At 41.7% G+C, this 58,445-nt stretch overlaps 6 protein-coding genes across 12 annotated transcripts; 2 read left to right on the forward strand and 4 right to left on the reverse strand.

The window, feature by feature from the left end:
• Window positions 1,961–4,304, reverse strand: LOC8084296. Its single transcript, XM_002461334.2, has 2 exons — window positions 3,156–4,304; window positions 1,961–2,393 (listed from the first exon to the last, which is right to left on the reverse strand). The coding sequence occupies exons 1-2, from the start codon at window positions 4,237–4,239 to the stop codon at window positions 2,350–2,352; spliced, it is 1,128 nt and encodes a 375-aa protein (XP_002461379.2). The 5' UTR covers window positions 4,240–4,304; the 3' UTR covers window positions 1,961–2,349.
• Window positions 6,104–12,170, reverse strand: LOC110433062. 7 transcript variants are annotated; one of them, XR_002450451.1, is made up of 4 exons: window positions 11,065–12,170; window positions 10,009–10,151; window positions 7,985–8,101; window positions 6,104–6,452 (listed from the first exon to the last, which is right to left on the reverse strand). XR_002450451.1 is itself a non-coding variant. In XM_021454670.1 (2 exons), the coding sequence occupies exons 1-2, from the start codon at window positions 12,143–12,145 to the stop codon at window positions 10,093–10,095; spliced, it is 1,140 nt and encodes a 379-aa protein (XP_021310345.1). In that variant the 5' UTR covers window positions 12,146–12,170; the 3' UTR covers window positions 9,875–10,092. The 7 variants fall into 7 exon arrangements, 2 of the variants coding, with proteins under 2 accessions (XP_021310345.1, XP_021310346.1); XR_002450452.1 differs by lacking the exon at window positions 7,985–8,101 and having other exon boundaries at window positions 10,043–10,151; XR_002450450.1 differs by having other exon boundaries at window positions 6,104–8,101; window positions 10,043–10,151.
• LOC8059886 lies at window positions 13,833–15,869 on the reverse strand. Its single transcript, XM_002461336.2, has 2 exons — window positions 14,698–15,869; window positions 13,833–14,130 (listed from the first exon to the last, which is right to left on the reverse strand). The coding sequence occupies exons 1-2, from the start codon at window positions 15,828–15,830 to the stop codon at window positions 14,121–14,123; spliced, it is 1,143 nt and encodes a 380-aa protein (XP_002461381.2). The 5' UTR covers window positions 15,831–15,869; the 3' UTR covers window positions 13,833–14,120.
• LOC8059887 (2-hydroxyisoflavanone dehydratase) lies at window positions 20,098–21,937 on the reverse strand. Its single transcript, XM_002461337.2, has one exon. It carries the CDS (start codon window positions 21,674–21,676, stop codon window positions 20,315–20,317), a length of 1,362 nt encoding a protein of 453 aa, XP_002461382.1. The 5' UTR covers window positions 21,677–21,937; the 3' UTR covers window positions 20,098–20,314.
• On the forward strand, window positions 30,571–34,483 carry LOC8059888 (O-acyltransferase WSD1). The gene is made up of 6 exons (XM_002459249.2): window positions 30,571–31,446; window positions 32,959–33,025; window positions 33,122–33,195; window positions 33,363–33,578; window positions 33,750–33,887; window positions 34,134–34,483. Exons 1-6 carry the CDS (start codon window positions 30,634–30,636, stop codon window positions 34,308–34,310), a joined length of 1,485 nt encoding a protein of 494 aa, XP_002459294.2. The 5' UTR covers window positions 30,571–30,633; the 3' UTR covers window positions 34,311–34,483.
• On the forward strand, window positions 38,022–42,453 carry LOC8084297 (bisdemethoxycurcumin synthase). Its single transcript, XM_002459250.2, has 2 exons — window positions 38,022–38,313; window positions 41,261–42,453. Exons 1-2 carry the CDS (start codon window positions 38,118–38,120, stop codon window positions 42,355–42,357), a joined length of 1,293 nt encoding a protein of 430 aa, XP_002459295.1. The 5' UTR covers window positions 38,022–38,117; the 3' UTR covers window positions 42,358–42,453.

A 58,445-nucleotide genomic window follows, 5' to 3' on the forward strand; every position in this document is an offset into this window, starting at 1 on the left:
ATGACGGTCCGTTCCTAGCTAGTGGTATTTGCAGGGTCAGACGATATATATATGGCAACAATGCTATTGAGACATGCATGCATATGGGTGGCCATCTACTCTTCAGAGACCAGTCTTAATTTGGAGCACCTTGATCTCCATTCATGACCACAATTGTGCCCTTAATAAGCAAAAACCTCCTCTTCTAATCCGAGACACACTCTAGCTACTTCAGCGCCTAGCTTGTACAACATTATTCTCAAGTGTGACTTCGGTACATGCATGCACATGAGCTTTCAGTGATTAGATCACCGGTACGTAGGGTTCTTGCAGGAGAACATTCTCATGGAGGAGGTAGATGATGGTGCAGGACTAGGATTAATTTGTTTCCATGGAGGGTAATTGCCTCCACATGCATGTTGTCATGGCAAGGTACGGTGATGCTAATTAATAATATTGGCACTGGCGGGTGGGCACAACAACACCTGGTTATTGAACTCAAGACACTTCTCCCCACAGGTGATCCATTCTGCCCACACGATGTGGTTGGCTTGCTGGAAGGAACAAATACTGTTTTCATCAGTGTATCAGATGTGGGACTCTTTACACTCGATCTAGGGTAGGCGAAAGAGGGCCCTACTATGTCGTCTTACCTTACACAAGCTTCTATACTCCAGGTACTAGTCTTTGTGCCTTTGTTTAACATGAGCACACTTTACATGCTTATTTTTCTCATCATGTTATTTCTAATAAGTTTATCCAAGGATTTCAGGCATAGTCTTGTGGTCTGGTTTTTGCCAGATTTACTTTTGTGTGTTGGTTGAAAAACACAAGCTCACTTATCATCTTTTGGAACATTTAATCTTTCATTCGGTTCCAATTTTTATTTCTAAGGTTTGTCCAAGTTTTACTCGTCAATGTCTTTCGTGGCAAAGAGTTTAAAGGTAAATTTAATCGTACCGTGAGTAAATGTTATTTGTGAAATTGATAAAATTATCAATGGATGGTTTAAACCTTTTTTTTGACAAAACTGGAGGGGCCAAGGCCCCTATAGGGATTTTATTGAAAAAGGAAACAAAATGTTGATACAAACAGGGAAATTAGGAGACAAAAAAAAGAAACAAAGAAGATGAGAAAAAGAATTGAGATTACAACAGGTTTTGGATCCATAAATCTATAGATATGAGATTTTGTGCCATTCAAAGGTCGTGTAATTTATGCCTACAATTTTCTCAGAGCCAACATGTGATTTGTTTAGCAAATAGATGCATGTAATTTTCTTAGAGCCATGGCCACCTTCTTTAACTTTGAAGCAGCCATGGCTTTTTTTGAAATAATATTATTTAAAAGAAAAATTGCTAAACTAGCTGTCGATTTCAAAAAATCGCAGGCCTTGGTGCCTATCGGCAAGCCGACATGACTCCAGTCGGTCGTCCAATGTCCGACAAGCCTAACTGCTGCGAAGACCTAGTCAGCTTCTCCACATTTTGCTACTAGGTAGGGTTTGCTTCCATACAATTTAGCTATATATCTACAGAGCCGAGCCACATACAGAAACTGTATCCTAAAAAGTTACAATCAACCAAAGCAGTTTGAATCTACCTGGTGTAGAAACTGAAGAAGGGAAAACCATCATAGTCATAGTAGTGCCTTGGATCTACCTTCCCTACCAGCCGTGACCTGAGGTCAACTGATAAGGTGCCAACATCATTGCTGATACTTATGAAGTTATTTATATTAACTGTGGCTGTGCCAAGGACCCAAGGTATACAAGCTACATACATGGTACCTTATTTATGTGAACTTTCAGGACCTAATGCTGGAGGAACATGCTGAAATACTCAGCCAGGCCATTTTCAACTTTCAGAACAAAGCAGGGCTACAATCTGAACCCAAGTGTTCTAAAAAAAAGGCAACAAAGCTGTGACAATGCAAAAGAAAAATGAAGCTTAAATCCATATGCAATTCAACTGACCCTTGCTTAGAGATAGTGTACCAATTGTATTCCAGATAAAAGTTGAAACAACTATCCTCATTCAGGAAGTGAAAAACTAAACTCAGGAAACCAAATTCAATTTAGTCTAGTACTCTAGTGAGCCAAATATGCATGTTCTAACTCCTGTCAACCATCAATATAGCCATAATCAAGGAAGATGAACTCCAAACCACAAACATAGTCATCACAATCACAATCACGATCATAACAGATACAGAAGAACATCAGGTCGACAACTGGTCATAGTGGCTTACTGGGCTTACATCACAAGATATTAATTCAAGTACTCAACAAAGTACTGATAACCATTTCAGAGCATCAGCCCCACAACATGCTCCAACAAGGCAACAATCGAAGATTTAGCTTGACAATGATTAATTTGTCTCTGCTGGTAATGGCAATTTCCCACAAGCACAATCTGAAAAGTGAAAAGTACCAAGCGTACAAGTTATATTATTTTCATAGTTTTATATATGTATCTTTGTAAGATCAAACAGTAGCGATGTGCGATGCCTAAAGTTCAATCTTTATAAGAGATGTTATTGGAAGAACATACAAACAAAAAAAATCGTTCAGCAGCTTGTGCTTGATTAAAAGTCAACTACTTCCTAAGCACACCTTTGCCAATATCAAGGAGTGTTCATAACAGGTTGAACAGGCCAAGAAATTAGATTAGATGATATTGCAATGTCACATTCTCATTTTTTTAAAACAAAAGTATCATTTACTTCCAGAACCTATATGTGTACATATCAAAACAACTAAATTTTTACAAGGAAATAATGTCCTCTGCTGGCAATTGCAATTTGCTGCTAGTACAATCTGAAGATTCTGCCTAAAAGTTAAATTTGTTCCTAGGACCATTGATCAATATATAATACATATTTTTAAGATTAACCAGTAGGACTTGTTCATTACTAAAAAAAACAGATAGGAAAGTAATGTGCAAGCTAAAAAGGTTGGGTTTTCTGGCATGAACAAATCCTGCCAATACCAAGAATGGACGCTACCAACAGGTTGAACCTGATAAAAAATTAGTGACATAGAACTGTCACATCTTCACTTGTCTCAAGCATATGTATCATTTGTTTCCTTTCAACTAAATTTACAAATCAGTATCAGGACAGTGTATATAGGCTAGTTGTACCATGCATGCAGGATCAAAGGGCTAGAACCATACCTGGTGTGTAGAAACTCATGAAGGGTACAGCAGCATAGTGCATCTCAGGCTCGCTTAACGTCCTCGCGTCCTCTGAGTTGAGGTCAATAATGGAGATACCACAAGATGTGTCCATGAAGATGAAACGGACACCCTCAGCAAAAGCAATCACAATAGCTTCATCTAAAAGCTTGTCATCCGGGAACAGAGTCTGTAGCTCAATCGTCCTGTATTGCATCCATCCTTCAACTCCCTCTGCATTCACCTTCCTCGACCATAGGTAAAGGCTGGAGCCCTTGATGCCAGCGACCCCAAGCAAGCCGTCCTCAGTTGGCACGACAAAAATGTCATTCTCGCACGGTTCCGGAGGATCAATGACACACAAGCAATGCTTGTCCAAGTTGTACTTAAGGATCCTAGAACCCATCCCACTCCCAAGCATGAAGTAGACACAATCTCTAGCAAGTGCACCATGACTCCTCATGTTCACGAAGTCATAAACATCAATAGGAACAGAGACTGACATGCCCCAGGAACCCACTTGAGATGAATACACGCACGCATGTGCTGACCCTTCCAGACTGTCAATGTGGACGACATCATTGCACGCCCAGACGACGAGGAATGGTCCGGCGTGGCAGTCGCCGTGGTCACACCCGGGCACGGCGCAGAGCACGGCAACAGAGAAGGACTCGTACGGGATGCGGGGCAGGTCCAGCTCCTTCCGGTGACCAGTGATTGGGTTCCAGACAATGAATTTGCGGCTCTCCATGTTTTGAAAGAGAACACGCCCATGGCGACAGTCGCGGGAGACCCAGGAGCGACAGTTCAGCATCGGGTTGGGGAAGGGGGATGGTAATGTGGTGGGAATGAAGCGAGGGAGGGGATCCTCGCCACGGCGGTAAACGATGAAGAAGAGCCCAAGCAGCGGAGGGGTTCGGTGGAAGCGGCGGTACCGGCGGAGGAAGGCGGCGTCGGTGAGCAGGCGGCGCCAGGGCTTGCAGACGAGGGAGGCGCGGAAGAGGTACTGGGGCTCCTCCGGTGGGAGGCGGAGGATGATCTCTGCGATGGCGTCGTCGATCAACTCCGGCGGCGGCGGCGCCATGGAGATTGGCCGATTGGGGAATGAAGCGATGCCGAGAGAGCCGAGTTTCTGAGTGGGACGAGTGAAGCATAGCAGGCCTGGGCCCGGTTACTGCTACTAGGTAGCATTTGCTCATACAATTTAGGCCCTGTTTACTTTCCCATGAAATACAAAATGTCAACTACTTTAGGGTGTTTAGTTTCTTTTTTATCCTAAAAAATTCTAGGTTTTTATCTATCATTTTGCATAATGTACTAAACACCATGCAAATTTTTTGGCAAAAAGGTGGCTATTCTCCATTTTGCATTTTGGCCTCAAGAAGCCAAAAAAAAAAGGCCAAAAAAGCCTGAAGAAGCCATAATGAGAGCAATAAATTCTGTATTTTGGATGGACTAAACATAACCCTAAAAATTTTTGGCATTTTACATTTCATCTTGACATTTTTCATTCCATGGAGAACTGAACAGGCCCTTAGAATGATAAAATGTAAAATGCCAAAATTTTTAAGTTTATGTGTAGTTTCATCTAAAATGCCAAAATTTTCAGGGTTAGTTCAGGGTAGTTCCATCTAAATTTTGCCAAAATATTCATATAATATACCTATTTGTAGTCATAATTGGTGATATTATTCTCTATAAATTTACTAAAGTATAAAATAGTTTGACTCGGACCAAACCTAGAATTACACCCTTTCTGAAAATGGAGGGAGTACTTTGTATATTTGACAAGATTTTTAGTCTGAAACTTCATCTGAACATAAACCATGCACTTAGTTATTGCATGGCTCATTATAGATAGTATTTTTGACAGACAAAAACTATGAATGGATCTTGTAGGAACAAAAGATTCAATTGAATGATCAACAGGATTCACTCAGTCCTTTGGCGACGACATTTCAATCCAATGCAAGCTATGTTGTCTGCTCTGTCCACAGGATTGAGAGGTTGAAGATGGCAAAGCAGCTAACCTTGTAAAAGTTTTTTTTTAAAAAAAAAAGTCTAAAAGTTACAAGGTGTTTGGTTAGAGGAATTAGTTAGTCAATTGTCTACTCAATCGTTACCTTTTTGTTTGGTTTGTAGAATAGAATGTATTATCATTTAATTTCTCACAAGCTAAGGGGGTGTTTGGTTCGCCTAGCAGCTCCTAAAATTAGTTATATTTAATCACTTTTTACTCAAGCACTATGACTAAATGGGACTAAATGGCCTTTAGTCATCTCTAGTCACTTTAGAGTGACTGAAAGGGACTAAACCATTTAGGAGAGACTAAAGTTTAGGAGGCTAAATCAAATAAAACCTATATATATATGCACAACATGGCTCCTAATTTTTGTGTCGTTTCAATAAGACAGGCCCAACCATGCCAAACAAGGCCCGGAGAGAAAATCGCCAAGCCAAGTTTATCAGGACTAAGGATAAAAATGGTCGCAGCACTCGAATACGGAATTACAATACTGAAAACGAAAATGGTCGGAATGACCGGCGAATTGGTCATCCCTTTGGGGATGCCCTGACTCAAAATGAGGATGTCAAAATATCATGCATGTAGCGCAGTTTCAGCCAGACAATGTTGCAACTCTACCTACAGTACACCTCTTTCCTAAGGAATATAAGAGGGGTTGATTATTTGTCGACTGTTAATTTTCCATGTTTCAAGACTGCCTTCAGAATGAAGCAAGCTACAATAATTCTTTTGCATCTGCGCATATATATGCATCGTAGTGTTTTACAGGCATAATAGCTCCAGCAGTTCAAGAAAATAAAGTTTAACTGTAACCGGTGTGATACTGATAGATGACCAACTTTTTACTGAAAATCTTAATTGATTATTTGTGTTTTTCTAATTCCAGATGTATTCTTGAGAATCCTCGTTCCAAAATGAAAAATTAACTGAAGCACAGTAAGTTCTCACTGATAACAACCACAATTTATCTTCAGTCCAAAGTGGAACTATCAACCACCAATGAAAGGCAAACAGTGTCCTAACTAAAACTAATTAGACATGGTACATAGTCTTCAGGTCATTATAGGCATCCAGAACATATGAATCCAAAACTGGTCATGCTGGCTTACACTACCGAAAGTTAAAACTACCCAGCACTATATTGAACATTTCAAAGCATAAGCCCAACAAAATGCCGACACCACCAGATAGATGCCATTCTTCGTGTCACTGGGGCAATCTGCCATGATCATCATCGTTTCAGTGAGCCATTTTTATCCAAAGCCGCAAACCTGCAATGCAAGTGTGACCAAACAGAATTTAGGTAAGAGCAACAGTATTTAGTTGTGCATACCAATCTCAAATAGGTTACAACATGAGGCAGGTCTACTTATCATCGTCACTCTTAAGCTTCTGAATCTCCACTACAAACTACATTATTGTCATTTCTTACATGCAGATCAACCTAATCAGCACGGTCAATTGTATCCCTGCTAACTGTTGTAACTCAGCAAGTGCTCCAAAACCACAACTAGCATGCAGGATAGACATTCGAACAGCATAAACAATAACTTTTCAAGAATAACATGCATTCAAACAGCAGAAACAATAACTTTTCAAGATAACATGCAGATACATATGATTCGTGATTTGTTTTCCTTTTTTTTTAAAAAAAAGAGATGTTTCATCAGTAACTCTCATGATATAACTTAAGGAAAAAGGCTTCACATGAGTGTGGTCACCAGCCTTGATGCAATTCATAGTTTTCGCTATCCCTGACGTCGCTAACTGAAAATATCTACCCTTCTGTGCTAAACAACTGATCGATTTTCATTTCACATTTCTGGTTAGCTAGTAAGCTGGTGTATCAGCGAAATTCACAATCAGGTCGTCATCTAAAGTTTTGCAGGTTCCATGTTGTGCGACTGTATGCAACCTACATACATAGCACCTCTTTTCTATAATTCTATGAACTTTGAGGAGCTAATTCTCTGGACCATGCTGTGTAGCCAAATGTTCTAGAAAAAATAAAATTAAGCAACAAAGCTCTCAGTCTAAAAAAAGAAGCTTAAATCAGTATGCCATCCACCGACACTTGCTTACAAAAAGTGTACCAAGTATGTTCGGTTCAAAGTGACTTTCGCCAACCATCAATACAATAATAATCAAAGACGAACCCCGAATCTCAAACATAGTCATCGTCATTCATAAACAACCACAAAAAAAATATCTCTGCCAGTGATTTGCCCCTGCTGGTAATGACAATTTCCCATAAGCACAATCTGGAAAGTACCAAGCATGCAAGTTAAATTAGTTCCATAGCTTACTATAGGCATCTTTGTAATATGAAATAGTAGCAATGCCTAAAGTTTAATATGAAATAGTAGCTATGGAACTAATTTAATATGAAATAGTAGCAATGCCTAAATTAGTTCCATAGCTTACTATTTTTGGTATCAAACCATAGAACTTGTTCACACCAAATATATAATAGGACAGTAAAATAATGTGCAGGCTAAAAAGGCTGTTAAATTGGCTGAGCTAATGGTTGTTGGTTTAATTCAAAAGGTTGTGTTTTATAATGTGAGAAAATCTTGCGAATATCAAGATTGTTCCCCATAAATAGGTTCAACCTGATAAAAGTTCGTGTGATGTGGCATTGTCACATCTTCACTTATCTCAAGCATATTGTATCACTTATTTCCATTTCAACTAAAGTAAGAGCAATATGACACATGAGATGCTACCATGATGACATTACAATTGTACAATGTTTTAGCTGTGACAACATGAAACAGATTCAAGAAAAATGTAGAAGATCAACTTATCATCGTATGAACTGTAGCCGGTGAATGCCAACACTCCAAGCCATTATCATTTTTATTTAAAGATCAATCTACTCAGCAAGCTTGATTGTAAGTTTGTAACTCTGCTGTAATACCTGTTCCAAAACAACAACTGGCATTCAGGATGGATATTTGAAGGTCAGAATAAAATATAATGTTTCCAGATGCACTAAACATGCAATGGTTCTAAATATGTTTTAAAAAATAAAAGATAATTCAGTGGTAACTCTCATGATAATAAAACTAAGGAACAAGGGTTTCACATGAATGTGGACATCAACGTTGCTGCATGTCACAGTATTCAATACCCTTCTTGCCCCTAACTGAATATATTACTGATTCCTGATTGTGTTAAACAACAGCTTCTTTGCAATTTGCATTGCTGGTAAGTTAATTAGCAGGTATGACAAAGAAACTCACAATCAGGTCACAGATTCCATGCTGTGGCTGTGCCAAGGACCCAAGTGAAGGTATACAAGGACATACATGGTACCTTATTTTTTATGAACTTTCAGGACCTAATTCTAGAACATGCTGAAATACTCAGCCAAGGCCATTTTCATCTTTCAAAACAAGCGTGGCTACAAGCTACAGCCAAATGTTCTTAAAAAAAGGCAACAAATCAGTGCAATAGAAAAATGAAGCTTAAATCCATATGCAATCGACAAAACTCTTGCTTAGAGAAAGTGTACCAATTGTATTATTGTAGATAAAAGCTGAAACAACTATCCTCGTTTAGGACATGAAAACAAATGGCAATGTGACATAAAGCCGGAAAAATTGCCATTTCTGACTGTTTTCAGTGCATGGCATCATATCCCACTTTTGGGCAATTCCTCAAACTCTAGATCCAGGTTCGCCCTTTGGGTATTGAGGGTTATTCCAAGAAAGCAAGAAAATAATCAAATCAAACCAGACCTCCCCCCTATCCCCTCAAGGGGGCTACCTAGAAGTTGTTTTACACCAATGGCCTTCCCTCCCTGAGAGGAAATTTTATCTGTTTCTCCCATACTCCGCCAATAAAATCCCCAAAACACATACCGCAATCCTAGTATGGGCTAGGATTGCTTCCGGTTTCAAGCAAGCTTGACCCGAGAAGTGCCCTTAAAGCAAGGCAACCATATGCATATACCTATACGCAAGCCGGAGAGGATTGAGAAAAACTGATTGCGTTTAAACCCTCCTTTGGGAATCGATAAAAGTGATCAGTTAACTCAACCTTCTAACGAAAACTCTTTTGTCGACTACCCTTCCCCAAGAAGGAAATTCTATTCAAGGATTTTCATTTTGTTTCTCAAACAACACATGAGAGCTTCGTGTCATTTCATTAGAAGGAAAAAGAAAAAAAATGCAAAACAGGATGGCTAGAAAAAAACTTCGCAGCACATGCCACTCACACTACATACTGCAAAAAGTTAATAGATAATAAAACCCTGACCATAAACAACTTGCCATACTAGGCCACTAAGGGCTTGATCCAAGCGATCTCAGGAGAAGCTCCTGAAGAACAGAAGCATCCACCAAACACCACATAACGATTATTTGACGGAAGGGAATGGCGCCCCGAGCTAGCTCCCTTCCTTAGCGGCTGTCTGAGCAAAGCGAGGGATAGGCGCTCTTCCCCTTAGAAGAGGTTGTCTATAACGAGCAAAGCTAGTTAGTAAAGATGAGTGGAGCGAGCTATAATTGACCATAGGGAGATTATAGCGAGCGGAGTCTTCGAGCGCGTGCATGCGCATAATAAATACATGCACGTGTAGATAGATCGCACATGCATTTCTTCGAAGGAGAATCAAGTCCATAAACTCCTACTAAAAGTTCGCTATATCGAATGTTTTAACAAACCCTAATTGTAAAAAACAAACTCAAGAAATCAAACTCAGTTTAGTCTAAACCAAATATATATGTTCTAACTCCTGTCAACCATCAAGTAAGATGAACTCTAAACATCAGACATAGTAATCATGATCATGAAACTGGCCATAGTGGCTTACTGGCTTACATTACAAGATTATACTCAACAGAGTACTAATAACCTTCAAAGCATCAGCCCACAACATGGTCCAACAAGGCAACAACAGAGGATTTAGCTTGCCAACGATTCATTTGTCTTTGCTGGTAATGGCAATTTCCCGCAGGCACAATCTGAAAAGTACCAAGTGTAGAAGTTATACTATTTTCATAGCTTAATATATGCATGTTGAAAGATGAAATAGACAGGGGCAGATCTAGCACCATGGAGCCCCTCCCCCCCCCCCCCCCCAACCTCCCTCTCAAATTAGTACCCACAGAACCTCTCGGAAGGAGGGGCAAGAGATGGAAGACAATGAAAGATGCACCTCCTAACTTATTTTCCTACATCCGCCACTAGAAATACTGAAATAGTAGCATGAATAAAGTTTAATATTTATAAGAGACCTTATACAAACAAAAATATTGGTCAGCAGCTTGCGCTTGATTAAAAAAGTAAACTAATTCCTATTCACATCTTTGCCAATATCAAGGAGTGTTCATAACAGGTTGAACATGATTAGATGATACTGCACTGTCACATACATAGTTTTGAAAAGCGAAAGTATCATTTACTTCCGGAACGTATACATGTACATATCAGAACAACTGAATTTTTACAAGGAAATAATGTCCTCTGTGGCAATTGCAATTTGCTGCTATTACAATCTGAAGATTCTCATGCCTAAAAGTTTAAATCGTTGCTAGGACCATTGATAATATAGATTTTTTTAATCAAACAGTAGTACTTGATCCGCAAAAAAAATTAGTACTTATTCACACTAAGTGTCTAAAAGAATTGTAATGTAATGCGCAAGGTAAAAAGGTTGGGTTTTCTGCGTGAGAAAATCCTGCTAATATGAAGAATGGGTCCCTATCAACAGGTTGAACCTGATAAAAAAATTAGTGACATAGCATTGTCACATCTTCAGTTATCTCAAGCATATGCATATGTATCATTTATTTCCATTCAACTAAAATTACAAATCAGTATCAGGACAGTATATAGACTAGCTTTACCATGTAGGAGCAAAGGCTAGAATCATACCCAGTGTGTAGAAGCTCGTGAAGGGTACAACCACATAGTGGGTCCCAGGTTCGCTTACCGTCCTCGCCTGCTCTGAGTTGAGGTCAATAATGCAGATACCACTAGATGTGTCCAGGAAGATGGCACGGACACCCTCAGCAAAAGCAATCACAATAGCCTCATGTAAAAGCTTGACATCTGGTAACAGAGGCTGTAGCTCGATCACCCTGTATTGCGTCCATCCTTCAACCCCCTCTGCATTCACCTTCCTCGACCACAGGTAAAGGCTGGTACCCTTGATGGCGGCAACCCCAAGCAAACCATCCTCAGTTGGCACAATTAAAAAGCCCTTCTCGTTCGCTTCCGGGGTATCAATGACAGACAAGCCATGCTTGACCAAGTTATACTCAAGGATCCTATCACCCGTCCCAAGCATGAAGTAGACACCGTCTCCAGCAAGTGCAGCACGACTCTGGTTCATGAAATCAAAAAGACCTATGGGAACAGAAACCGACGTGCCCCAGGAACCCACTTGCGATGAGTACACGCACGCCCGCGCCAGGTGCCCCTCCGTGCCCTCAACATCATCAGTGCACACCCAGACGACGAGGAATGGGCCGCCGTGGCAGTCGAGGTGGTCGCACCCGGGCACGGCGCAGAGCAACGAAAGAGAGAAGGACTCGAACGGGATGCAGGGGTGGTCCAGCTCCCTCCGGACACCGGTGATTGGGTCCCAGACAATGAATCTGCCCCCCTTCATCTTTTGAAGGAGAACACGCCCATGGCGACAGTCGATGGCGACCCAGGGGCGGCAGCTCATCATAGGCTGGGGGAACGGGGAGGCTGATGTGGTGGGAACGAAGCGAGGGAGGGTTTCAGTTTGGACACGGTCGTTACCGATGAAGAAGAGCCCGAGCAGCGGAGGTGTTTTGTGGAAGCGGCGGTACCGGCGGAGGAAGGCGGCGTCGGTGAGGATGCGGCGCCAGGGCCTGCAGACGAGGGAGGCGCGGAACAGGCACTCGGGCTCGTCCGGTGGGAGGCGGAGGAGGATCTCTCCGATGGCGTCGTTGATCAACTCCGGCGGCGGGCGCCGCGGCGCCATGGAGCTGGTTGGCGGAGGCCTAGGGTTTGGGATGGGATTGGGAAGGAGGAGAGTCTCTGAGTGGCCTAGTGAAGCAGAGCAGCCCAGCCCAGCCCAGCCCACGGTGCTTGGTTCGATTGGGCCGTGCTGGGCCACCTTGTTCTGGTGCAGCCAGGTCACTTGTACGAGGAAGGGACATGGCTGCAGCAGATCCACCAAGTTACTGTTTTCTTCTAAAAAAACAAAGTTACTGTTTCTCAAAAAAAAAAGTTACTACACAGATGCAGTGAAATACATTTCGTCAAATTCATTGGTGCTAGCAAAGCTAATTCTTGGACAAGTGTTGAAAAAAAAAATCTTGGACAAGCCCTTTAAGATTATGATAGCGAGCAACGTACAGATGCAAATGCATTCTAGAATTCTACAAACAGAAAATTGAGCAGCATCGTCACTCCCACAGTATGCGACCAAAATGATGATCAACCTTGCATATAGTATCTATCTATACCTATATCACATATAAAACACAATCTCACTATAATATTTCTCTACAATTTCGTGAAGCCACGTTATCTCATGGTGCCATCAAAGTCACTAAGCTTAGTTATAAACTGCACTTCCACCAAATACCATCAAAATAATTGCTGCAAAACCATGGAGGAACCAAAGGGTCATGCAACATTTATATATCCATGGGCAACCTACGACTCAATAAATCAACATTTAACCACACTATTTCCACTCCACAATGCCATATATATTTTGCCTTGGCCATAAAGCCACCGTAGCTCCGCGCATATATACACTCAACTGCAGTATATATATATATATATATATATATATATATATATAACATAATTTAACCTCCTCGCCTCTAGCTCATGTGCCTGTTTGTCTACCATTGTGTAGAAGCAGAATTTAAGCTAACTGGGACCATGCAGCAGATGCCATCAATCCACATATATGAATTAGTATGCCTACTATTTCAAAAGTAGCGCCGCTGCACATGCATGCTTCCTCTTCCGCGTTGCTAGAGAATCATTTCCCTCCTCTAGAAAATATATTCTCAACAAAATCAAGGTCACAAAATTCTCATATTCTTCTATAGGACACTGCTAACCCTCTGTTTCGGTCTCACATAATCATTCGATTTCTTCAATTTGATTCTACATTTAGTTTCTCTCCCTACTGCTGCTTTAACATGATTACTCATTATTACTTCATTCCAATTATATTGAGCCTTTTCTGTTTGTAAAAAAATGATGGTTCATGTCCTATTGATAGTACTGGCACAATCATGAGTTTAGAGTATTAGAGGTTAAATCACTTCTGTTTGAACTTTGAATTTTGGTCATGTACTTACGTTTTCAGATAGAAAAATGCCATGTACTCATAGATTGTCTGAAATACACTAATCCTATATATATGATAAATGCCATTCAGATATATTCAAGGCACACACAGTTATATGTTGACCGACTTTTAAGGTTGATATATGGGGATTATGCTGATGCACTTCTGTGCCCATTTTCCTTTTGTACGTCATATGATGTGTCCACTATTGGTACTAAGTTCCTAAGCAACGGGTTATTCTTCTAGTTCCTCAAAATCCTATGCTATCCTTGATCCAGAATTGAAACTATTTTAAACAAAATCACTCAGGTTCATATTTCAGTCAAAAGAACTAAAATATACCATCCGCGTCAAGTTATTGCCAATCATCAATATATATAACACTAACAAAACTGAAATTTGACAATAAACCTGAAACGTGTCAAGATCACAACCAGAGAGGAAGAACATATGGTCTATAACTGGCCATGGTGGCTTACACTTCCATAATAAACTGCCGAACAGAGTACTAGACATGTAGAAGCAATTCAGCCCTGCTAGCTGCCAACCGAAGCCCACATAGATTGATGTTCAGTTCAGGTGCTACTTTGCCTCGCGTAACAATGATCATTAGTGCACCCCCGTTGGCTATGGCAATATGCTGCTAGGACAATCTGAAAATGTCATGCATACCGATTAAAAATGTTTCAGAGCTGAGATGTTTGAGATGAAATAGTGGAATACCAGTAGCATTTAAAAATAGAATAATGTACAAGCTAAAAGGCCATTAGTCTTATGAATCCTCAGTTCAATTCCAAAGGTTGGGTATAGGGGGTGTTAGCTTAAGAATAAGCATGTAAGATATCAAAATAATTGATCAACAATATCAGGTTTGTCAACATAAAAAGAGCTCCACTACTTCCTAGCATATCTTGCTGATTTCAAAGACTGTTTAACAATTCAAACCAAACAAAAAACAGATGCAAACTTCAGACAATGATATATTCTAGCATCGATCAAGTTTGCAGGATATTTACAATATGTGAATAATATTGCTTAGATTCCACTATATATATATATATATATATATATATATATATATATATATATATATATATATATATATATATATATATATATATATATATATATATATATATATATACAAATCAGAACTAAGAAAAATTACAAAATCCACACGATGCAGAGGATTACATATAAGGAAAGTGCTAGCAGAATACCTCGAGTCTGGAGTGTAGAAGGTCATGAACGGGAAGATCTTGAAGCATGCCATAGTCTCGCCAACCTTCTTCGCGCGGCTTGACTTGAGATCTATCGTGAAGACACCATCAACTGTGGCCACAAATATGATACCGAAGTCGTCTGCAGAACCAACCACTTGTACATCATACATCACACTGATGGGGATCGATTTGCAAAGCTCAATGTCAATGGTCCTGCGGTGTACCCATCCTGCTTCTGCAACTACATCTGGATCGACATTCCTCGACCACAGGCAAAGCCGCCTTGTGGCGCCTATGGTACCAAACCCCAACGAGCCATCCTCCATTGGCACGAGGAAAAAGTGCCCCAGGAATTTGTCTGCTGCTGGAGCTTGGAGGAAGCATATGCGATTATTGCCCAAGCTGTACCTCAGGATTTGGTCCCATGAACCAAAGGTTGAAACGAAGTAGATATCATTGCCGATGATCGTGCTCCAATTAGAGTCAACAACGAAACCAGAAAGAAGATCAGGTGATGTACTCCATGAACCAGCCTCCGATGAGTACAAGTGTACCCGCACGGATCTCCCAATAACGCCAGACTGCACCAAGACCGCGAAGAATGCGCCACCGCAGCACTCCAGGTGGTCGCAGCCATGCCCGTGCAATGCACAGAGCACCGCCACTGTGTATCTCGAACAGCGAGTAGGGAGCTTCGGCAGCCACTTCCGTTTGCCGGTAGCGGGTTCCCAGACAACAAGGACAAGGCACACGTCGTCTCTGGAGGCTTCAAAGAGAACGCGACCATGGCGGCAGTCAACGACGGACCAGCTGGCGGCGCAGCCATCGAACGCCTGCTTGGGGAACGGGGAGGGTGTGGTAGTGGCGACGAAGCCAGGTACAACGACGCCGTCGGCGCCTTCACCACGGGCGACGCGCCAGCGGTAGTGGAGGAAGCCGAGCAGCGGCGGAGTTCGTCGGTGGAAGGCGAGGTAGCGGCGGCGGAAGGCGGGGTCGCAGAGGAGGCGGCGCCACGGTTTGCAGGCGAGGGAGGCGCGCACGAGGATTGCGGGATCTTCCGGCGAGACGCGTAAGAGGATCTCCTCAACAAGCTCGGGCGTCAGATAGGGCGGCAGACGCGGCCCCGCCATGGCGCCCGGATTTGCGTGGGGAGCGCGGCCGAGTGGAGGGCTGGGGAGGGCGGCGCTCGGACGCGTGCGGCCGGGAGGACGACGACAGGTGTAGCGCTGCTGGGTTGGGCTCGGCCCACGAGTGGTGGGCGACGATTATTGGGGTCGGACTCGGCCCGATGGCGGTTTGGTTAGATGGGCCGTACGGGCCACAAACTAAAACAAGCAAGTGCTGGATTGATTGAGAGCGACACACAAGAAACGCGTATTTGGTTGCACGGCAAGGATGCTTAGGTCTGATATTTTGTATAATAAAGTTTGTAAAATGAATGAATTAGGTGGTTTATAAACACATGCAATTGATCTATCTATGATAATAAGAGGCATTTAATCTATATCTATAATAATAACAAAAAAAACAGTTGTTCATCCATAATTTGGAATGGTGCATTATAAAGCCAGTCTCAATGGAGGTTTCATTAGAGTTTCATGCACATTAAATATACTGATGTGGCGCTATATTAATGAAGAGAGAGATGATAAGAGTTTCATGAGAGTAGAGAGAGTTTCATCCCATGAAACTCCTATGCATTGTTTCCAAAATATGGATGTTTTGGAAACTATGTCATGAAACTTCCATTGAGGATGGCCTAATAGAGATATGCAATTGATCTATGATAGTAAGGCCAGTCTCAATGCATGTTTTATGAGAGTGTCATGCACATTAAATAGGGTGCCACATAAGCAAAAATTGCCGACTTGACAGGGTCATTAAATGAAGGAGTTTCATCATATGAGAGAGAAGTTTTGAAACTCCTGTGGCTCGGTTACCTAGTTTATAGCCTTGGTAATTGTGTCATGAAACTATGCATTGAGACTGGCCTAAGAGGCATTTAATCTATAAAAATAACAAAAAAAACAGTTGTTCATCCGTATGTATACCATGTGCTCTAGCTCGTAAAACAAATTGTAGAGCTAGTCATCACCCGCTCTAAAAATTCTAGAACTGGCTTCTCCCAAACAGGTGATTGTATTAATAGAACGCGGCGTGACGATTGAGGAGAGGAACAAGGGCAAGTCATTGCGTTTGAGCTGCTCCCATGTCAGAAGGGTTTGAGTGGCTTGCAGATTGCGCCTGCAAGTTTGTAGGAGACGACGGGGAGATGAACCATGCATGCATACCTGACGGGATGGAGGATCCAAGCCTCGCATACCTTCCTTGCTTGACATCGATAACGAAGGTGCCAGCATTGGTGCCCACCAAGACGGCACTGCATGGCACCCTCTGCAAAAACCAACAACATTTGCTTCCTTGATGCTACTATTGCCATGCATATTGTTGTCAGCAGGTGATATCATCTTCCGTGGATCCATGCATGACCCTGTACTTCTCCCACATCCTGCAACCCCCTCAGCCTCGTCCTCGACCAAAGGTAAAGTCTGGAACGCCTGGCGCTGGCGAGCCCAAGCATAGCAACCCCTCCTCAGTTTTCATGAGCTCAACACGTCATACGTTATCCATCCCAGCCAAGTCCGGCGAGTCAATCAGAGACAAACATTGCTTGAGCAGGTCTCATATTTGAGGATCTGGTCACCGGCCCAGACCCAGTAAGAACCGGAACAAGTAGACTTGGTCTCCGATAACGACGGTACGGCTCTGCTCGAAGCTAAGCTAGTGTCGATAGTCATGGAGGTTGTCCAAGTAAACGGGCGCGCCCCATGCATGCTCGGAGCTGCGAGATGCGACGAGTAGGCGTACGCGTACGCGTGCCACACTGTACTATGGATGCCCGGTCACACCCGCGCAGAGCACGAGGAAGGGGCCGGAGTGGTCGTCGCAGCCGGCGGCGGTGGCGGCGGCGCAGAGCACTGCGGCGGACCTCTTGGTGGGGACGTTGTTGGGCCAACGCAGCTCGTGCCGGTGATGGCGTCCCAGACGAGGCAGCCGAGGGCGCCGGCCGCGTCGTCGTCCGCCGGTGGCTGTACATGTCGGCGTTGGAGGAGGACGCGGCCATGGCGGCAGTCGCCAAGGGCAGTGGTCGAGTGGGACAGAGCAGAAGAGGGAGGCCGCTCCCGTGGTTGGGACGAACGAAGCAAGGGGTGCGCCCGGCGGTGTTCAAGTACTGGGATTCAGTTTGTACAAGGCATCACTGCTGTCTCAGTTCTTGATTGCTAATTTGGTTTCTGTCATCATGATCATCATTCGAGAACTGTCTCTCATGTTTTCTACAGTATATTTCAGCAAAGTTGAGTTGTACTAGTTGACAGAGCTACTTTGGACCTATAACAATCTTTTATCTTTTGGTTCTTAAAAATTGAATAGTCTAATGTGCTTCGGCAGATGAGTTTTTACAGACCCTTGGAACCGAAGAACACGGGATCTTTTTAAAAAAAAACAACAAGAATATTTCTATGAAGAACAGATAACCAGAATTTGGGAACGATAGCAAAGCATGGGCCATGCACACACAGATAACCATATCGGAGGTTGGATTTTGGAGAAGTCGGTATCTCCTCCAACTCAACTCATTCTGGAATGTCTAAGTCGCAATGGGCCATGCACACACTGAACTGCTGAACTCACTGTCGGCCTGCACATTCAACTTCTTGAGCCATTCCACACCTCGAGGCCCAATCTGAGAAATGAATACACCTAGGAGGTGGAGGCGTTGATAAGTTTTTTTTTTTACAAAGTTCACTTTTTCTTCACCTCCCCCCCCCCCCAAATTTTACGAAAGTCTACCTTTTCTCATTGAACTCCAAAATTAGGCAAATCACCCCCCTCAAATTTTTAAACCATGCCCTAGAGTCGTTTTATCTTTTTATTTTTTATTTATTTCGATTAAATCATAGTAAATCACAGGAAAATCATAAAATAGAGTATGAATTCATGACTAAGTTATACATAATTCAATGTGTATAAAATTTCTACTACACTTCAAGCATACAATAATTAGGTCATCATAAAATTTCATCAAAATTGGACCATAAAAACTGCAGTTATGAATTATTTCAATTAGTTACAGAAAAGCATATATCTAAATATACAACAAAAGATTTATACTAAACTATACTATATTATATATTCACTATGTAGATCTACTTATATGGAGTCCAACATCCAATTTATAATTTTTCTTTAATTTACTATGATTTTTCAAAGATTCAACCAAAATAAATGAAAAATAAAAAGACAAAACTGCCTTCAAAGCTGTTCTAGGAGGTAAACGCACAGTTTGAAAAAGTTAAGTGAGATGATTTATCCGATTTTAAAGTTCAGAGAAAAAAATAGACTTTTGTAAAAGTTGGTAGAGGAAAACTGGACTTTTTCCTCTCTCTATTTTCCTGCCTTGTGGGCTGTCTCCAATCTGAAGATCACAGCCCAACCACAATGCTTGTGGGCTAGCGTCTGATCGTTTACCCGTTGGGGCTGAATGACCTTTTATTTTGTATTGGGCCAACTTGATGACAATATGACATGGCACATGGTATGGTCGCATGGTTAAAGATGGCAATGGGGTCTAGATACCCGATTCCTCGTGGGGAATTCCTCTATTAGAGGACGGGGATAAGATCAATTTACTCCCCACGAGGATGTATTTGGTAGAAAATTAATCCCCGTCGGGTCTGGCGGGGACGGGGATGGGATTCGTCCCCCGTACCCGATCCCCGCAAACCCAACACGCTTAGAGTATGCAGTGTTTTTGCCACAACAATTTGGCCCACCAAGGCCCATCAGTGGCTTGAGTATATATAGAAACTTGTAACCCTAATCGCAGTTCTTGAATCCCCATCCCCACTGCCCCAGCCGCTCCCGCAGGCCGTAGCGGCTAAGCGCAGACGCCGCCCACGGCTTCTAGGCGCGACTCTTGCCGTCATCGGCGTCATGTGCGCGTCCTCACCTGTCAACGCTGCAAGCTCCTACGCCCTCCCTCGGCATGCAGCATCTTGAAGCCCCTAGGTCAGACCATCGCTAGTCGCACAGCTCGGGTTCGGAGATGGGGAGAACATGTCCCCCGTGACCTTTCATGGGGACGGAGATGGGGAAAATATTCCCCCGTAGGGACGGGGATGGGAAGACAATACTGGAGAATTTCCCGTTGCCATCTTGACGCATGGTCGACAACATCAACCACAGTTTATAGTTCTCGAGAGATTCTTATTATTTTGTGCTTTTAGACGGGTTCTTATTTTCTTCTGTGATGCGGATTTAAAATGATTTACTTATGGAGATTCTAACATGACCTATATATATATATATATACACACACACACACACACTAATACGTAGCATCACCTTTGTAGTCTTGTTTATTGAAATAATATACAATGACACAATTACATTATCCTGACGACACAATTATTCTTAACAACGACAAATTAACACACACAATGAGACCCACATTTGTGGAAGATACATCACATCCCTTAGTTACCACATGTTTATTTTTTAAACTTTATTAGTTACCACATGTTTGGGAGCACATATGCATGCTTCGTCTCTACTAAAAGAAGTTCTTGATGATAACACGAGTGCCGGGAAGCATTGTTGTTGTTGCTGCTGCTACTGCCTTATTAGGCCTCACTGAGCCTGTAACAAATAGCCCACATTTCTTTACCTTATTGGATGCTGCTAGGTTGCCACGTCCAATTCTCGATGCGCCTTCATATGCCCTACAGGCTGTACCAGTGACACGCTTCATGTCCATCCCGTAGTCAAATATGTCCCTGAACGGCCTGCTAGGCACGCCTAGCACGACGCGCCGGTGAGTACCTACGTGAAGGCCCTCCCATCCCCATGCATCTGCTGCATGCAGCTCCACCTCGAGCTCCGGCGGCGGCGGCTGCGGCGGCTGGTTTATGAAGTGCACGATGCTCTCCATGAGCTTCCTGCTCGTGGCGCGCAGCGGGCTGTAGAGGTGGAAGCCATGGTCCTCGCCCTCCGACTCCACCAGCGTCGCCGTCGCCGCTCTGCTGCCGGCGCGCGCGTAGTAGTCGCGGATGCGCGCGAACAGCTGGACACCGCGGTCCCGCAGCGTGTCCTTCCCGGCGACGGCCACCAGGACGCGGCGGCACGTCAGCGACGCGATCTCCTCGTCGGGAGGGTTCAGCCGCGGGTCCTCGTTGCCTGCCTGCCCCGCCGTCACGAACGGCCAGAGCCTGTCCACCCTGTACACCGGCAGCACGGCGGCGCCGTCGTCGGGGCCCGACTCGGAGGGCAGCCGCTCGGCGCCCCAGAAGTAGGGCTGGACGATGATCACCCCCTCGACGTCGACGCCGCCGCCGCCGTCGTCCCGGCGGCGGCTGGCGCGAACCGCCGTGTGGTACGCGATGTTCCCGCCGGCGCTGTCGCCGGCCAGGAACGTGCGGTGAGGGTCCGCGTGCTCCGCTAGCCACGGGTCGGCGAGGGACGCCGCCCACCGGAGCGCCGCAAACGCGTCGTCGTAGGCCGTGGGGATGGGGTGCTCCGGCGCCAGGCGGTAGTCCACCGACACCACGACCGCCCCGGAGCTCGCCGCCAGGGAGGTCGCGTAGCGGTGGTACGTCCGGCAGAAGGCGCTCTCCGTGCAGAAAGACCCGCCGTGGATGTACACGACGAGGGGAAGCTTCGTCGTCGTCCTCCTACTCCGGCCGCCGGACGTGGCTCGGCAGGGGAGGAACAGGCGTGCCGACACGCCGGTGCCGGCGTCGATGACCACGTCCCTGGTTGCCACCCCGCGGTTGGATGTCGGGTTCTCGGACGCTGCCACGAAAGGGCTGCACAGCAACCGCTCGACATGGCCGTCCTTGTATCGGAGTAGGAATGGGTACAGGTCAACGTCCACGTCGCCGACGACAACATTCACACACTTCTCGTTTGCATGCATGGCGACTTTGCAGGCTTTTTATTTGCTTTGTGTCTCTGGCCAGCTACTGGTTGGGTTTTTATAGGCTGGAGCCCTATTTCATTTCAGTCCGTCAGTTAACAACATATCACAAGTTGGTTCGTTTTTGAAATGGTCTTACACTTTTAGTTTTAGGGAAGAAATTTTTGGCCATTTATGTCTCTAAGCACCTTGGAGTGGCTTGTTAATTATCATGTAACATAACATATACTCCTATATATTCTAATGGTCACACATTAATGTATTAACAATAACAATATAGCTTGACGAATTCGACACTAACATATGCTCTTATTTCAATTTCTCGAGCTCATACACCTGTCAATATTACAATGGATACATTGTGCACCAGATTTTGTGTTTCTACTACATATGTGTCAAGTTCAAAAAAAAAGTTCAAATTATAAAATTATATTTTTTCTAAACTACTTTACATATATTTCCACCAAATAAGTGGTTTAGAGTACAAATAAAATATCACAAACTCAGTTGGTTAGTTCTCTCTCTCTCTCTCTCTCCAACCTATATCTATGTTCATAGAGGACGATGAATGCTTCCATGTATGTAAGGGTGTTTCAAAAAATAAAGTGTGCATGCCATGACTCGGTTGCCTGATGATACTTCCTCCATTCCAAATTATAAGGTATCATAAGAATTTTAGAGAGTCAAAGTATTTTAAATTTGACTAAATTTATATGATAAGATAATAATATTTATGATATTAACTAATTAAGTATCATTAGATTCTTTATTATTTATATTTTCATAGTATATTTATTTAATGTCACAGATCTTTATAAATTTTTCTATAATTTTTTGTCAAACTTAAGATGCTTTGACTCTCCAAATTTTTTAAAATGTCTTATAATTTAGGATGGAGGGGTAGCTTTTTTATCTCTTGAATTTCTCTTTTGTTACTCCATGTCTTCTTTGTGATTAATACATGATCCTAGCTAGTTGGGGTCCTGCTCTCCAGTTTTCTTTTAAAGTACCTTGTAAGGGGACACCTGAACCAACTTCTTGCCGAGCCATAATTGATATGTAGGTAGTTAGCCCGGCAGGTGCCGACATCCGAATATAACATAGGCTAGCTAACAAGCTAGCAATTCACGTCAGAATTTGTTTGCTAGCTCGATCACGTACGTCACGATCTGAGAATATTAGGAGCGGTAGCCGGTGGAATGCCGAACCCCTACATATACGTGTTGATTAATTAGCGAGAAGAGCTGTGGTCGTGGCTTTTACCGAGACGTCGATCGCTAACAACTTAGTATAATTTAGTTGCTAAATTAATAAATCTAGCAAATTAGAAATAGCAACTTTAAATTTTATTCTTCTCCAACAATAACATATAATAACTTTTTAAATTTTGAAATTTATAGTAGGGTCTACATTTATTTCTTGTTTTTTTTTGTTTACTAGAGCCGATCATATCTTTTATTGGAGGGATAGGGAGTTTTCTCTACTTTGCAAACTTATGAGTTGAGGAGGATATTTGATAAATTTTTATTTTTAAGTACCTCTTTTTTACGAAACTGTTGGAGGAGAATTTTTTTCTCTTTTTTGCTAAATAATCGAGATAGAAAGTTGTTTTACTAAGCTCGTGGAGATGCTCAGAGAGGGAGATAAAGCCAAGATTTGTTATATATTAACAGTATCTACTAGCATAGTAGCATTATCTAGAAACAAGATAGATCTCTAGGCCCTTACCCATCTGTAGTTGCTACTCAACCTGACAAGAGTTTACGTACACACATCTATACCTATACCTTATATTAAAGAGTCAAATTTCATAAATACTCCCTCCGTCCACAAATACTGCTATTTCTAGCAGATTTCAGACAGTTAGTATGACAAACAAAAGACCATTCTACCCTTAATTAATTTAGGTTCCACCATTTAATCATGCACGTTAAGCCATGATTCTCTGGTTCCAACGAGCTGCATTTAATGTCAACTGAATAGACTCAACTAATTACCATGCGCCAAAGTACTACTCCCTAGAAGAAATTAAATGAGTTGGTGAACCACGCAAGTTCCGAGGATAATTAAATGGGCTGGTGGACTGAGTATGCTAGTAGAAATAGCAGTATTTGTGGACAAAATTTTCTCCTAGAAATAGCAGTATTTAGGGACGGAGGGAGTATCCACCTATGCCTAACTACACTAGGTAGTAAAGACTTCCTTTTGTTTCATTTACATGCTTCATGTCTCATATATGATTCAGACTCATATATATAACATGTGATCAACGGGTACAGGTTCAAATAACTCGTGTCTAGTAATGATTGATACAAGATCCATTTTCAATCCCCACATGGCCACGTCCTCTACATCTCGTATGTGACTTGAACTCATAAGTCGTGCTAATACAAGTTAGAATAACTTGCACCTAGCTAGCAGTTTATGTAGTCTATTTATGTATTGAGTTCAGTTAGGACACGAGGGGGAGGTCCTGCTTGAATGGGGTAACAAAGACCACAATATTAATATTGGCGTAAAGACAACTTACTGTACCTTTTTTTATGCCATCCCATTCTTGGCAATATATAGAGCTTTGTGTCATTGTGTGTTCATTGTCGGTTTGGATCAATGGTACCTAGAATTAGCTATACCTTGATCAAGATAGGATTTTACTTTGTCGGGTTTGTTGTGCACAGCTCTCACCTTTTTTTTTAGAACGAAGGAGCTCTCACCATTAATGCATAGTAGTGACATAAAAGAGAACCAAAGGGTTAGCAGCCCAGCAATACTGTTGCCTCTCGTGGAAGCATGCATGCCCTGCGCCCTGGGATATTGTGGAAGCATGCATGCCCTGGTATTTAGAAAACGTTCATTTGTCCTTTGGTTCAACCACATGGGTGTATGTCATGCCTAGAGGCGAAATCATGATTCAGATATCGACAAAAAATATATGGCGATCTTAAGGCTGTCTTAAAAAATTATTGATTTTAGTATTGGTTAAAAAAACTTCAATAAATCATCTTTAATCTCTTCATCTTAAGAAAAAAGTTAAATGTCTAAAATGAAGATAAAAATAGACTGATCAACGGTTCACATCATATTTATTTTATTTGGACACTTAGCATTACACAATTAAGAGATGTATTATTTGAGGAAGTCAATCTAGAATTAGTTGAGAAGGCTTGTTTACTTATAACCTCTATCGGGATAAACTCAAGGGAAGACGTATGACTTGATCGGAGTCTGCGAACACAAGGTTGTATTGCCTTTCTCGGTCCTTCAAAATCGAATATCGAACCCTGGTTGCGATCGCTATTACACAACACTTATATGAAACAGAGCCTCCATAAACCCCTCTCATTAGCCAATGCGAATGGAGAGTTTAGCCATGCCAAAACTCTAAGATCCGATCTGGTCAAGCGTTGGAGTAAAGGGATGGATTCCACCCCACGCCTCCTTCTCTGACCTCATCGACAAGGGCATCACCACCACCAGTAGGTTGACCATTGGAGAGAAGGAGACGCTACCGCCAGGAGGATCACAACGGCGACAACCATGAGACTAGATATACACCTCCAATGACTCTCTACATTAGGGCCTGCTCCAAGTAGGAACGGGTCCTCAACCTAAAGCCTAATGGCTTCCTCCTCTGCTAATGAAAGGTAATAAGCGAGAGATCTTATTTAAGTCTAAGATTAGATATCCTAATTTGAAGTAGTGATCCGATATTAAGTCCTCACCCTAAGTAAATACTAATAATCAGAGTAATAACTAATAAGAAGTACTTATGAAGACTATGCGAAGTTAAGGGGTCAGGCCCTTACCCACCCCCCTTGTCTCTGCCCATAGTGGTGGAGGTAGGAAGTTGGTTTTTTAAATGTTAGAATAGACAACAATGTTATTTTTTCAAATTTTATTTGAATTTCAAAAAAATCAATGGAAAATTCAAGTTTATAGGGGGCCTGGGCCCCCCTGCCCGCCCCCTGTCTCCACCCCTTTCTACCCCATGCCGTGCCTGTGAACTATTGTTCCCTTCACTGAATGGTATAACCCGAGACCTTATTCAGAAGCGGCTCTATTTGACGATAACGAAAAAAAGTCCAATCTTTTGCACTCTTTTTAAAGATGAACCAAAAGAAGATAACTAGATAAAAAAACAACAACAAAACTGGACCAAACACGGAAAAGCATACTATGTCTATCAATTGGTCGCTGACTGCGTGACTTGATCCCAAATGCATGTACATTGGAGAAGATTGTCATTCACAGCTTTTATTTATTATGAGATTATTTACTTTATTTTCTTTGGTATTTTTGAAACTTTATAATGTTGTGAACATCGATAGATGTAGAGGCTGTTGGAAAGTGAAAACGATGGATGGGAAATGATGGATGCATTATTCTGGTGAACAATAAACTGGGACTCTATCCGTAACTTAATAACCCCTCCGGGCTATAAAGTTGCGGTAGATATATAGTTTCTGATGGGGAATCATGAAAAGATCCTAGACCCATACAGACACAGTTATGATCTCCCTACTACTTGCAACCGCACCCACGTCACTGCATGGCTCACAAGCAGTTAAAACGCCCATGATACACTAGATATAGGGCACTCCATGCCTACGTCATTATAAATCTGTGTCTCGTATGTTACCCCTCTAATTAATCTACTGTGTGTGATACACGTAATATTACTAGTCAAAGGTAAAAACGACTAAACTAGTTGTTAGTTCTTTGTTTTCTAATTACCATTTAGTAACTAAAATTTATTTTATCTCTTTTCTTTTGTTTACATCTAGTTTAGATTTTTCTAGTTTCTTTATGTTCTTGTTCTAGTATTACAAAGACCTATCCAGATCAAGTGGTTGATCTAAGAAATATGGCACTAATCTTTCCATGAGCCTCCAGCTGGTCAGAATCAGTGGGATGTAAATGTGGAAGCCTCTCACCCTCTGACTTCTCTAATATCACTTTGCTACACTACCGGAGAGCCAGTGTTTGCCGATAGAAGTTTGCCGACGGCCGAGGAATCAACCATCGGCAAAGAACCCTCTTTGCCGATGGCAAAGTCAAGCCAACGGCAAAAACTTTATTGCCGATGGCTGGGCCATCGGCGAACTACAGCCAACGGCAAAACACTTCTTTGCCGATGGCCGGGCCATCGGCGAAAATAAGCCATCGGCCAATAACATATTTGCCGTTGGCCGGGCCATCGGCATAGACACACCAACGGCAACCATTGCCCGGACCTGACGGCGGCAGTCCCTGTCTGATTTGCCGATGGCTACCACCGTTAGGCCATCGGCAAAGCATTGGCAACGTGGCAGAGAGCTCCCAGGCCCACCTTCTTTGCCGATGGCCGGCCATCGGCAAAGCCTCTTTGCCGATAGTGTGCCCTAGGCCATCGGCAAAAAAATCTTTTTTTTTGTTTTTTCCTTCCCTTTTTTTCTGGTGTCTTCCTACCTCACATACAACCCACCTCCAGAATTTGGGACAATTTTAAACTTTTTAGCTATATTTCGTGAATTATTTTGTTTTCTTTGAATTTTTCCCGCACCTCAAAATTTGAACTGCAGGTACATGAAATAATGGAAACTTTTGATTCGAAAAATGATATTCATGATTCTCGGAGTATCTTGAGGCCATATCCAGGGCCTCGCATGAAATTACGACCCTGTTGGCCTCGTAGCATGGGGAGTGACGTGCGTGGGAAGTGTTTTTAAATTATATAAAATCCAAACGGAGTCCGAAATTGACGAAACTTGACGAGTTGTGTTGGCATGGCATGTGTAGTGTGTGGTAAAAATTTAAAAAAGTTTCGAGCAAATTGTGATATCGGATGGTCAAAACTCACACATCTCCACATGTGATCACGGAGTGATCACATGTGGAAATGTCTGGGTTTTGACTATCCGACGTTACAACTTGCTCGAAACTTTTTTAAATTTTTAGCACACACTACACATGCCATGCTCGAAAACATCCGCTATGATTCCTTATGTGACACATTCAACTCATTATCTGGAAGATCTAATACTTGAATGACATGCAGACACCTCCGGGCTGGTGCAGCAAGTACGTCGACTGCTGGCTTACGATTGTCAGAGGGTGGCAAACGCCGGAGGCGTACGCGGACCACAGAGCACGTCGGGTGAAGCGCTTGGAAGAGATGGCGAGGTCCGGGATCTCACACCACCAGGGGAGCCAGAACCTCAGCGAGTACATGGAAACATGGGTATGATTGTGTTCAACCATTTCTTATAGCGCCAGATTTCTTATATCTCTACTTGTAACCATGTTTTCTGTTTTCTTCGCAGAGGGAGTACCATGACGAGCAGCCCATCAACGAGTACATGGGGTGGGCCCTTGCTAACAAGGGCAAAGCGAAAGCGCCCTCCACCACGTACAGCTCTTCAGACGGGCCCGAGAAGTACACCAGCCCGGTCGTGTACGACAAGCTCACCAAGTACGCCGCCGCAGCTCGAGAGGCCCATGGCGACAGCTACGACGTCACCTCCGAGCCCATAGACCCTGAAATCGTGATGAGGTTGGGAGGAGGGAAGCAGCACGGTCGGTTCTATATGGCCCACAGCGCCATTGACCCGTCCTCTGTCCCGACGCTGGCCGAGATCCGAAAGGAAGACCAGCGTAGGGGCGCACCGCGGGTCCCCATAGCGCCTCGGCAGCAGAGCAGTGCGCAGCAGATCGCGGGTCTTCAGGTAAGTGGAGTTTCATTCGTCGTTCTACCATTTCACAAATAATGTACCTTGCCTTCAAATACAATCCACCATGCTCGTGTAATATTGCAGGCCACGGTCCAGGAGGTGCTAGCCAACCAGAAGCAGATGGCGCTTGCCTATCAGGAGCACGCGGCCTCAGTTGCGCTGCACTACCAGCGGGCGTGGTCGCAGATGTCCCAGCACATGCGTGCCATGGGAATGAGTGAGCCTCCTGCCGCTTTCTTCGCTCCCCCACCAGTACCTCCACTGCCGCCTTTTCTTGCACCTCGTCCGGTGAGTCCCTACATTGCCTATTGCTTTAGCTTGTGATCCAGTCCGCAGGTACTAATTCCATCACTTGGTCTTTGTGCAGACAATGTCCGAGGGTTCGAACCCAACTCCAGGTGATAGCCCTCGAATGGGTGCTTCTCCACAGGGTCCTGCTCCACAGCCCGGTTGGGGTCCTTTCCAGAGCCTCCTCACGCAGCCGTTCGTCCCAGGTCCTCCACCGACGCAGGGGTACTCATGGCCGCCGCAGGGGCAGCCAGGGCCGTCTCAGTTCCCCACGCAGCCGGGGTACTCGTGGCCGCCGCAGGGGCAGCCCAGGCCGTCTCAGTTCCCTCAGCTGCAGCAGCTCGGCAACTGGCAGTACTCGTGGCAGCAGCCGCAGCAGCAGAGGAGTTGGTCTCCGTGGGAGGATGCTGCGGGGGGCTCGGGGACCCAAGGGGACGGCGCCACGAGCTAGGTACCTTCTATTCCTGACTTTGGAACTTGTTGTGCCACGTCGGACATGTTTGGCCCATGTTGGCCTTGTATGGATGCATTTGGAGTTGTATGCAAGATTTGGGACTTGTGATATGGATTTGTATGCATGAATATGGATTTGATGCTATATTATTGTGAAATGGCGTATTATTGTGAATATATGTGATGAATATGTGCTGGTGATTATTGTATGCTTGTGATTATATGTGCTGGAAATGGAAGAAAACAGGGAAAAAAAGGAAAAAAAAATCCCAGGTTTGCCGATGGCCAGCCAATGGTGTATACTTTTGCTATCGGCAAAGTTTTGTTTGCCGATGAATTAGTTGCCGATGGGGCTTTGCCGATGGCCGAGCCACTTTGCCATCGGCAAACTTTCTGCCGATGGGGTTTTGGCTTTTGCCGATGGCTTCGAGCCATCGGCAAAGACTTTGGATCCGGTAGTGCTACCAAAACATGTAAATTAAATTATATATATGGTACAAGTAGATGTTTTGAAAATTCACCAATGATGAAACGTATTGACACAAAGATGCACCTTAATTAGCATCTGAGCACGACACTTTGCAACTCGTAGCAATCCAGCAACGGATAGGGTATCGAGATGCTCAAGAATGTCTCTGACAAAATCATAAAATGTTAACCAGAAAACTTTAGTCCCTTCCAGACAGCCAATGGCCAATGCATGGGTATCTAGACATGCGTACAACCATGCAGACACAACCAGACGCCCATTCAGAGTTTGGGCTTTTGGACACATGTGCATGCATGCTCACATGGACGCCTGACGGCCTGAGATGACACAATGGCATGACAAAGATTTGCACCTAGCAAACCATACAGAAGAGGACATAAAACTAGTGCAGGACCGACGTCCAACTAACATGCATGTGCATGGATGCACGACGAACAGAGTAACGTACGTACAGCATGCAGGTCACATAATTGGTCTCACTGAGTCCAGCAAGACGGTTGTATATCAGCAACAAAAAGATACTTTCCTATACTGGATAATGACGATGACAATATTTGGGTGCCGCCTTGGCCTTTCCCATTTGCCAGATAGAGTATGGGTGCGTTTCGTGGAAGAAAAGCTTTTTGGGCGTCACATTATATGTTTTATGAGATGTTGTTCGGATATAAAAAAACTAATTACATAACTCGTTCGAAAACCATGAGGCAAATTTACTAAGCCTAATTAATATATCATTATTAGCACATGTGTAACAATGATGACTAATCATGGAGTAATTAAACTTACAAAGATTTGTCTTGCAGTTTCCACGTAATAACTGTACAATTAGTTTTTTTTATCTATATTTAATCATGGAGTGTTTAAATATTCGATGAAACGGGGTGAAAAGTTTTTGGATGGGATATGGCCTATATATATGTCTGCCCTGCACACTCAGAGACCATCAGTCCATGCAACCATCGTCTCTCCTACTAGGAACGTACGTAGCAGCAGCTGCCCCAACTCGAGATCGATCGATGACGACCATGGCGGTAGCGGAGCAGCAGCAGCAGCCGGTGAGCCCTGTGGAGAGGCTGATGAAGGACCTGTACGTGGTGGTCTCCATCGGGCTGGCCACGCCACTGAACCTCGCCGTCTTCCGCGCGGGCGTGGAGGCCCAGCTCGCTCGCCACCCCTACTTCCGGAGCATCCAGGTGACGGACGACAAGGCCGGCGGCGGCACGGGCACGCCGCGGTGGGTGCCCACGACGGTGAACTTGGACGACCACATCGTCGTGCCGGCGTTGGATCCGGCCACGGCCGCCGCCGACCCGGACAGGGCCGTGGAGGACTACCTCTCCTCGCTGTCCACGCTGCCCATGGACCACACGCGCCCGCCCTGGGACTTCCACTTCCTCGACGTCCGGACCTCCGAGGCCGCCTCCACCGTGGCGCTGCGCGTGCACCACGCGCTCGCCGACGGCATGGCGCTCATCACGCTCCTCCTCTCGTCCTCCCGCAGCGCCGCCGACCCGGCCATGGCCGCGCCCCTGCCCCCGCCGCCGGCGCGCACCGGCGCCGTCTACGCGCCGCCCGGGCAGCAGCGGCGGCAACAACAGCAGCAACTACCTCTCCTCGCGTGGATCTGGTCGTACGTCGTTCTCGCGTGGCACACCATGGTGGACGTCGCCGCCTTCGTCGCCACCATCTTCTTCATCGGAGACACGCACACGCTGTTCAAGCGAGCAAACCATGGCGGCGGCGGCGGCGGCTCGCGCCGTCGCATGCGTTTCGTCCACCGGACCTTCAGCCTTGACGACGTCAAGTTCATCAAGAATGCCATGCACTACGTACGTATATAGATCGCGCGCGCCCCAAACTAATAATTAGTTACAGAGGAAAACATAGATTTAATAAGAATAAAGCTAAAAAATGTATAACTAAATTATATGTGATCCAATGGATATAAAATTTTTACCATAACTCAAGCATACAATTATTAGCTCATCAAATAAAATTTACTATAATTGGACTATAGAAACTGCATATATGAATTATTCTGATTAATTAAAGAAAAAACATAGATCTAAGCTAAAAAAACTTTGTACTAAAGTATAGCATATTATATATTCACTGTGTAGGTCTACTCATCAGAAGTCCAATAAAATTAGATTTTTTTTATTTTATGATTTTTTGTGATTTATTATGATTTTTCAAAGATTCAGCAGAAATAAATAAAAAATGAAAAATAAAACCATCCTCCAAAACCGCTCGAGGGGGTTATTTGACCAGTTTTGAAAAGTTCAAGGGTAGAACATCTGGTTTTATAGTTTGGGGGTGAAGTAGACTACACTAAATAGTTGAGGGGGTTATATAGACTTTTCCCATAAACATATTATTTAATACTCTCTTCATACCAATAAAAAAATCATTTTGGATAAAATTTAGGTTAAACATTGGGAATATAAATCGTGAATAATTTTAAGTTGTTAAGCTTGAAAATGTGAAAGTCATATGTTTATCTTTCTTGAAAAATAATTTTATAAATATACATATATCATTTTTTGATAAATACTTTTATAAAAATAAGGAGTCAAAGGTAGACTTTGGAGACCCTATCGCTATCCTAAACGATTTTCTTTATAGATATGTAGAAAATATTAGATAATAAAATAATGTTTTTTTGTTGATTAAGCCCATAACTTAGACTTGGTTCGGCCCAAAAGTCTTCATCATTGAACCCAACGGCCTAAAAAAACAAACTCTTTTGTGGACCGTATTCGGCCCAACCCAATAACAAGCATGTGCATACGGATGATTTTAGGTCCAAAAAATGTGAAAATGGGCCGGGAATTTGCGGTGAACGTGGAGCTACAAACACAACCGTGGGATGCTATCTATTTGTTACTGACTCTTTAAACTAATTAATTTAGGCCATTAAATTAAATGATAATAAATATAATGTTATTAGCATAAGACCTATTCCCAGTGGGAGTTTCATGACCCAAATATCCAAACGCATTCATATTTTGGAAATAGACAAACAGTGCAGAAGAGTTTCATGCTCATAAAACTGTTATCACATCTCTCTTTATTAATACAGTGTCATATCAGCATATTTAATATCCATGAAACTCTGATGAAATACTATTGAGAATGACCTAAGTTCTAGGTGATGCAAATTAATTTTGTTATTAGTCAAGTTCCCAAGTAATAAATTAAGTTTGACCGTCAAAAAAATTCAGTTTTATGGTAAGTGAATTCCTCCTATTCTCCTAATTTTTTTACAGTCAATAATATTGTCAAATTCATGTCTCTCATATATAATATATTGAGCTGTGTCTCTCCATGTATACATATAGACTGTCAATGATGTGCTTATTGGAATAACTTCTGCTGCTCTATCACGATATTTTTTCCGGAGAACTGGTAAGTATATATAATGCCTGTCCCAGATAACAATTTATGTAAAAATATAGTTCCTACACACATTACATTTTCTCATTTTCTTCGATCGGTTGTCAGGTGACACAAAGACAAGGGAAATAGTACTGCGATCAATAGTCCCTGTCAACACAAGGCCAGCCGCTAGCCTACAAGTAAATGCCAAGATTCCTTTTTTTTCCATTCACTTATGCATCTGTACTTGTGTAATTTGTAAAAGAAAAAATATACTATTTTTTTAAAAGAAGGTATTTAATTAACCATAGCTTTTTAAACTTATATACAATTATTACTGATTTTATATATGTTTATGGGCATGCAGAGGGATGTTAATATGATAGAAACTGGTAAGAGCAATGCTGTGAGATGGGGAAACCGACTGGGCTACATCATCCTCCCATTTCATCTAGCCATGCACGATGATCCGCTTGAATACGTTCGCAAGGCAAAACAGGTTATAGATAGGAAAAAGAACTCACTAGAAGTGCTCGTCGTGCATTTGTCTATTGAAATTGTCTTCAAAGTATTTGGTCCAAAGGTACCATTTTATTAACTTATACATGTATGCTCTTCTAAAATATCAAATTGCCAAAATAAAAAAAAAAGACTTCGACAAAGTCAAGTCTCTTTTTGTAAATTATATCATGACCTAGCTGGTTATACTTTGTTATTACTACTAATCACACAACAACTTTGTCACTTGAGGCAGGCAGGAGCTTATATCTTCAATAAACTGCTCTCAAATACAACCATGGCTCTCTCGAACTTGATTGGGCCACCTGAGCAGATAGAGTTATGTGGTCATCCAGTTGCCTACATTGCACCTAGCGTCTACGGGCTTCAACAAGTAAGAGCAACACCAAGAGTCTATAAACTTCAAACTATATATCTCAAATTATTATTGCTCGAGGAATTGAATTAAGTCTGGTACAAAAGTTGATTTTTCCTCCAATATCACATTGTGTTTCCGGATTGTGACGCCTTGGGGGATTGAAACAAAACAAAAATGCAAGAAAACATTAACGCAAAAAAAATTCTAGCTAGTTATGTTCTCCTCACGAAATCACTCACGCTTTCCTTTTACTCCTTGCAGGCTATTACAGTGCACTACCAAAGTTACAACAACACCATCAAAGTCGTTCTAGCTGTTGATGAGGAACAGTTTCCAGATTCTCGCCAACTCTTGGATGACTTTGCCGAGTGCCTGAAGCTTACCAAGGACGCCGCTGCAAAGACGACGATGTCAACAAAAATGATTAAGAACGAGTAAGGAGCTGGGTGAATGCTCCAGGTCAAGAGCTAGAGATATATATACATATATAATATGTTGATATATGTTGGTGCTTTACTTACTGGCCTGGTACTAATATAGTGCGTACGGTGTGTACCATGGTAATATATATGTGATGTCGAGTAATTAGTAATAATGTGTTATGTTGTATCTATTGTTATTGTTAAATATTTTTTGAATACATAAAATATGTGCTCACTATATTAAGGTAAAAGAAGTTTGAGCCTATATATATCAACACACTCTATGTTTCTTTTTTTGCGAATATGCACGAGTGTGCATATCTTTGCATTAAGAAGAAGCAGAATTTATATACAAGATTGCCGAAACTCGATCGGCACCCAAAACAGCTAATGAAATTACATAGTAAGAAAAAAAACTACGGAGGAGCAAGACACCAAACTCATGGCTGAGCCAAAGCTCGAAGCCTGTTTGCTCCAGCTTCAATCCATCTGTCGGCTTCCGCTCGAACGACTTGAAGGATGTCGATGATTGAGGAAACGGACTCTCTAAAGCATCGTGTGTTGCACTTCTTCCAGATTTTCCAAGAGACGAGCGCAAAAAGTGAGTCAATTCTTTTGCGCTTTTCACCAGTGAAAAGAGATCGGAGCTGTCTCCACCAGCGTTGCAAGGAAGTAGCTGCGGGCGGACAGTGTTGTCCGAAGGCCGACAGAATGTGTAACCATATCTCCCTGGTGATTGGACACTCAACAAGAATGTGATCAATGGTCTTCCTTCCCTGATCGCATAGATAGCACTCCTCACGTGCTTCAAGCTCGCGACGTAGCATGCGATCGTCTGTCCAATGTCTTCGTCGGAAGACCAACACAGGAATATTTTAATTTTTAGAGGTACCCATGTTTTCCATATGAGCTTGTGACCGTGAAAGGTCATGGATCCCGCGTGAAGCATTTTATAAGCTGATCTGACCGTGTACTGTCCATCTGGCGTCCAACGCCACACTGTTGTTGGTTGTTAAGTTGCACGTCTCTCAGCAAGTTCCAGAGGTACAGGAATTCATTCAACGCATCCGCAGACATGCCACCTGAGATGCGCCTTGTCCAAATTCTATCATTGAGCCCGTCGCAAACGGTCATGGAGCGACACGTTTGTTTGAACACCAGCCCATAAAGGTACGGTACGATCTCATGAGCAGCTTCACCATTGATCCACTTATCTTCCCAGAATAGTGCCTGACAACCATCGCCAATGGTGGTAAAGGTCCTGAAGAATTCCATAATCTCAGGTGCAATTCTGATGGGAAGCTGGCTTCATGAGTGGCCACGATCTATTTTCTGGAGCCAAAGCCACTTGGACTGAAGGGCATAGCCAGCAAGCCTAAGATCACTGATCCCCAGGCCGCCTAACTCCGTTGGCCTGCAGGCTGTTGGCCAGGAAACCATACATTTACCTTGGACAGAAGCATCAGAACTAGTCCAAAAGAATTTCCTACAAATGTCGTCAATCTCCTTTCTAGCCTAGGATGGTAAATTTTCTGCGATCATGGCGTAGATTGGAACTGAACGGAGCACTGACTTGATCCAGATGAGTCTGCCGCTGCGCGCCATTAGTGCACCATGGCACGGTGGCAATTTTCGTGCCACTGCGTCAACCACAGATTGATAGTGCGCCTTGGGTATGGGTCTTGTGCGCTGAGGGGCAATCCGACGTACCTGACCGGAAAAGGTATTAGCTAATTGTCTCCCTAGCTAAGAACATCTCCAAGAGTCTTTCTAAATCTTACTTTCTAAATTATTATTTAGAGAGCCATTTGCATTGAAATCGCTTTCTATATTTTTTTTACTCTCCAACAGTTTTGTTAAATCTTATGCACACTCTAGAGAGTCATTCTCGTCTTCTATATTTTGCTAGCGAAAAATCAAGAATAGACAATGGCTATATTTGGATGACCATTTAGAGAAGCTATTGGAAGGTAGTTTTTTTATTAAAATTACTATTCTTAACATTTAGAAAGAATATAGAGAGTCTCTTATAGATGCTCTAGAAGTATAAAAAAAATATTTGAGATTTAGAATGAACTCTCTCTCTCTCTCATTATCAAATGCTTAGGGCGTGTTTGCTTGGGACTCAACCTGCTGCCTAGGCAGGGATCCTGGCCCTAGCCAGTCAAAATCGGACGCCCAACCAAACAGGTGGTTTACTCTTTCCGGTTCAGTTTATGAGGCCAGTCTTAATGGAAGTTTTATTACAGTTTTATACACATTTAAATATATTAATGTAGTACTATATTAATGAAAAAAAGAGATAATAAGAGTTTTATGAGAGTAGAGAGAGTTTTATCCCTAGAAAACTCTTATACTGCTTCTAAAATATTAATATATTGAAAACTCGGTCATAAAACTCCATTGAAAATAGCCGAAGACATTTCACATACATCAATAGTCAAACTTTAGTCACAAGTAGAGAGAGTCTAACAGTCCAATTTATAGCAAATGTTTGAACACGTCATTTTAGTTGGAGCTGGATTACTGCTATATTGGATGGGATTTTGTGAGGGGCACGGATCCGCCCCCGGGAATACATGGGATTTTGTGCTAGATGTTAGGTAGACTCATTGGATAGTTGGTCCAACCCAAGGTCAATGGGTTACAAGGGCCAGCCTCAAAATCGATAATTATCTGATATACAGCCAAAATCTATTGACCAAATGGATAATATGGTTTAACCAAATTATCATAGAACCGGAAATATTTATATGTGGTTTGGGAAATCTACATGTGGTTCTTGTACTGGTACGTAACAACCATGATGTGCTTAGACCCCAAAGGTGATAGAGTTTGTCGTAAATTAGAAGATAGAGATTATCGTGTAGCAAATATCCAACCACCGCATTGTTTTGCTATCAATCTAACAAGCAAACCACCATAGAAGCCGAGATAGGGTTTACAAGTCACATGATTTTTTATGTTGTTCCGACTATCGATCTAACAAGCAACCACCACAAAATCCGAGATAGGGTTACAAATTACATGATTTTTCACAAGAAATACGCGTGCGAGCTATTACGGGGGATTGAAACCACGACTACATGCCTCACTTGTTCACACCCAAAATTACTTGTGACTAAAGGCCAGAAACATGCCTCTTGTATTCACTTTCACAAGATTTTAAAATGATCAAATGAAAAAGATCTATAGCTTTTTGGAAGGTTTGTTTCGTAATTCGGGGTCCTCGCTTGAAAATTTTGAATTTCAAATATAAAAAATTCAAACGTAACTTTTGATAGATGATTTCAAATAAAGAAGTTGTCACTACAAAGTTGTATATCTCAAATAAAAAAGTGTTTTTATGCTAAAAATCATTTGTGTGGTGGTGAAACCTAGCACACATATAAAAAGATATGGCTAATTGAGTTGCAAACTGGAATGTTTTTTGTTCTTCTTTTCAACCACTCCCAATAAATATGGCAGTACGAGCTACACTCATTATATTATTGGTACATCTATAATTTCTGCTGCAGATTTATTGTTTTTTAATATACTATCGCACGCCTTGCCGCCGCTCCTGACAATAATATATTTCAGCTCCAACCGAAAACGGATGTCCAATAATTAGGTTGGCTGATGTTGTTTCTATCCAATCCAGAATCCTCTTTGATAACGTATGCAGTAGGAGCAATATATATATGTGGCACCTCCCTAGTGCTCACATATATACAGGAGTACACGTCACTAGCGGTCTCTGGTATATATCCTTGATTGCCTACACGTACGACACGTAGAAGCTAGTAAGCTAAGAGTACTGCCGTCGGAGACGACGACGACGATGGCAACAAGCACCACGGTGGCCGCCGTCCGTGAGATCCGGCGTGCGCAGCGTGCCGACGGCCCCGCCGCCGTGCTCGGCATCGGCACTGCGACGCCGCCATTCTGCGTGCTTCAGGACGACTTCCCGGACTACTATTTCCGCGTCACAAACAAGGAGCACCTCACCCACCTCAAAGACACGTTCAGGCGACTATGTATGTAACCTTCTACGCATGCATATACATTATAAGATTTACTCCCTCCATTCTAAAATAAACGTTCATCTCATATTTTGAAGAGTCAAACAATCTAAAGTTTAACTAAACTCATCATAATATTTATATGATTAAAAATATATATCATTGAATTAATAACGTCATATATTTTCATATAAACCAATTTAGAGATATAAATATTAATACTATATTTTTATAAATATAGTCGAACATTAGATTGGTTAACTTCTCCAACTGCGAGATGAACACTTTATTTTGTGAGGGAGTGAGTAAACATCAAAAATTTTATCCAACAGTTTAGCTAATAATTTTGATTATTATAATGAAAATTTAATACTATTAAATTTATAATTAAACGTATGGTGATGTCCATTTTTCACCTAGAAATTACATGTCAATCCGATTTAACTCTGAACTAAAAATCAGGTAACGGACACCCTGCAACTATTAAAATCGGACAAATGTGATCCTCTAACTAGCTAGTATTAGATGTGGTTTTCTGTTTTTTTTTACAAATTTTAGTACAGTTTTCCTAAAAAAATATTTTGTATCCGTTGGTGGAATATTTAGAGTTGTTTGGATCTTATTTTTTAAAAATAAATAATGAGCACCACTACACACTACTATAAAAAAATCTTTTGCGAGATGTTTTGAAATTATTTTCGAAGGCGGGCAGCATTGAAAACCGCCTTAGTTAATGCCTCGATTAACCGTGGTGGTCAATTTTGATTAACTGAAGCGTTTTTTTAGTAACGTCTCGCAAAATCCATTTACAAAGACAGTTATTATAATAGAGCCCGCCTCTAGAAATCATCCTATTTTCTAAGGGCCTGTTTAGATTTGAAATTTTTTGGTTCAAAGAGAAAACTTTTTGTAGAATTGGAGCATGAGAACTAAACGGGGCTAAAAAATTTTGGAGCCAAAATTTTGGGCTGCAACTGTGCACGCACTCTTATGGAAGCCCACCAATGACAGCTTGGGCTGCATGCAGTTGCAGTTGTCATTGGTGAGCTTCTATGGGAGTGCGTGCACAGTTGTAGCCTAAAATTTTGGCTCCCAAAATTTTTTAGCCCCGTTTAGTTCTCACGCTCCAATTCCACAAAATTTTTTCTCTTTGGGCCAAAAAATTTCAAATCTAAACAGGCCTTAAGACGAACCGTTTATAAGTTCCGCCACCGTTAATAGGCTCAGAACTAACAAAGCCTACGGAATCTATGGCCCATTCTACCTTATCGGGCTACTATATATGCAGGATTTAGGATTGTCTTCACCTCCACTTCTCTCATCCTCTTCTCTCTCCAACGGCGCCTGCACCGACGCTCCCTCCATCTTCCTCGTAGCGCGTCCCTCCCACCTTCTCCCTCCCACCCTCTACCTCGATGAGCGCGGGTAGCTGGTCGCCTAGGGAGGAGCACGCACGCGCTGCGTGGATCCAGGGCAGCGCGCATGGGCGGTGCAGATCCAGGTAGCGTATAGCTGCAGGGCCAAGGGCGTCCACGACACAGCAGCTCCCTGGCCAGGGCACTTCGCCCATGGTGGATCCGGCCCCACCATCGCAAATCCAGGTCTTGCTCGACCAGATCCAGGTGTGACAGCGCGTCCCTCCCTCTCCTCCAGTGGTAAGCCCACAGCGACCTGCACCCGACGCTCCCTCCATCTTCCTCGTCGTCTCTCCTGCGGCGATGAGCAAGCCGGTGTCGGATCCAGGCGGGAGGAGCTCTCCTCGACCCTCACGGCGGTGAGTACGGCCGCAATAGTGGTGGCATCACGCAAGCGGCAGTGGCTGGGTCCGACGTGGAGTAAGGCCTAGATCCAGGCCCGGGAAGAGCTGGATCTGAGCTTTTTTGTTTTTTGATCAACCGTGGCGGGCATGGAACCGCCTCGATTAATGTCACATTAACTATGTCCTTACCTCCGAGACAGTTGCAAAAACCACCTCGATCGGATAATCTTTTTTGCCTGCCACGTAAAAACAATTGTGTAGTAGTGACAACTAGTATAGAAATAGGAACATAAATAAAGTAGTTTCAAATAACTATATATAGACCATGGTAACATTTTTAGAAAAAAATAGAGGTATTTTCATTTTTTGCAATTTGAATTTAAAATAAGTTAATTATGGATTTTTAGACACCAAACTAGATTTTTATTACTTTTTGACAATAGAAAATGACCTACAAAACCAGCCGAAGGATCAGATTTATCTGATTTTAACATGTGTAGGGTGTTTGTTGCTAGGTTTCTTAGTTTAGGTTTGGAAATTGAACTGTCGTGCAACTTCAAGTTTGGAAGATGTACTTTGCCCTTCTAAGTTTATAAATATAAACAATATAAGGTTGAATTGTAATTTGTGAGATGTATTATGTTAAACTATACTCCCTCTGTCCCTCTTTAATTGTCGCCGTTGGTGTGCGTGCCACAAGTTTGACTCGATTTGTAGAAAATACGTGCAACATTTGTATCTCCAAATAAATTTGTTAAAAAACTAGATTCAAAGATCTTACTAATGATACTAATTATATATTATAAATATTAATATTTTTTAATATATAATTACTGGTAGTTGTTTTTCGGGAAGCGCAAGCGACAATTAAAAAGGGACGGAGGGAGTACCTTGTAAAAGAGAATGGAGGGAGTACCACTACCACGCATATGTTGAAAATTGCTACTTATTTGAGAAACAAAAATAAATTGTAATATATCAGAAGTACCAAATACAAAATCATTTTAAATGAAAATAGTTACATCACAACAAAAATACTGCTTTTCATAATGAATGAATATAGTAATATATATCAATCTTATAATACCATCAGTTCGCCTATTGGTAGTTAAAGTTTTATAAGTGAATTTATATGATGTGTGATAAATCTAACCATTCTGTTCTCATGCATTGTTTTTTTTTATAATGCATTTTTATATATAGGTCGGATAACCGGGCTGGAGAGACGTTTCTTTCACCACACTGAGCAAATGCTCAACGCCCACCCGAGCTTCCTCCACGGCAACGGGGACCTCGACGCACGGCTGGACATGGTCGCCAAGGCCGCTCCGGAGCTGGCCGCGTCGGCCGCCGCGACGGCCATCGCGAGGTGGGGCCGACCAGCCACCGACATCACCCACCTGGTGGTGAGCACCAGCTCGGAGGCCCGCGCCCCGGGCACGGACCTCGGGCTGGCCTCGCGCCTGGGCCTCCGCGCCGGCGTCCACCGCACCGTGCTCCAGCTCGGCGGCTGCTCGGCCGGGTGCGCCGCGCTGCGCCTGGCCAAGGACCTCGCCGAGAACAACCGCGGCGCGCGCGTCCTCGTGGCCTGCGTCGAGCTCACCCTCACCGGCTTCCGTGGGCCCCGGCAGGGGGACACCTTCGACACCCTCGTCCCACAGGCGGTGTTCAGCGACGGCGCGGGCGCGGTCGTCGTCGGCGCCGACGCCGACGCCGAAGGAGACGGCGGCGAGCGTCCGCTCTTCGAGATGATGGCCGCCTCGCAGACCCTGGTGCCCGGGTCGACGCACCTTCTCAACGTGCGGCTCGGAGCGAGCGGGGTCGCCGGGGACGTCTCCGCCAGGCTGCAGTCCTTCGCGGCGCAGGACCTGGAACGGTGTCTGCTCGACGCTCTCGCGCCGCTCGGGCTCGGCATCGGCGTCGGCGGCGACGGCGAGGTGAGGTGGAACGACCTCTTTTGGGCGGTGCACCCGGGCAGCCGTGGGATCTTGGACCACATCGACGCGGCTCTCCGGCTGGAGCCCGGCAAGCTGGCGGCGAGCCGGACGGTTCTGAGGGAGTACGGGAACATGATGTCGGCGACGGTGATATTTGTGCTGGACGAGCTGCGCCGGCGAATCGACGAGGAAGGAGAAGAGGCCGCGACTGAGTGGGGGGTCATGGTCGGCTTTGGACCGGGATTCACTGTCGAGACTATGGTTCTCCATGCTACTAGCACTCCCACACGTTCGGACATTAGCACCGATCGGGAAGGGACTGTTGCCCCGGTTTCCGAGCCGGTGCTGCCCTTCCAGGACTAAAGGCCCACCCTTTAGTCCCGGTTCGGGCAACGTTACCAACCGGTGTTAAAGGGTCTTGCCAGGGTTGCCACGTTGCAGGACTCTTTACCAACCGGTGTTAAAGGGTTTCTTTTTCTTTTTTTAGTTCACTTCTTCGGTTCTGTTTATTGTTTATATATAATATATAATAATAGGTTTTTCAATACATGTTTTGCTGATACAATAATATATTTATATTACACGCATATTAAGCATATATAAATGAAAATTATAGGCTTAGCTTAATAATTAAGCTTTGTCTATAATAAAATGAATAGACCACATCAAAAATTAAATAGATATGTAAAAAGCTTTATATATATAGTTTTATATGTACAAAATTCGTAACACATATATACATAGAGTTTTTTCTCCCAATGTCTACAAACGATACAAATGATCATCGTTGTTTGGAATAAGAGTTTCGTTGCCGTTGAAGTGAAACTCGCCGTTTGGATTGATCACTTGGTCGCGGAGAAATCCTGCTATCGTCTCTTGGATAGCTTTGATTCGGTCTTGTTGTAGGACCTTTTCCCTCAGCCATTCCGTCTTTAATTTGAAATAAATAAAAAAAGTATTAGTTATCTAAGTTATTCAATATAATTCAAGAGATAATGAAAAGAGACATGTAACGTACTCTAAGCGTCTCTGTGGGTGTTTGATTGACTTGTGTCATCATGAATTTGCACACGTAATATGCACATAGATTGTTTCCCGCTTCTTGTCTTAAACACCACTGTACGATATATATATAAAAAAATATTCACGACCACGACAATAAGGCTAAAAGTTAGCGAAAGTTTGTTAGCTAGTAGTACTTACTTGTGGATGTATTATGTTAAGCGGCGCTTTACATCCACTGAGATGTTCACGGTCAATGAATCTTTCCCAAACCCTATACACAGCCATTGTGGATCGTGAACTAATAATTATAGAGTCATATTATGATATTTTTGTAGCTGAGATCGACATTACGTACCTTTGAATAATGTTTACCATTTGTTGATAATTTTCTTGTGGTTTTCTCATTGAGTCAAAGATTATCAACCGGTTCTTGAGAATTTCAATAACCATAAGTATCCGTGAAAGCTGTTTACACACACATATATATAGTCAGTCCTATAATGTAAAATAAAATATGCATGCACTTAATAACTATATAACTCACTCGAAGTTGAAGTTGAAGGGGAAGAGTATTTTTTGTTTTTCTTTTTGGTTCACAAAGAACCTCATAAGATTGGTGCAGACTTCTGTCTCATGATCTGCTGTCCACATTGCCTGCGGAGCCTTGAAAACAATATAAGGGTCAACGAATCCAATACTATTGTCATTTCTCATTCTGAGCTCTCTCATTTGGTGCCTACATATATACATACAAATCCTAAGTGTGTAAGGATTATATACATGTAACTAAAGAAGTTAGAAGTATAATAAAAAGAAAAAAATACTTACAGACAAAAGTAGCTGACAATTGATTTGTCAAGAGCGTCGAGGTGACATAATTGGTGCAATTCTTCGAACTGCACGTACATGAGGTCATCTCCATGGAAGTAGTGATGTTGTCTAATACGAACAGAAATCCAATTCTCTCCCCTTTTAGACGCCTCAATGCACCATTTGTTTATTGCAAATATTTGTGTGCCGAGCTCGTGTAAACGCTTAGGGTCGAATAGACTCCTGCCCGGTTCATATCTTGCCCTCCATTGATCAACTACCTCGGCTTTTTCAAATGTTTGGCATCCAAGAATGGCGGCAATTTCTTCCATATTTAAATCGCTCTGTCCAAAGTAACGCTCAAGCGAGTCTAGCTCAGACAACGCTAAGGATTTCTTTGACATCAAGTCTTCATTTGAGCCGTATTGATTTGGCACAATCAAAGGGGGCACCGGTTTTGATACTTCTCCGAGCTGTGGGACCCCCTTTCCTACTCTCTTCTTAGGCTGTGAAGACTTGACCAGAGACCGCTCATAGTCCGAAAGTGCTGGCTTTTTCTGAGCTTCGCGTTGCTTCTTTTGATGGTCCGCCACCTTCTGCCTCAGTTCCGATGGCTTCACATAAAAGTACGGCTTTTCTGGGTTAAGCCGTTTTTTCCTATCCTCCTTTATTTTATCAAAAAATTGTTGACCTCAGCTTTGGATGTAGCAATTACCTCCTCTTCACTCTTTTCGTAAGGTAATTTTTCTGGCGTCTTAGCTCTCTTTGCTGAGGCAGCCTTCTTTAGAGGTGGGACCGATGACTTCGGTCCTTCTTAGGCGGACCGCTTCTTACTACCTCGCTTTGGAGGCGAGAGGACCGACCGTGCACTCTTTGGAGAGGACGGTGCAGGCGGTGGAGGTGGTGGGGCCGATCTTTTTGGCGTTGGAGAACGCGGTGGAGGAGTTGGAGAACGCGGTGGAGGAGTTGGAGACCTCGGTGGAGGAGGTGGAGACCGTGGTGGAGGCGGTGGCGGGGTCGGTGTGGCCGCCGCAGGTGTTGGAGGAGATCCAGCATTGTCACCGCCCGCAGCACTATGATGCGCTGGGGAGAGAACTGGACTTAGGTTGGAGGAGTCCCTGCAAAGAAAACAATTACAAGTTTTGTGAGTAAACTTTTTTTTTAATTTCAATACATAATAAATAATATAAGAAGTAAAATCACACACAAACCTATGCTGAGGAATAATTATGAAGCGCTTGCGCCAACAAATAAATGTCTTCTCAGCTTCACCTAAGGTCTTCTCTCCGTCTCCTCCTTCTATGTCTAGTGGCACATTGCCACAACCTTTCTCAACCCTATCAACCGAGACGCTAGCATATCCACCAGGTACTGGTCGATTATGGATTCTTGGAGTTCTCGTTCGGTCGATAGGGTTGACAACAGCGATAACCACCTTTTTGGTGGCATTCCCATCTGGTACATGCAGCTCACAGGTAGTAAAAGCCTCTGTGACATCATCCACGGGGAAGTGTAGCTTCGTGTCATCCTGAATGGTTGGTACTTCCGTGGATGCGCAGCTGCTTTTCAATTGGCCTGGGGGCTAACATTGACCTCAGGCTGTGATGTACCTTGCCCTTTCGTCATTTGACTAAGTGCTGCTTGCACTTGCCTTTGAATCTCTGCCTGCATCCATTCTTCACGAGCTTTCTCGCGCTCTTGTGACTGCAGAACAAAAGCTTCCAGACGGCGGATCCGCTCTGCCTCCTCATCCTTCTTTCTCTGGCGGCTTTTGTAGGTATCTTGATCGGCTTAGAATGATTGCAGCCACGGAACTGCCCCATAGCCTCTCGTACGCCCACCGTGCTCAGGATTTTCAAGCGCATAGGTGAGTTCATCCTTCTCCCTGTTAGGCCTGAACTCACCAGACTGAACCGCCTCTCGTGCACGGACTAGTCTCTCTGCTGCTCTAGAGATTTCTTGGCCCCAAACTAGCGCCCCAGTGTCTGGGTCCACGCTTCCCCCATGACCGTAGAACCAATGCTTGGAGCGCTCGCTCCAATTCTTTGCTATTGTCTCGGGTGTGACCCCCTAGCAAGCATCTCCTATTCCATTCGGTCCCACTTGGGAACAGCACTCTTATAACCACCTGATCCCATATGATGGTGGTATGCCTTTTTACTGGCATTCTCTTTGTTTCTATTGGCTCGTTCCTCGCCCTCTTCTGATGTTTTGTACTGCACAAAGTCATCCCAGAAGGCCCTCAGCTTTACATATTGCTTGAGGTTGAAATCTGGAGTCTCGTTTTTCTTGACATATTTATTGTACAAAGACTTCTTCCAATTCTGGAAGAGTACTGCCATCTTCTTCATAGTCCAGTCATAAATTCGCACCTTCAACTCTTCATCGTTGGTGTCGAAGGTGAAAACGTCTGTGACGGCTTTCCAAACTAACTCCTTGTCACGATCGAGACAAAACTGATCTCAGGAGCACCTCGCTTCTCTCTCCATTCACGAGCACTGATCGGTATTTGATCTCTCACAAGATATCCACAGTGACTAACATATTTATTTGCATGCTCACCAAGTGGTCTGCCTGTAGCTATCTCAAACTCAGAGATTACATAGCGGCCCTCCAACGGCTTCTTTGGCCCTCGTGGAGGTACGCTTCTCCCCGTAGAGGTCGATCCAGAAGGCTACACATACATATAAAAACAAAAATACTAAATTAATAACCAAGTAATAAGTCTAAAACCTAATGTAAGAGATGCATTATTTATATATGTTTACATTTACATACCTCGCCAGTATTTTGTTCTTGTTGCACGACAAGTTGTTGCTCAGGGGCATTGCCCTCTTGTTGCTCAGGGGCATTGCCCTCTTGTTGCTCAGTAGGATTGTCTTGCATGATGTCGTGGTAATCAACAAAGTACTGACTACCGTCGTCGATTATATTTTGAATGGCAGCTTCCATATAATCAGGATCATCATGACGGTCAGCCATTTCTATGTCTGCAACCATACATATATATATATATATATTCTATATAAGATAAGAAATACACTAATACTACTACAAATGAAAGTGTTGGAGTGCTCTAAAAATAATACTAGGATCTTTTAAGCCAAGTAATACATTAGAATAAAAAACAATACTAGAATAATACATACATACATACAAACAATTATAATTCATACATACAAACTATATATATGTGTGTGTATATGTACAAAAAATAATATACATACATATAAAAAATAATACATATATACAAAAAATAAAACATACATACATACTATATATATACTAGAATAATATATTAAAAAATAATACATACATACAAACAATTATAATTCATACATACAAACTATATATATGTGTGTATATGTACAAAAAATAATATACATACATACAAAAAATAATACATATATACAAAAAATAAAACATACATACATACTATATATATACTAGAATAATATATTAAAAAAATAATACATACATACATACAAACAATTATAATTCATACATACAAACTATATATGTGTGTGTGTATATGTACAAAAAATAATATACATACATACAAAAAATAATACATATATACAAAAAATAAAACATACATACATACTATATATATACTAGAATAATATATTAAAAAAATAATACATACATACATACAAACAATTATAATTCATACATACAAACTATATATATGTGTGTATATATATGTACAAAAAAATAATATACATACATACAAAAAATAATACATATATACAAAAAATAAAACATACATACATACTATATATATACTAGAATAATATATTAAAAAAATAATACATACATACATACATACAAACAATTATAATTCATACATACAAACTATATATATGTGTGTGTATACAAAAAAATAATATACATACATACAAAAAATAATACATATATACAAAAAATAAAACATACATACATACTATATATATACTAGAATAATATATTAAAAAAATAATACATACATACATACAAACAATTATAATTCATACATACAAACTATATATATGTGTGTGTATATGTACAAAAAATAATATACATACATACAAAAAATAATACATATATACAAAAAATAAAACATACGTACATACTATATATATATACTAGAATAATATATTAAAAAAATAATACATACATACATACAAACAATTATAATTCATACATACAAACTATATATATGTGTGTATATATGTACAAAAAATAATATAAATAAATAAAAAAACAATACATATATACAAAAAATAAAACATACATACATACTATATATATATATAGAATAATATATTAAAAAAATAATACATACATATATACAAACAATTATAATTCACACATACAAACTATATATATGTGTGTATATATGTACAAAAAATAATATACATACATACAAAAAATATTACATATATATACATAAAAATATATACAAAAAATAATACTACAAATCAAAACACCATATATACATATATATATATATATATGTATATATGGTGTTTTGATTTGTAGTATTATTTTATATATATATTTTTATGTATATATATGTAATATTTTTTGTATATATATATATATATTTCTGGTCTAGCTAGTGTATATAAATACTTAATTAATCAATGGCGTTCTCGATCTATACTTAGCGCCGGCCGGAGAGATCAGGAAGATCGACGTGGGATGATGTGTGGCCCGCGCACTCGATCTGGCCGTGGCCCGCTGCGGCGGCGCTGGTGGATCACCACGGCGGCGGCGTTGGCGGAGGTCCGCGGCGGCGCTGGTGGAGAGCCGCGGCGGCGCTGGTGGAGACGGTGGTCGCGGCGGCGAGGGAGTCGAGAAACGACGGCGGCGAAGACGATGAACCCGGCGGCACTGGAACGAAGACGAAGACGAAGGAACTGCGGATCCAGGGCAACTGCTTGGTTATATAGGGCTGGACCCTTTAGCACCGGTCTGTGGCTGGAACCGGTGCTAAAGGGTCTTTAACACCGGCTGGTAACAAGAGCGGTGTTAAAGGGTCACCCTTTATCACCGGCTCATGTTACCAGCCGGTGCTAAAGGGACCCTTTAGCACCGGTTCCAGCCACGGACCGGTGCTAAAGGGTCCAGCGCGCGCTAGGGCGGGCTCCTGAAATTTTCAGGACCCTTTAGCATCGGTTCCCACTATGGGCCGATGCTAAAGGCCCATTTTTTTAGTTTAGGGTTTTTCAATTGTTTTATATATACAGTTTATATTATAAATTGTATAGTAAATTAAATATTTTGCATAATGTTTTTTAAACAGTGACATATATTGTAATTTGTTTTAATATACATATGAAAATTTTTAAACTTAAATATCTTATTGTATTTTTATAATTTGCAATGATTTTGTAAGAAATGTTTAGTATTTTGTTAATGCAAAAATATATTATTCCAATAAATTTACAAAAACTATATCCAATGAACTGGAAATTTATTTTCACATCATATTGACGTAAAACTTTTTATTTTTGTTATTTATTACTAGGAATGCTAGTTGGGTATAATTTTCATCAAATAAAAAATCATATAAAAATATATATCTTGATGAACACACCCTTTGACCGAACCCTAGATTGTCCCAAATGGAAAAGTCATAAATACAAAGTTTGCTACACTCATCAAGTTCTACATGTTGTCTAATGGTCAACTTTTCATTTGGAAAAGTTTGAACCACTGAATTTTGAATTTTCATAGAACTCATAGCCACGCAGCGGTTTCGGAACCCTAGATGGTCTCGAATGGAAAAGTCATGAATACAAATATTGTTCCACTCATCAAAATCTACATTTCATATATAGACCATTTTTGCATTTGACAAAGTTTTGGGAAGGTGTAGTTGAAAATCCACAATTGACACATATAGTTTCATATAGTTTGTGTGAGATTCAAGAATTGGTGGGTATTGTTAACTTAGACTTTCTCAAATGGAAAAGTTGTGTATATAAAAAGTTTAGATCTTGAAGATATCTAACAACTTGGTATTCAAAATATTTTCATTTGAAGTAATTTAGTTTGTTATTTGACCAAGTTTGACCAAGTTTGACCAAAACCCGTCTTGGATTTTATAGAAATGTAATTAGGATTGGCTCAAAATTATCCAAATGGAAAAATAGACAATATATAAAATACACAAAGTTTGTTACACACATCAAAATTCACAATTCTCAAATATAGTTTCATACAAAGTCAAGCCGACACAACAGTGAACTTCTTCTTGACGTATGACCCTTGGTTATGATCCTGCCGTAACCATGGAGTATCCTCATTGTTTAAAAGAATGCTTGGGTCTTTGTTGACTATGAAGGGCGGAATTCGATCATCCCTTTCGTAATCGCCTGACATGTCTGACTTGTCCTCAATTCCGACAATGTTTCTTTTCCCAGAAAGGACAATGTGGCGGTTTGGCTCATTGATGATTGAGTGGTCATCATTTTTTCCTCTCTTTGGTTTCGTAGACATATCTTTGACATAGAACACCTGACTCACGTCTGCAGCAAGGGCGAATGGTTCGTCTTTGAACCCACTATTGTTAAGGTCCACGGTTGTCATCCCATACTCCTTGTCGACTGTTACCCCACCTCCGGTCATCTTCACCCATTGGCACCGGAACAAAGGAACTTTAAAATTAGCTGCATAGACTAGTTCCCATATGTCTTCTATGCGTCCATAATATGTTTATCTGTTCCCATTTGGATCCGTGGCATCCACGCGTACACCACTATTTTGGTTGGTGCTCCTTTTATCTTGGCCAACTGTGTAAAATGTGTTACCATTTATCTCGTACCCTTTCTATGTGAGGACATGCCATGATGGTTGCCTGGCCAACAAATAAAGCTGCTCATCAATGTTTTCATCACCTTGACATTTTTTGCGCAACCAATCGCCAAAAGTTTCCATGTGCTGACGCATTATCCAAGCTTCATTCTTCCCGGGCCACTGGGACCGTAGGAAATCTTTGTGTACCTCAACATATGGTTCCACCAATGAGGAGTTCTGGAGAACTGTGTAGTGTGCTTTATTGAAGTAATCGTTTCCCGTACCAATATATGTTTTCTTCCCAAGTGTTCCCTTTCCGCTGAGTCTGCCCTCGTGTCGAGATTCAGGAATGCCAATTGGGTCAAGGTCTGGAATAAAGTCAACACAGAACTCTATGACCTCCTCTGTTCCGTAGCCCTTGGCAATGCTTCCTTCTGGCCGGGAACGACTATGGACATATTTCTTTAGGACACTCATGAATCTCTCGAAGGGGAACATGTTGTGTAGGAACACAGGACCGAGAATACGAATCTCTTTGACTAGATGAACTAGGAGGTGTGTCATGATATCGAAGAAGGATGGAGGGAACACCAACTCAAAGCTGACGAGACATTGAACGACATCATTCTGCAGAGTAGCTAGTTGCTCTGGATTGATTGCCTTCTGAGAAATTGCATTGAGGAATGCACATAGCTTTACGGTGGCTAGACGTACGTGTGGAGGTAGAATTCCTCTTAAAACGACCGGCAGCAATTGCGTCATTAGAACGTGACAGTCATGGGACTTCAAGTTCAGGAATTTCTTCTCTGGCACATTAATTATTCCCTTGATATTGGAGGAGAATCCAGATGGGACCTTGATGCTGCTAAGACATTCAAACATGCTTTCCTTCTCTTCTTTGCTCAGAGTGTAGCTAGCAGGGCTTAAGTAATGACGTCCATCATCTGTCTTTTCTGGATGCAGGTTGTCTCGTTCTTTCATGCGCTGCAAGTCTTGTCGTGCTTCAAGTGAATCCTTAGACTTCCCGTAGACACCCAGGAATCCGAGCAAGTTCACACAAAGATTCTTTGTCAAGTGCATCACGTCGATCGCGTTGCGGACCTCTAGGACATTCCAGTAAGGTAGCTCCTAAAATATGGATTTCTTCTTCCACATGGGTACGTGTCCCTTAGCATCCTTGGGAATAGGTTCGCTGCCTCGTCCCTTTCCAAATACCACTTTTATATCCTTGACCATTTCGAGTACATCATCCCCGGTTCGATTGAGAGGTTTGGTCTGGTGGTCTGTCTTGCCTTTAAAATGCTTGCCTTTCTTTCGTACTGGGTGGTTCACAGGAAGAAACCGACGGTGGCCAAGGTACACGACCTTTCGACATTTTTTCAAAAATACACAGTCAAGGTCTTCATAACAATGTGTGCATGCATTATATCCCTTGTTTGACTGGACTGAAAGATTACTCAGAGCTGGCCAATCATTGATTGTTACAAACAGCAATGCTCGCAGGTCAAAGTGCTCTTGTTTGTACTCATCCCACACGCGAACTCCAGGTTTGCTCCATGAAAGTTGAAGTTCCTCAACTAATGGCCTTAGGTAGACATCTATGTCATTGCCAGGTTGCTTCGGTCCTTGGATAAGCACCGGCATCATAATAAACTTCCGCTTCATGCATAGCCATGGAGGAAGGTTGTAGATACATAGAGTAACTGGCCAAGTGCTGTGACTACTGCTCTGCTCACCGAAAGGATTCATACCATCTGTACTTAAGGCGAACCGCAAGTTTCTAGCATCATTTGCAAAATCTGGGAATTCTCTGTCTATCGCTCTCCACTGGGATCCATCGGCAGGGTGTCTCAGCATATTGTCTATCTTACGGTCTTCTTTATGCCACCGCAACAACTTTGCATTGTCCTTATTTCTGAACAGACGTTTTAATCGTGGTATTATAGGAGCATACCACATAACCTTGGCTGGAATTTTCTTCCTATGACGTTCTTCACCCTCAACATCGCCAGGATCATCTCGTCTAATCTTATACCGTGATGCCTTACATACTGGACATGCATCCAAATTCTCGTATTCCTCCCCACGGTAGAGGATGCAGTCATTAGGACATGCGTGTATCTTCTGGATTTCTAATTCCAAAGGGCAGACAACCTGTTTTGCTTCATACGTAGTGGTGGGCAATTCGTTGCCTTTCGGAAGCATCTTTTTTATGATCTTCAATAACTGCCCAAATGCCTTGTCAGATGTACCATTCTTTGCCTTCCATTGCAGCAATTCTAGTGTGGTACCCAGCTTTTTTTGCCCCTCTTCAGCGGTGGGATATAGCGATTTCCTGTGGTCCTCTAGCATGCGCTCGAACTTGGCTTTCTCTTTATCACTTTCACATTCTCTTTGTGCATCACGGATGGCATCACCAAAAGCATCATCGCCCCGATCATCTTCTGCCGCCACCTCTTCTTCATTATCTCCCTCCATTGCAACATCATTGAAGCCACCGTACTGAGCAATAATATTGGCATGGTCCAATTCTTCTTCTTCATCATCTTCTTCATCTTCATCCATTATAATCCCGCTTTCTCCATGTTTGGTCCAACAAATATAGTTTGGTACGAAACCAGACTTTAATAAGTGTGAATGAAGAGTTCTTGAGTTAGAATATTCCGTCAAATTTTTGCACACGGCACATGGACAGCACATGAAACCGTCCCTCTTATTTGACTCGGCCACACTTAAGAAATAGTGCACGCCATTAATGAACTCTTCGGAGCGCTGATCGGCATTATACATCCAATTACGTGTTACCATCTGCATTAAAGATGACATATATATTATGAAAACCATGCACACATATAGTTTCTCATCTTATTGCACAACATGTCTAAGATACATAGTTGATTAATTTAGGAAAGCTTGGCTACAACAAATACAATCGCAACTAGCATTAAAAAAACAAAACTAAAATGCACTTAAGCAACATAATTAGTTCGCGTCCGATCCCAACTATAATAGATAGATCATTCGCTTGATCAACATCATTGAACTCCTTTCGTCGGCTCACTGCCTCACCACCTTCAGCCTCAACCACCTGTGCAAAAGTTTTCTTAATGTATTCAATGTATTCTTCCTCCCAGTACCAACCTGTACATCCGCCGGTACCGTCCCACTGAAATTAAAAGAGAGAATCAAAAGATTAATTAATATCATTTAAAAAATATGCACATATATAAGCAAATGTCTAGAAATAACTCACATTACGATCTGGACACTTGTAGAATATACGACCCTTGTTTACTCCCTCTTTCGACACTTTGTACTCCATCAAAATCTTCTGCCCACACTTGCCACAAGTAATGAGAGGGAGTTCCGGACGGTATCGCTTTTGAACCCGTTGAGAGACTGAAGACCCGGTCACGGTTGCCATCTACTATCCATACTCAATTTTTAAACAATTATAAATTCCACATTTACTAGTAAACATGTATGATACAATGGACATTATATGTAGTAATAAAAATAAATCAAGTGATATTAACAAACCAATTAATTTGAACTATCCTACTTTCTATGATCATAAAAATATACTATAATTCATTCTTGCAAAATACATTAAAACTAGGTCAACCATGAAATATGATATATATATATATATATGGATACTAATTCATGTGAATGATTCAAAATAACAAAGTGGATTTGAGCTAAAAAATGATGGGAACATCACAAGCCAAAAACAACATGAAAAAGACAAGAAAGGCTGAAGTTAGTCACCTCCAAGCACGAAGAGACGATGACGGAGTCGAAGAAGATCAACGATGGGCGTTGGAGATGAAGAACAAATGAAGAACAAGCAAGAAGAAGCTCCAAGAACAACAATGGTGCTCTCGGTTTCAAATGGGCAGAGGGGAGGAGGGAGCCGGCCTATAAACCGGACCTTTAGCACCGGTTCAGGGCAAAAACCGGTGCTAAAGGGTTACCTTTTAGCACCGGTTTGTAACACAAACCGGTGCTAAAGGGTTTGCCTCGGCCCGTGGCTCTGGCCGGTGCTAAAGGGACCCCTTTAGCACCGGTTTGTAACACGAACCGGTGCTAAAGGGTCTCTGCCCCGACAGCACATGTCAGTAGCCGTTGGGCAGGACCCTTTAGCACCGGTTCGTGACACAAACCGGTGCTAAAGGGGTCTTTAACATCGGGCCGCAAAAAGGCCGAGGTTTTTGGCCATTTTGGGCATCGACCAATGCCTCATTCTGTAGTAGTAGTGTAGCAACCTCTAAAAAAAGATAAACTAGCACTTTCTACTTATATAACCTAATAATAATAATAATAATAATAATAATAATAATAATAATAATAATAATAATAATAATAATAATAATAATAATAATAATAATAATAATAATAATAATAATAATAATAATAATAATAATAATAATAATAATAATAATAATAATAATAATAATAATAATAATAATAATAATAATAATAATAATAATAATAATAATAATAAGCAAATTCAAGGCACTTTACACTTTCTTCATATGTGCACTAATGGTGTTTCTTAAATATTTTTCTTGGACTTCCAAAAAGAGAATTACGTTTTGTTATTATCTTGCAATTGATCCAGCTTTTGTAATAAACGACCTCATTCTCTTGTTCGGATGGTAAATCTTTTGTAATCGTAAACTAGCACTTGCTAAATCTTTTGTAATTGCAGGCATTGATAATTTCTTCGTACATACATTAGTTGATGTTTCTTAAACATCTTCTCGGTGTAAAAAAAATGGCACTTCGTTATTATCTTGCATTGATTCAGATCCGTGAAGTGGTCTGATTCGTTTATTCAGATATATAGTCAAATAACGCTAGAACTGAATTTTATCTTTTGGGCCAGACTGATCCGTGAATACTTGAGAATAACGTGGGCTTTATCTTTTGGGCCAGACTGGATGCCCATGATCCTCTGAATTCGCTTGACTATGGCTCAGTGCAGGCATCCAGCCCAGCTTGTAGTGTGATTGTGTGATTGGTTGACTGGCCCAATTGCCCAACCCGTAGCCAGGATCGGCCCACTAGTTCATGGCTTCATGGTGTTTGGTTTCCTTTCCTGGGCTGGCGATGTCCTTTTCCCACATTTGCAGGCCCAAAGCTTGCCCTGACAAAAGTGAAGTTGGCTATATATATGCCCAATTGCAAAAAAAAAAAAAAAAAAAAATTATTTGCTTTTGTCCCTTGGGCCTTGGGAGCCCTCGTTCGTGAACTGAAAGGGAGACGACATACTCGTACCTGTTTGTTTGTCTGGAAGCGTGCATTGGCAATTTGCCGTGTGCGGCAGCTGCATTGATGGATGGCTGTGTGCGTGGCTGCTTTCGTTCGTCGTTCAGTGGTAGCCCCAGCCTGGACTGGACCGGAGTCGGCGCTGGTGTGTATTGGGCTAGGCTGTATTCTTATGGGCCTTTAGGTTGTAGTTTCATTTTTTTTTGTATATTTCGGTTAACTAAGCACAGGAACTGCAAATAACCGTAGTAATTTCGGTTCTTCAGAGTCTGAAACCCAATAGGAACCGAATTTTTCGGTTTCAGTCAATTTCCTTTCGTTAACAGTTAGTTCAGTTTGGTTCTTGGTTCTCAGTTATTTTTGCCCCGTGTGAGTCATTAGGCCCTGTTTAGTTCCGAAAAAATTTCGGCTTTCGCTACTGTAGCTATTTCGTTTTAATTTGATAAATATTGTCTAATCATGAACTATCTAGGATCAAAAGATTCATCTCGCGATTTATAGACAAACTGTGTAATTAATTTTTGTTTTCGTCTATATTTAATGTTTCATGCATATACCGCAAGATTCGATGTGACGGAGAATCTTGAAAACTTTTTGGATTTCGGGGTGAAGTAAACAAGGCCTTAGTAGCTGCTGCTCACTACTCATAAGTCATGTCAGAGCACCGCCCACATATGCCACAGCCACAGGTTGCATGGACAATCATCATACATACACGTTCCGCAGAGCACGTTTTCCTTGCTCGTGGTCTTCCTTCACTGTGCACTCCATGGGTCGCTCATTGCTGCCAACATGGCCCATGCATACCTGTCCGTGCGTCCCGCCGGTGTTTCGATCGTGCATGCTTGGACTCTTCCATTCCATTCATGCATGCATCCCATTCCCGACGAAATGTACGTAAAGATCATCATCAGACACCGCACAGCGCATCACCCATTCACCCTGCAGATCCATGGAGCGCGCCCCCAAAAATCCAAAATCCATGCTGGCGTTGGCATATTTAATGCTTTATACGTGTGTTTAAAGATTTAATACAATAAAAAAAATTTAAAATTTTTGTAAACTAAACCAAGCCTTAGGCCTTGTTTAGTTCACCTTGAAAACCAAAAAGTTTTCAAGATTTCCCGTCACATCGAATCTTGTAGCACATGCATCAAACATTAAATATAGACGAAAACAAAAACTAATTACATAGTTTAGCTGTAAATCACGAGACGAATCTTTTGATCCTAATTAGTCCATGATTGGATAATATTTGTCACAAACAAATGAAAGCGTATCAGTAACCTACCAAGCCACCCAAGCAGCAGCAGCAGCAACAACAACAACAACAACAATAATACTAATAATAGTAATAGTAATAATAGTAAAAGTAATAGTAGTAATAGTAATAGTAGTAATAGTAATAATAGTAGTAATAGTAATAGTAATAATAATAGTAGTAATAGTAATAATAATAGTAGTAGTAATAATAGTAGTAGTAGTAATAATAGTAATAGTAGTAATAATAGTAATAGTAGTAATAGTAATAGTAATAGTAATAATAATAATAATAATAATAATAATAATAATAATAATAATAATAATAATAATAATAATAATAATAATAACAACAACAACAACAACAACAACAACAACAACAACAACAACAACAACAACAACAACAACAACAACAACAACAACAACAACAACAACAACAACAACAACAACAACAACAACAACAACAACAACAACAACAACAACAACAACAACAACAACAACAACAACAACAACAACAATAATAACAACAATAACAACAATAACAACAATAACGATAACAACAACAATAACGATAACAACAACAATAACGATAACGACAACAATAACGATAACGACAACAATAACGATATTATTAATAATAATAATAATGATAATAATAATAATAATGATGATAGTAATAATAGTAATAATAGTGATAATAGTAATAGTAATAGTAATAATAGTAGTAATAGTAGTAATAATAGTAGTAATAGTAGTAATAATAGTAGTAATAGTAATAATAATAGTAGTAACAGTAGTAATAGTAGTAATAATAGTAGTAATAGTAATAATAATAGTAGTAACAGTAGTAATAGTAATAATAATAATAGTAACAGTAGTAATAATAGTAATAGTAACAGTAGTAATAATAGTAATAGTAACAGTAGTAATAATAGTAATAATAGTAATAATAATAATAATAATAATAATAATAATAATAATAATAATAATAATAATAATAATAATAATAATAATAATAATAATAATAATAATAATAATAATAATAATAATAATAATAATAATAATAATGCCAAGCGCGGTACTGCTCTGCTGCGATTCACCGCAAAAAAGAAAACTGCTCTATCTTGTGCTGCTGTGAAAAAGAAATTGTCCATAGTAAATGCCCAGATGATTTTTTTTTAAAAGTAAATATACGATTCGGAAAATGTTCCAGATGATCCCTCCATGATTATATTATTGGCAAAATCGTCGAGCACTATTAGTGGCTAAGTATATATTCTTATTTGTTGTACAAGAATTAGATCTATGTTATATCGTCC

Source organism: Sorghum bicolor, chromosome 2 (genome assembly GCF_000003195.3).
Source record: "Sorghum bicolor cultivar BTx623 chromosome 2, Sorghum_bicolor_NCBIv3, whole genome shotgun sequence".
NCBI lineage: Eukaryota > Viridiplantae > Streptophyta > Magnoliopsida > Poales > Poaceae > Sorghum > Sorghum bicolor.

What these genes read in the sequence shown, in the direction of transcription:
- LOC8084296 (XM_002461334.2), bottom strand. Translation starts at nt 4,239, where the DNA reads ATGGCGCCGCCGCCGCCGGAGTTGATCGACGACGCCATCGCAGAGATC. An exon ending in CATGAGTTTCTACACACCAG is followed by an intron (nt 2,394 to 3,155) that starts GTATGGTTCTAG and finishes TTCACTTTTCAG; the next exon opens with ATTGTGCTTGTGGGAAATTG.
- LOC110433062 (XM_021454670.1), bottom strand. Translation starts at nt 12,145, where the DNA reads ATGGCGCCGCGGCGCCCGCCGCCGGAGTTGATCAACGACGCCATCGGA. An exon ending in CACGAGCTTCTACACACTGG is followed by an intron (nt 10,152 to 11,064) that starts GTATGATTCTAG and finishes GGTACTTTTCAG; the next exon opens with ATTGTGCCTGCGGGAAATTG.
- LOC8059886 (XM_002461336.2), bottom strand. Translation starts at nt 15,830, where the DNA reads ATGGCGGGGCCGCGTCTGCCGCCCTATCTGACGCCCGAGCTTGTTGAG.
- LOC8059887 (XM_002461337.2), bottom strand. Translation starts at nt 21,676, where the DNA reads ATGCATGCAAACGAGAAGTGTGTGAATGTTGTCGTCGGCGACGTGGAC.
- LOC8059888 (XM_002459249.2), top strand. Translation starts at nt 30,634, where the DNA reads ATGACGACCATGGCGGTAGCGGAGCAGCAGCAGCAGCCGGTGAGCCCT. An exon ending in GGCCAGCCGCTAGCCTACAA is followed by an intron (nt 33,196 to 33,362) that starts GTAAATGCCAAG and finishes ATGGGCATGCAG; the next exon opens with AGGGATGTTAATATGATAGA. An exon ending in GCGTCTACGGGCTTCAACAA is followed by an intron (nt 33,888 to 34,133) that starts GTAAGAGCAACA and finishes TACTCCTTGCAG; the next exon opens with GCTATTACAGTGCACTACCA.
- LOC8084297 (XM_002459250.2), top strand. Translation starts at nt 38,118, where the DNA reads ATGGCAACAAGCACCACGGTGGCCGCCGTCCGTGAGATCCGGCGTGCG. An exon ending in AGACACGTTCAGGCGACTAT is followed by an intron (nt 38,314 to 41,260) that starts GTATGTAACCTT and finishes TTTTATATATAG; the next exon opens with GTCGGATAACCGGGCTGGAG.